Source organism: Phragmites australis, chromosome 2, assembly GCF_958298935.1.
Source record: "Phragmites australis chromosome 2, lpPhrAust1.1, whole genome shotgun sequence".
Taxonomy (NCBI): domain Eukaryota; kingdom Viridiplantae; phylum Streptophyta; class Magnoliopsida; order Poales; family Poaceae; genus Phragmites; species Phragmites australis.
In genome coordinates, this window is record NC_084922.1 from 51,641,682 (window position 1) to 51,713,078 (window position 71,397).

The window sequence follows — 71,397 nt, forward strand, 5'->3', positions numbered from 1 at the left end:
TGTTCTTCTTTTTATTACTTTTCTTGAGAAGGGGAATAGCTTGGGGAAGCAAAATAGACATCATAGACTTTGCTACTTCCTTCTCAGCTGATTCTAGATCAGAGTTTTCGGAGCTTAAATAAGAATAACCAGAAGAGAAACCAACTTGTTGAGATGAACTTGGGGGAGGCTCTCCCAAATTATCATCAACCAAAGTGTGTTTTGAATTGTCAGGGATTTCTTCCAGCAATGGAAGCAGGCATCTTGACTCAGAGACATCTTGCAGCCGTGCTTTACTTGCAGGACCTCCCTGGAACATTGCAAAACAATAATTATTATCGAATAATGGTCTTTCAACTCAGAAGTAGCAGTGTAGAACTAAAATTCAAAAGTCGCACAGGTGAGGGTGGTTGACCAGCAAATAAAACATGACTGAGTTTTAAAAACTTGCATGATAATCAATGTTCTTTAACATCCTGACTGTGGTGCGGATTCATTTGTTAAACAGTGATAAAAGGACATTTTGTGCACAACCATGGCATTAGCAAACAGAAATATTCAAGCAATAAGGAGGTGTGCGTTCTCACGGTTTAGGAATTTCTAAGGTGCAAGTTCTCACCTAAGGATGTTGAAGTATATTGCCCACCTTTCCTCAAAAGCTTAAGCTTTCGGGTGAGTTGGTGCATGTAACTCAATAAAGGGTATAACAGCTATCATCCAAAAAATTGTACGTATTCATTAATGAAAGAAAAATGCCAGATGTGCATTCAATTAAAAAAAGCTACGTAACTCATGAAGGAAATAAAGCAAAGTAACACTATACAATTGGTGGTTTATACAAAAAAAAAACTATGGATTCTTACAGCATGATATTGATTACCGAAGCTATAAAGAAGTACCTAATAGTTGTCTAACTCGATGATTTATTCAACACATACACATGAAATAAAGTTTGTTAGAGCAGAAAAGATTCAAATACACAGATGGCAATTTCGTTCATTGTTATCAAATCACCCATAGGAAGTTCTGATATGAAATGAAGTCTGTTAGAGCACGAATACATTAGATGACAATTACCAACAGGCCGAAGGAAGTTGTGATAGTTGACTGACAAAAATATTGTCTGATACATAAGTAATCAAACACCAATCACACTTCAAGGGGAAGGGGGATTTATGAAAGAAGAGCTCAGCTTACTTCATTTGCATTTGCCTGAGCAGATTCACTACAGTTATCAACAGAAGCAAAACTGTCCTGGTAGTGGACCCTCTTAGAGGCACCTTCCATCTGGCTTGGCTTCATACTTCTTTTAGCAGTTCCACCTGTCTTGTCCAAGCAACCAGGCAGATCTTCAGCATCAGAAACATCAGCTGCATCTTTATTTGTTGATGGTGAAGCAGCATCAGAAGTGACTGGACAAGGCAAGTTTAGTACAACTGCTCCAGTTGAATCTATTATAAGCTCACGAAGCAATCTCTGAACAGATGCATTTTTGAACCCAAAAAGCTGCATAAGGCAATAGCAAAATTAAAACATTAGAACTGGCTACAGTAAACACGTTAATGCGTGCACTTATTGTCTGTTCAAATTCTATTCAAGGAAGCAGTAATCAAGCAATGCTTCCTATTGATCAACAGAATTGTTGTTTCCTACTGGAACAAAGTATCTAGATTCTAATTGGTGTACGTGCCAGGGTCATGGAGATTTAATCCTTGATTGCTTGAATCAAAGTGTTGATGATTATGTATGCCTACCCCTGCTTTTTTGTCCTTTGGTGCTCCATTGACCAAAAAGCAACTGCTCATATGCTAGGGATGTTAGAGAAATCAAATATTTCATTTTCTGAATGTATGAGAAAAATAAACACACTAGGGTTACAAACTTACAATCAGATGAACCACAATTAACCATATGTAGATTAATTGTTTATTGCTTGTCAAGTCACCCTAAAAATAGGCAGAATAATATAGGGATGACCATTTTGATCCAATGTGAAATGCGAAGTAATAGAGGTGTCAAAAGTGAGGACATGCCTCAGCACCATCAATCTTCTGAGGGAAGCTCCTTCTCCTCTGCCAGTTCCTGACTTTAGCCCCAGTCTTCTTCTGGAAGTTTTTCCAAGCGATATCGGGGGTCTGCCCCGTGGCCGAGTCTCCTTCAGTTGATGTGACCTGCGAATTGAGCTCATCAGGGTATCATCTATTTCCATACGCAGCCAAGCCAAGTTGGTGCGGAAGGCTCCTCACCAGGAACACAGGCCCCCTGGACCCCTGTTGAATCTCCATGGTGTAGGATATCCCGGAGAAATGGCGGACGGTTTGGTAACCCACCGGATAAGGGTACCGATCTTTGCCCTTGGATGAGTGAGTGAAGATGCATAAAAAATTAGTCGAGCATGGGGTAAAATTACAAAATCAAATTAGATAATTGACTAAAGCATGTCCTGAAATTCTAAAAACGAAAAATGAAAGCATGCCCCAATCGCAGCTGGAATTGATGCCAAGGTGCGATTTAATCAGTTCCATTTGCGCATTTCTAGACTAGCCCCTGTCCAGATCCCCAATCCAACACCCAAGGATAATCAGAGCATCGAACGCAAGTACTAATTACGCGACGGTCTAAGGTAGTAATCCCCGAGAAAATCCGCGAAACGGAAGAGCGAGGCGAGCGACCAACAAGTCAGCCGAAGACAACCAGGCGAGGCGAAAGAAGATTTGGAGGAGAAGGCGAAACCCTAGGGCCTAATTGGCCGTCTTACCCTGGAGCAGCTCCAGTACAAGCGCTCCCAGTCGCCGCCGCGGTAGAGCGCCCCCGCCGACACGATCTCGATCACGCGGTCACCGTCCGTGTCCTCCGCCGCCGCCATCCTGCTCGCCGCCGGAGTGGAGGGTTGGGGATGTTTCGATTCGTCGGTCGTACACACTCTCTCTCTCTCCTCTATCTCTCCCTCTCACACACACATTTTCTGATTTTCGGTCTTTCGGCGGGCGCGCCAAAACAAACAAAACTATCCGTTCCCAAAAAAAAAAAAAAAAAAAAAAAAACTAGGAGTATTTGGATTTTGGTGACCAAAGCTTCCCAAACCTACCTTCCATCAACAGGAATCGCTTTGGTTACGCAGTTGAAGAAGAGTGGTGGGGTCACCATCCAGGCCTCTGTCTGCATCTGCGAGTTCAAGGAGCAATCCAATTTAATGGCTAAACGAAAATATCTAGTGGATTTGCAAAAGAAAAAAGTCTATTTTTTGTTCCTTAACTATTGAGTTGGTTTAAAAATCGTTCATCATCTCAGAAACTAGAAATCTTAAGTCCTTCAAGTTGTGAACCCGTTCCGAACTCATCCCACACACCGTTTTGAGTGTTTTTCGTCGCTGACTAGGACTTGACGTGGCACTGGAGCGCTGAGTCAGCTATCGACCCTTTTTTAATCCGCTCCCGAGCTTGCGTTGTCGCCCTCTGATCCTAAATCAATAGCTCCCATTCTCATTTGCTCCCGCCGCCACCTTCACACTCCCGCCACCGCATGCTATTGTCGCCGACAAGCCTCTCAAATCCAGCTGCCGCATTACATTGCCTGACCTAGAGCACTTGGCCCACTAATCCCCCTGCTCGTAGACCTATTGTAGCCCCTGCCCTAGCAAGCTCAGGGAGCACAATGTCCACGCTATTGATGGCAAGCTCCATCGACGGATTCGGTGGGCCGCCTATCCCGTACAAGGAGGGGCACCTCGACTACTCGCCTCATGTGATGTGTGATTGCGCTGAGAAAGCTGGTCGATTTTTATCTTTGATCGACAAGAACCTGGCAAGGAGGTATATGACATGCATGAGACAGCGGGTAAGTTGCATTTGCTCGATTTGTGCTTGAATATAAGGAGGCAACTCCATTTGGTGGATTTAGGCACTCTGATGCAATGAGGGGGTTTTCGCAACCACAGGCTAGTGGCTGCTACTTCTAGGTCTGGTGGGACAGGGAGGCAACTCCATTTTTTAAGCTTGTTTTGGTTGATTTGCACAATGCTGTTAGGGAACTAAGGAGGGAGAATAGGGTGAGGGCCAAATGTGACTGGGCAAATTGCCCATGGTCTATCTTGTTATCAGATACAAGCAGAACTAAAGGATGGCAGGTCTGTACTTTTAGAGATGAGCACAGTTGTCCACCAAGGAGGGATAATTCATTAGTGACAGAAAAGCTGACATTTAATGTCACGGACTTCGAGACGGTGTATAATGTGATCCTAGGTCGCCCAATGCTGGGTAAGTTTATGGCGGTGGTTCACTATGCCTACCAAGCACTCAAGATCCCTGATCCTAATGGTGCCATTATAGTTAAAGGAGATCAGCGTGCAGCAGTCAAATGCGACAAGCAAAGTCTGGATATGGTCGAACACTTCAGTCGAGTGGCCATCACTCCTAAGGGCGTAAATTCTAAGCGTCAAAGGCACCAAGGTGTTGTCGAGGCCAAAGATTCCAAGCTCGTATGTCTTGCTGGCACTTCTAAATCTGACGACACCAAAGACAAGAACAACAACGACGTCAGCAACAAAAAGACCGATGGTTGCGTCAAGGTAGTGCCCCTCAACCTGTCTGAACCATCCAAGATGGTTAAGGTTGAGATTAATCTTGACCCAAAATAGGAACTCGAGCTCATCACCTTCTCCAGGCAAACCAAGACGTGTTCGCATGGCAACTGTCAGATATGCCTAGGGTCCCCAGGGAGGTGATCGAGTATTGACTAGTTGTTAAACCCAACGCCAAACTTGTGGTGCAGAAGCAGCGAAGATTTGCGGAAGATAGGAAGCGGGCCATCCAGGAGGAGGTCGATAAGCTCCTAAAGGCAGGCTTCATCGAGAAGTGTGTCATCCTACATGGCTCGTGAATCCCGTCCTCGTCAAGAAGGCCAATGGCAGATGGAGAATGTGCGTCGACTTCACCGATCTCAACAAGGCTTGTCCCAATGATCCTTTTCCTCTCCCGTGCATCGACCAGATCGTTGACTCTACAGCAGACTACAAGTTGCTATGTTTTCTAAATGCCTATTCAGGGCATTACCAAATTAGCATGGGATTAGAGGGTGAGGAGAAAACAGCTTTTACTACTCCCTTCGGTGTATTTTGCTATGTAAAGATGCCTTTCGGTCTAAAAAATATTAGTGCTATGTATCAAAGGTGTATTCAAAACTGTCTACAACCCCAAATCGGACGCAATGTAGAAGCATATGTCGATGATGTTGTAGTCAAATCAAAAACCGGAAACGCATTGGTTGACGATCTCAAGGAAATGTTCGACAACCTCAGGAAGTATCGCATGATGCTCAACCCCGAAAAGTGCACGTTTGGTGTGCTGTCCGGCAAGCTTCTCGACTTCCTGGTGTCAATTCGCAGCATTGAGGCCAACCCACGCAAAATTGAGGCTCTTGACCAGATGCGGTCACCTTGAACACTGAAGTAGGTTCAGAAACTAACATGTTGCATTGCTGTTGTTAGTCGATTCATTTCCAGGATGGGCAAGCGAGCAATACCTTTCTTCAAGCTGTTGAAGAAACAAGACCGGTTCGAGTGGACAGAAGAAGCAGAGCGTGCCTTCCAGGACTTAAAAAGATACTTATCATCTTCATTAATTCTTACACCGCCTAACGAAAAAGAGGAGCTCTTTTTGTATATTGCAGTTACCCCACAAGTTGTAAGCATGGTACTGACGATCGAACGGGAATGTCTCGAGAAAAAGGCCAAGGTCCAGAAACCTGTTTACTACGTGAGCGAGGTTGTACACAATGCTAAGCTACGATACCCGCAAGTACAGAAGCTGATATATGCAATATTGATGTCTTCCCGGAAATTATGGCACTACTTTCAAGCGCATAGGATCACCGTCATGACAACGTATCCGCTGAAGGATGTAATACACAATCGGGAAGCTACTGGACGAATCACGCAATGGGTGGTAGAACTAAATGAGTTCGACGTAAGCTACGCACCACGCACAAGCGTGAAATCCAGAGTGTTAGCGGATTTCATCGCCGAATAGACAAGCGTTGAAGAAACAAGGCCAAACATGGTCGAAGATCACCGGACGCTCTTCTTTGATGGATCGCTCACACTCCAGGGCTCGAGGGCTGGCATTATACTCAAATCTTCAACGGCGACGAACTCAGGTACGTTGTTCAATTAGACTTTAGAACTTCTAATAATGTTGCAAAATATGAAGGATTGGTAAACGGGCTCCACATAGCTGCATCACTTAGAATTAAATGACATCTTGTGAAAGGGGACTTATAGCTAGTTGTAAACCAAGTTCAAAAGGAATACTAGTGCTCGGACGACAACATGGCGGCTTACTTACTCGAGGTACGAAAGCTCGAGCAAAAGTTCAAAGGGCTAGAAGTGACGCCATCAAAAGGAGTCATAACTCTGGTGTGGATAAACTTGCTAGACTCGCTTCTTCTCGAGCACTGGTACCCATAGGGGTCTTCGTTGAGAAACTCCTTAAGCCATCTGTCCCGACAGTTCGGCGAACGGCTGCTGCCCAACCCGACCAGCAGTCTGGCCAGGTCAGCGAGGCAGAACCCGCAGACACGGATGTTGCACTGCTCAAATGCAACCAGACTTGGATGACTCCGTACCAAGCCTATCTCGAGGGTCGAGATATCCTTGATGATGATGCGTCTGCAGAGAAAATTGCTCATAAATCCAAGCTCTATGTTTTGGTAAACGACAAGCTCTACCGAAAGGGGAGTAACATAATCTTGATGAAGTGCATCACTCAAGAAGAGGGCAATAAAATATTGCTCGATATCCATGGAGGCACATGTGGTAATCATGCGTCTTCTCGCACCTTGGTCGAAAAAAATTTCCGCCAAGGATTCTATTGGCCGACTGCCCGCTAGGATACTTTTGAGTTGGTCAAAAAAGTGCGAGAGCTGCCAATTTTTTGGAAGGTAGACCACTCGACTAGCCCAAGCTCTACAAATAATTCCTCTTTCTTGGCCTTTCTTCGTCTGGGGCTTGGATATTCTGGGGCTATTTCCAAGGGCCTAAGGCGGTTATAAGTTCCTATTTGTGGTTATCGACACGTTCCCTAAGTGGATAGAGGCCGAACCCGTAGGAAAAATAACTGCAGAAGTGGCCAAGAAGTTCATGAGGAGCATAATTGTTCGATTCGGCATTCCGCATCGAATAATTACGGATAACGGTAGCCAGTTCAGAAGCGGGACTTTTATTGCGTTCTGCGAAGAATTCGGCATCAAAACTTGTTTTGCTTTAGTAGCTCACTCGCAGAGTAACGTTCAAATTGAGCGTGCTAATGGAATAGTCTTGCAAGGCATCAAAACTCGGCTCTTCAACAGGCTAAAACCCTACTCAAAACGCTAGGTAAAAAAACTTCCCTCGGTACAATGGGCCGTTCGTATGTCGACCAATAGGGCCACTAGTGAAACTCTGTTCTTTTTGGTTTATGGAGCGGAAGCGGTGCTCCCGATTGAGTTGCAGTTCGGATCACCTCGAGTGGAAAGTTACTCGGAAGAAGGGCGGGAACAATTACGAGCGAACGACATAAATTTACTCGAGGAGTACCGAGATCGAGCATCTATTTGAGCAGCTAAGTATCAGCAAGCGTTGCGTAAATATCAAAGCCAAAGAATTCAGCCTAGGAAACTCGCTGCTGGGGACCTCGTCCTACAGAATGTACAGAAACAGGCCCAGCGCCACAAGTTATCCCCTAAGTGGGAAAGAGCTTATACAGTAGTCGAAATCACTCGACCTGGATCAGTACAGCTATCTACCCCAAACAGTGAGATACTCGAGCACTCATGGAACATCGATCAACTCCGAAAGTTTCATTCATAGAAAAAGTAGGTTATAGGTAAGTCAATTACATTCGATTTGATTAGCTACTCGATTACATAATTTTTTCTTTTTCCCTCTAATCCGTGTGGCTAGTGTAAAATTGATAGAAAGGATCCGCTTAGCTTTTGCAAATAATGAAGATTCACAACCTCCAAGAGTTTAGAAACGTATGGACCCTTATTCGCCCTTGAACGAGTCGAGGAACCTTTTATACTCCTCCCTCGGACGACAGCTGATCGTTCAAGGAACTGGCCACCGACTAGCATAAGGACCAGGAAAAGTGGCTGAGGCGAAGACCCTACTGGCTGGCATCGGTGATGCCAAGTGATCTTCTGCATGGCGCGAGGAGATCTGGCCGTTGCCGACGGAGAAGACGACCGCGCCTCCTTAGCCGGCGATGACTCAGGGGCTCCACCATCAAAGACCTCGATGGTGGCTTGGTCGATGATCCGGTCAAGATTACCACCATCGTCATTCCTCTCCAGTGCGGAGCGCTGCGCCGTCTAGCTTGAAGCATAGGTCTTGATGTAATGGCGAACGTGCTGAATAAGGGGACATCGACGATCTACGGTGAGCGCTTCTTCCCTCTCCTTCTTAGGCCTGCCACTCAAGTCCTCGTCATCGGAGGATACAATGATGACCTTAGGAGGGACCATGGCGAGAGGCCTAGGGGAGAGGACTTATGGGATTGGCTCACAAAGCGGAGATGGAGTGGAGGCCATGGCTTCAAGCTCTACAAGTTCTAGGAGGTAATGGGTAAAGGAAACAAAGGAGGCGACGTGTAGGACAAACGACTTCAAGTCCCTTCTATTTATAGCAGGGGGAACATGTCGTACTGTGTAAACGTAGCCATCAAGATCCGAAACGATGGTGCCGCCTCAGGCGCGTAGCTTGTTATGGCTTGTCTCATCTCTGCAAAGAGGGATGTGTGGTCATTACAACGCGTCAAATCAAGGTTGCCTTGAAAAACAAGCACAAATGGGAGTGGGTTTTTAATGCCCACCTACTCGGCGGTTCAAGTGCACTCGGTAACCACATTGCAGTTAAAACCATAATGCTCGGGGGCTTGCACTCTCGAGTATTCAGTCGAGAACGGTGCATTGATGCTCATGCTCTACTACTTGTCTTGATTATCACATCAAACAGAGAGTCGGGAGTTACAGCATGCATTTTTTGGTGCTTACGCTCTACTCTCCACTCAATTATTACATCGAGCGTAGAGTCGGGGGCTACATCATGTTTTTTGATGCTTTTGCTTCGCTCTTCGTGTGGTTGTAATATCAATTGAAGAACCGGGAGCTACGTTGTACGATGTTAGTGTTTATGTTCCACTTTACACTCGAATTCAGTCATTGAGCGAAAAGACAGGGGCCACACCAAGTATATATTGATGCATATGCTCTACTCTCTGTCTTGATTATCACACCAAACAGAGAGTGAGGGGCTACATCACATACTTTTGATGCTAGAGCTTTACACTTCATTCGACTCCGTTATCGAGTACATAGTTGAGAGCTATAACACTGCTCTTCGATCAATAGTACATGTATGTCCTTTTCTACTCTCCGATCGAGTAATTTCTTCCTCGAGCATAGAGTCGGGGGCTACATTGTAATACCATATTTCTTTTATACATTTTTTGCAAAATTTTATCTGGCTTTGTGTCGATCACGTTAAATAAAACCAACGGAGGCATGTGTTGGGTCGATGATGGACAACTATACCTTCAGGAGGCCTAACGGCACATAGATTGTCAGATATCTCACGCCTAACGACCAAAAGGGGTTCTAAAGTTCTAGTCTGCCTCGCGTGTGCTCTCTATCGGGTTCATGTTTTTATGCTGATCGAATGCGCTAATTGATCTTTTTAAAGCTCTGTATTAGTCTTTTCCTCACTATTACGGTATTCTCGAGTACTCGAGGGCCGCACATCTAATAGCTTATCTAGTTAAGATTTTACGTGTTGACAGATGCGTAATTGTATGGTCTTGAGAACGATGACAACATGTATATATCAGTTATTGCATCTACTTATACTAATCATATTTCATCAACAAGGGAATAACAGACAAAAGCATAATAGACTGGCAAAGTGTAGTATTGTTGTGGGCATTCTCAGATCATAAAATATACTTTACAAGTGCCAGAGCAGAATGGACCATCAGTCCGAGAGACTCCCCTCACTATCACCACTAGGCAAACTAAGCCTCAACGACTCAACAAAGGCTGGAACTACCGGCTGGACGCTCTTGACAAGTTTTGCGACCTCCTTGCTAGTACAATTAAACCCGACTGTCACCAACGAGGTATCGAGCACGGGATTGTAACTCTTGAGGATACCAAGCAATGTAGCGGCGCTTACAGAGGCTGATTGGGTCATGCGGTCGAGTGTCTGCTCCTTCAGCTCTTGAAGAGCCAGGACAACAACATTCCGCTGAGCAATGGTAGCATCTCTTTCAGTCATCATGGCCTTCTTTTCAGCTCGTGTGGTGTTCACTTGATTCCTGAGTCTCTCTCGATACTTGACGTCATCGTCAATCTTCTTTATTGCGTCAGCAAGAAGTTTTTTCTTGTTGCTACAGAAGGACTCAAGGCCTAAAAAAGGTAAACCGGAAAGTAATTTTTGTTAGTCACCCAATAATCGAATCACATGCTTGTGATCAGGGACAGACTTACGTTCAATTTTCTCCCTCTTGGCTTCAAGCTTCTTGTGGTAGTTGGCCTTGGCGGTAGCTACCTGGGCCCCTGTGACTTGGAGAAGAACCTTTATTGCCGCCCATGGGTCATTGGTTGGGATCAATATTGAGGTTTCATTTCCCTTGAGTTGCAGGTCTTCTTTGGGTGTGCTTGAGGCAAGATCTTTAATCTGAGGAGTTGGAGCCGAGGCCGAGTCAACTGGGGAAGTCAGCCCCGGATGACTGGTCGAGACAATGGCAGCATTGGTTTGCGCCTCGGTCGATAGTCTACAATCAACAGAATAAGGGAAGAGAAAAAAAATTGCCAGTCGACCAGTCGAGATCAGAATCGAGGACAAACCTCTTTGAAATAGGGAAGTGTGAAATGATGCTTGACTTTGGCCTTTTTGTGGTCACCTTCTTTGTTCTTGGTCCGGCAGGCAGAGCTGGTGGAGGAGTTACACATGGATCAGGCAAATCCAAGGCATCAGTAGTCTGCAAAGAACCAGATGATAATAACTTATTATTGAATGAAAGTATGACCAACTAAAGAGCGATAATTCGACTGAAATTATCTCTCTAGACGAGTCATCAGGCATGACGTTCCCTCGAGTTGGCAATTGCGAGGACGCGCTAGACATCCCCTAAAAAAGCCACCCACGCAAAATCGTCATTATTAGAATGACTAAAAGAAAATCGATAACTCGAGAAGAGTTTCCTTTTTGGTTGGGTCATCGAGAGTGGCGGTTGCTCAAGGAGGCGATTGGGCGGATATGCTCGCCGTTCCCTAAGAAAAGGCCACTCATCCAAACCGAATGCATTCAACTATCCACTTAATAATTCAAAAACAATAATAATTTCGATTTCAATACCCGAGGGCTCATTCGCTTGCGCTTGAGAGAGCTCGAATCAGGCAGCAGGTGAGAAGACGGGGACAATCTCTTCGATCGAAGAGACCCCTCAAACTCCTCATTGGCTGATCCTTTCCCCTTGTCGACAGCATCGGCGGAAGAAGTGTCGTCGAGATCAAAGACCTCGCTCGAAAGGATATGTTCTTGGCGGAAGACTAAAGCCTACTGTCATACAGATAAGTCAGATCAAATAGACAATAACTGGTCCTACTTTTCCATTAAGAAAATCCTTACACCTGATCGAGGATTTGCTAAGGAGTAAGGCAGAATGCCACACTCCGATGCGCCGGAAGAGAAAAGCTTGTTAAACCAGGCGGTGACATCCTGTGCAGGCAGGGCTGAAAAAGAGAAGAAATGTTTACTCAACAAAGCTCGAAGGTCATAGCAAAACGAAAAGGGCAAAGTGCTAACTAAACCTTACATTTGGCTACATCCCTGGAAGCATCCTCATCCCCACTATATTCCCAAGCCAGGCGCGTTCGCGCCTTTAAGGGACTTACTCTCTTACTAATAAAGTCTTTGGCCACATGCCACCCAGTTAGGCCAAATTGTCTTAGCATACCAATCCTATTGGTAAAGTAGGTAGTTTGGTCGGACTCTTGGTGCTCTTGTGTCCAAGAAGGATTTTGGACGGGAAAAAGACCTGTATACACTAAAGGAAAACCAATCAGGTCAGGATTGGAGACGTAAAACCAAAGTTGTTTCCAATCCTTCGACCAAGAGGAGGTTAGGGGAACTAAGATATATGAGTTTTTCATTCCACTCCTCAATTGGAAACCACACCCCTCGACACATTTATTTTCGGTAATCCTCTTCAGTTTATAGAAGTACTGAAAAAGATTCAAACTTGGCTCGATGCCAAGGAAAGCCTCACAAAGATGAACAAAAACACTCAACATGGTGACAGAGTTGGGGTTCAGGTGGTGAAATTCAATTTGATCTCGATCGAGCACATTGAGAAAAAACTTGGAAGGAGGGATGTTAAAACCACAATGGAAGAAAGATTCGAAAACTACAAACTTGTGCTCGATTTTGCAGGAAGGGAATCTCTCACCAGATGTCGTCCTCCATTCAACCAGGCTGTGCGGTAGCACCACTCCTTCTGCTTCGAGTTCCGCCAGTCGAGATTCTTGCATCACCGAGGGTGTCCAGGCCTCGATCATGAACCTCGCCTCATGATACTGATCGGGCGAGGCACCGGCGGCTGCTGCGTCTGACTGCTTCTCCGGCGAGGAGGAAGTCGGGATCTCCGAGGAAGAGCTGGGATCCATGGATCTAAAATTCTTTTTGGCGGTGGTGCGTGCTGGGTTGAAGAAAGCTGAAAGGCTTGTGCAGTGGCAATGACGAGGAATGGCCGCTACAAGTCCGGGTCATACGGGTAAATAATAAAAAATTTACCGTCTCTTCGACCATTCTCATCTTTATAACGCTTCGACCAGCGTGAAAAGAGGAATGATGACGACGTGTGAATCTTTGCACGCCCTTTTGCCCGCATTAAATGCGCCTATACCCGTCGTTTCAAATTTCGAAAGGTTTTTTAACTCTACTCGGAGTTGGGTATCGATTAGTTGAGTTCTTTAAATCTTTTTTTTCAAGTCTCAAGTACGGTTAGCCGCAGGGCGCTCGACCCAACTGAACTTCCACTCGATACTCATGGAAGGATCCGTCCATACTCAATTCTTTCGACTATGAGCTTGATCCACTTTACTCGGCCAAGTTTAAACTTGGTGGTACTCGAGTGAGTGCTTATAGAAACCTCTCTTCCTGGTAGAGTTAGGGGGCTACTGTCGAATATCTAACTATAGGGTATATACGCATAAGAAGTATATTACACATAGACAGGGTATGTACAACGCTTATTAGACAGCTCTAGATATCACGGAACCGAGTCAGCGGTACCTGATACACCTAGAATCAAGGAAGTACATATGAGGAAGGTTTAGATTAGTTACCCAACCCGATACGATTAGTATTCAAAATGGATTTATCTACTTGGACGTCAAGGAAGACAACTCCCTATTAACTATGGCTGGATAGGAGTCGGTACCTCGTCCCCTATATAAGACGAAAAGGCTGGGGGAGGAGAAAGGAGGAGATAACTCGAGGCAAGCATCAAGACCTAGCAGAGGAGATACTCGGCGACTTGAGCCTTAGGATAGATTAAATCCGGTCTACTCTTTGTAATATTTTTAACCACATTGCTTGTACTTGAGATCATCAATATACGACAGCAACACCCTCACAGGACGTAGGGTATTACTCTAATCGGAGACCTGAACCTGTATACATCGTTTGTCTCGTTTCGTGATTAATCCCTACACTCGAAGGTATCCAATCAATTTACGAACATATTATCGAAAACTAATCTTCAACATCTACCAGTTCTAGAACCCGTAGGAATAATTTAGTGGCATTCGCACCGTCTTGGTTGTACCGGTTACGAATACAATTTTTCAACGGGTACAAAAAACATGTTATGTACTAGTGAACACTCACCCTTACGTAGAGGATCTCTCAGGCCTTAGACATGGAATAGGTGTGGGCTGTAATTTATTTGAACTCGGGATCTTTATATTTGATACCATATTAAGTTGTATACATCAACTAATTTACCTAAAATTTTAAGCTGATGAGGAAAGATGAACAATTTATTTATACTTCAATAAACTTTGTATCACCATTGATTTATAAACATGTTTGTATGTCATTGGTGCTTACAACAGCAAAATAATATGTTTATGAACTGACATAAAAAATTGTATGCAAATTAAGTGAAAACATATTTAAATTCCTCCCACTTACTTCACATGTGCAATCATCGATCTTTTCTTCATAAATCACAATAATATAGTTAGGGCATGTACAAAGGGGGCCTTTTAATACGAAGTAATATAGCACATTGACATGTGGGCCTAGTGGTATTGTTTTATTAATTACTAAAGACAGTGCACTATATATATGGTCTTTAAAATTGTTTTTTGTGATGTAGAGGCAGGCAGGCAGCACCTGTCTCAACTGTTGTAGATGCCCATAGTTGACAGTGGTCCCGATGCGTAAAGAAGTACATCTAGTTAATTTTTGATATTATCATCATATACCCGACTGTATATATAGGATTATCAGCAAGGTAATAGCTACACAAACAGGAAGAGAATCCAGCGAGCGACGCCAGGCGCTCCCATTGGCAAGTACACACACTCTCCACTCACAGATGAACAATCAGAATCAACAAACACACTTTGCATGCATAGTTAAATAAATGTCATTACTAGTCGTCCTGGTCGCGCACAGGGTTTGGTTGGGTGGACTCGTAAATGTCAAGTGCCTTGTTCTTGCGGGGCAGGATGCCCTTCAATGAGGGCCAGTTTCTAGGAACTATCTCCTTGGGGCCCCCAATGATATAGTGATTCGTTTCCCTAGGGGTGAAGTGAAACAGAATATAGTTGTTATCCTTGAACAGGTAGGCGTCTTTGGACACATGAGAAGCAAGGGCAGCTCCAATGTCTCTTGCAAACAAGTAGCAGTTGCTAAAGCACTTGAACCCATCCGTTATGGCGCGTATCTCGATCAGGATTAGCTTGGAGTAGTCGATGAGAGCATACTCTGAGCCTTTGAACAGGTAGGCTTCCCCGGTCACAGTGGATTCAAATGCAGCATCTATCCCCTTCTCAAAGTTGGTCCCTTTGAAGAAGGGAAACATCTGCCTGATGGTTTTAGGACCTTGTATAATCCGATCCCTAGTGGTCCGTGGCGCAAAGTTTATCCTTGCACAAAGATTCCCAGAAAAGATCATTGCTTCACTACGAGCACAGAAAAGCCCATCATTGTCATGGCAACCAAAAGCAGCATCTATCCCGTGCTCGGCAAAACAAGTGCCCACAAGAGAGTGGAAAATATTGCCTATGTACCTTAGGCCGCTGATTATTTTGTCATCTCTTGTTGCAGGACCGTAGTTCATGACAACATTCTCTTCCTTGATGAAAATATAGGCTTCATTCTTCCGTGTAGAGCGAAATGCTGAGTCGATGTAGTTGTCAACATCAGTGGCTCCCTCTGTATAATACTCATTCACCTCATCATTTGCATCGTCCACTGACATCTGTCGCTCTGGGACTTCCTGAATTACTAGTTTCCTCCTCTGATTATTTTCATCCATGTAATGGCAAACTGGGCTCTGTATTCTGAGCCTCCTCGCTGGATGTGAATTAGGATTGAAATTCCTGTTTCTGTATAGAATGGTATTCACTCTTCTCCGTCTTGTATATTTGCTGCGGCAGGAGATGTATGTTTATTTGTTACAAATGACAACTTGTAAGATATGCTCAATAAAACAGGTTCATGTAATATGATTGCAAATGTAACAAGAGAGAACGAGTCCATCCTTCATGGTCAGTATTGTAATTGTCTCCCCACAAAAAAAAAAGTATTGTAATTGTTGCCGACTTTTTTTTTTGCCCATTAAGAAGTCTTTTGTGGGAAAGACATTTTTTTTTTTTTGGCGTAATGAAGACAAAGTTTTGGTGAAAAGTCAACAACCGAACATTCACTTTGATTTTCTGTCCAATTTTAACTTTTTTGTGCCTTTGTTTTACTTGGTAAGTCCGGAGGGAAGCCATTTTGAGGTATTTGTCTTCCCAACACACAAGAGTCTTCTTATTAGGTTTTACTGGGCAAATTGTGTTCTACCGTCAAATGATTACGTGAGAGCATATGTGCTCCAAATGCTTTCAATAAATTTCTTATCCCCCTCTACACCATAACAAAAGTTTTGAGAAATCATTAAAAGTTGCGATACCATAAGTTAAGGTTGCAATATCATAAGGTTTAGGTGGTAAAGAAACACCTGTCATTTGTGAGTTCGAAAATTTGCGCAGATCGAATATATTGAGGAGCAATGCCGGCAGGAAAGGCAACCTCATCTTGAGCACTGTAGCTATATCTGTTGCCCAATGTTTGAGAAACCCATATTCCTCCAGGAGCATATATCTCATAACGGTATAAGAGATGTACACTGCCAGGGTTGACACTGGGATACCAGGAGCTACTTATGGTAGTGCTAACATAGGCATGAGTTGTGTCCCTTCGAGTGTCCAGAGGCCTCCCGCCGCTAGTTACATAACGCTCCAAATTGAAGTAAGTTTCATCTGAAGCGCCTTTGTCTTGACGCCTTGCTTCGAATCCATTTTGAAACACGAATTCATATGGGGCTTTATCCCATCGGAACACATGGCGCATGGTATCTATTTCTCCGTCACTACTTCTGTACTCAATGTCAGGCAAATTTGAAGAAATCGAGCACCTGAAATGAGTAGGAAACGCCCAAAGAAAATGTTAAACGATAACATCATTACATTACTGGCTTAAACCAAAACTAGAAAAATATATTTGAGTTAAAAATTTAAAACAATGAGGAAATGGAATTAAGCTAAGAAAGGTCCATCAAGATGTCGGCTGGGAATGTTAAAGTATAACCTGCCCTTTCTTATCATCTTAAGCTTTTAGGTGGAGTACTTGTTAACCTATGTAACATAATATGGTATAAGAGCCAAGAGTCTCGAGTTCAAATCCAGCCTGATGCAATTAAATAAAAATTATAGTCCACTTCTATTCCACATCAACTCAACAGGGGAAAAGAATATCAAAATCTAGTAAAGTACACCCGACAACATGTAGTCACACTACATGACAAATTCACATTAGTGACGGGTGATAATCCTTATTAGTAACGTCACTCTTAATGTGTCACTAATATCGACTTATCAGTGACGGGTCTGGATCCATCACTAATGATACACATTAGTGATGGGTCTGGATCCGACCCGTCACTAATAACTATACATTAGTGATAGGTCTAGACTCAACCCGTCACTAATGACAAACATTAGTGGTGGGTCTAGATCTGATTTGTCACTAATGACTCTACATTAGTGGCAGATCTAGTCCTAACTTGTCACTAATATGTGTTTTAAAAAATAAAAAAGAGGAAATAATTTTTAGTCTGAAAAAAATTTGATACCCAACCAAGCACCTAACAAGTCATTGCTCACCCAACCGCACCCGACCATTCACAAGTAGCGCGATTCCAAGACTCGAACTCACGACCTCAGAAGTAAGCTTTGTGCGCGTGACCCTTTTAACAATCTCACCTCTCATTCGTTGTTGAGTATAATAGCAAAATCAATCCTTTTGATATCTTCTGATTGAACGTTTAAATAGTTATTTGAATATCTAAATGATCTTAAATGAAAATTTTGTCAACTACAAAGTTGTAGATCTCGTCGAGTTCTACAATATTCATATAAAGTTTGTCTCCATCCGACTCCGTATGAAAAAGTTTATGCTCAACCCGTGCAGTGTTTATTAAAATAGCCATAACTTTTGTATATGGAGTCCGATTTCGACATTTGACCTGTACTTCGATGCTAACGAGGAGACGCATCTGAAAAAAATACATATCTTTAGATCTGTACCTTTCTTGACCAAAAAAGGCTTAGAAGAACTTTGATAGGAGCTGGATATTTGGTTGTATAAATTCTAACTCTTTGAATTTATAATTTTTAACTTTGTGACTCTGTGTGTGTCTTTTTCGATGATTTCTACTAGTTTTATATTAGATCCAACACTTTAGTTTGTAGTCTTGTGTGTGGTTTATTCGATAGTCTTTATATATATTTATTTATGCATCTATATGGCTTCAAATAAAAAGTGATCAACTACAAAGTTGTAGACCTCATCGAGGGCTATAATTTTCATATGAAGTTTTTCCCCATCTGAGTTAGTATAAAAAGTTATGAATTTTTTACCCAATCATCTATGACTCGGGATCCGACCAGTCATTAGTGACAGGTCACCTAAATGCCTATCACTAATGAGTCAGCTATTAGTAACGGATGTCTTTATCACCTGTCACTAATGAGCGTGCCCTCTCTACCCATCACTAATGACTGATTCATTAGTAATGAGCCTTTAGGTAACCCGTCACTAATGAGTGTGCTCTCTCTACCAGTCACTAATGACACCATCATTAATGACGAGCTTTGAGGTCACGTGTCACTAATGAGTGTGCTATCTACCCGTCACTAATTATTCCATCATTAGTGATGGATTTTGAGGTGACCCGTCACTATTATCTTTAGTGACAGGTTATTATCTCGTTGTCACTAATAACCCCTCATTAGTGACAGGTCTTGGTCAAGTCTTAATCCGAGCCACACATTAGTGACGGGTCGTTATTTAACCTATCACTAATAGTGCATTAGTGACGTATACTGAGCGGTCGTCACTAATATCTTGTCTCTTTTGATGATTTCTTACGTAATGTCAACATATGAAGGAAATATTTAGCAAAATAAAGCACAAGGCAAACTATTATGCAAATCATTAGCGAGATATCTAGAATGTCAGCAAAGAAGCACCAAACTAAAAAATAAAAATATACTCCCTCATTTATTCGTCAAATACATTTCATTAAAAAGCATTTTACTAGTACAGAAAACGTCATAAGGAATACCACTATCTCTACTGGTTTTGCAAAAACCGGTAGGGATAGTGTATCCCTACTGGTTCTTGGCCCCAATGGTCGAAATAGTCATTGGAGGGCTTAAGAACCAGTAGGGATAATAGCTCTTCCTACTGATTTGCAACAAAAACCGGTAGAGATCGTATTTCTACCGGTTTTTTCAAAAAACAGTAAGAATGAGGCAGCTTTTCCTATCGGTTTGCAACAAAAACTGGTAGGATAGTATTCCTACCGTTTTTTTTAAAAAAATAGGACTTTTTCTACCGGTTTGCAACAAAAACTAGTAGTGACTATTCCTACCGGTTTTTGGAGTATTTGTACCATCTTCATCCTACCTGCTCAAAAACTAGTAGGAATGGGGGTTTTGATCCGGTAGCACGGGCGGATCCAGGGCCTGTGCTGGGGGGCTGCAGCACGGGCCCAGCCCACAAAGCTCAGGAGGAATAAAGGAGAAAATCTAGAAAAAATCTAAGAAATCCCTCTCACATAGCACGGGTCCAGCCCAAAAAAACTTAAGAGCAAAAGGCCCAGCACCCCACCCTAACATGGGCTGGATCCGCTACTGTCCGGTAGGGATGATGAATTCTGTACTAGTGTTTATAGAAGTGAATAGAAAGTTGTTAGTCAAAATCAATTGCATGCTCTCAGTTTCTAAAACTGTAAATAATACTGGTAATGGACATTGAGGTTGTAGGTGTTTGTTCATGAGTTCAAATCAACAATACACCCCGACAAAATAAAATGAAAGTTTGAGTGATTGAGAAATGAGCTTACCGTAGGCAGATTGTGTGTTCTCACGGTCACAGATAGTGAGGAGTATCTTGTCCCCGGAATATATATTGTCGTGCTGAATTGTGTAGGTGGGAAGAAGTGTCCCATAAAAAAAAATGTTGTGTAATATGCGGTCCAGTCAATTATTTATAATTCAATGAATTTTCAAGTTGTATATTTTTTGGATACATTACAGCTTCCACATGAACCCAAATTTTTACAAGCCAATAAGTCTTTATAGATGATGAGTACCTGACATTATAATTGTAGATTGCTTCTATTAGGGATTGAGCTGCAAGTTCATCTGTTCTGTTCACAGGTTGACGAAAGAATGCAGCAGCACCTCGCCATGGCGAGTCTGGTGATATCGACATTAATAAGTTTGAGCTCTTGATCGATTACCTGCAACTGCAAATATGTACAATAAAACATCTTTTCGTGGTGCATCTGCATACTTAGACCATAAATTGCTGCAATCAAAACCAACTTATGAGTTATGATACTTAAAAAATTATATGGTCTGTGAGACTTGTGTAATCTCTATTAAACTCATGAAGAGACTAAGTAGTACAATTTATATGCTCCACCTGCGGGGTAACCTACAGAAAGCCAAGTATCAGTTATGACATCTGGTGAAACTTGTTTGCACAAAACTTGCAATTCAAGGCGTAGTCCATTGTTCAAGTTGTAAATGAGTGAAGCTTGATGTTCTAGGTAGATGTTCAATTTAACAGTCTTCACTGAAACACTGGTATATCAAACAACAGTGGGAAACAAGCAAATCTCTATGGGACTTTGAGATCTGACGAGGGATTGTTAAAATTATAGGGACTCATATAATTTTAATAATTCTCAATAAATCTCAAATGCCCATATTGTAGAGAGACAGCCCATGATGAGATCCACCTTTTATTAGTACCATGTTACTAATAGAGGTGGATGTAAGGTTTTTTCTCCTTATATATATCTAAAGACCACCACCTTATTGGAGTGAGAAGATAGACTACTAATGAGAGTAGCTCTCAATTTGGAAACGCTCTTATTACTTGAGTCTATAAAAAAATTAGGGTTTTTTTTTTGCCTCTTCCTCTTGCTGTTGCGATGTCACTGTAGTCTACTCCATCCCGACATTGGCGTGCACGGGCAATCGGGAGAGCAGGTCTTTGAAACTCTCGCTCTTGAGATTTTGCACCGAGAGAGGGTGAATAATATTTTTGGGAAAATATCAGTGCGACTGCTCAATTTTCGCACCACGGCTCGTCTTTATGGTCGTTTGGGCGCCACTCGTTGTCATCGTCAATAAATCCGACGCGTCGTCAGCAGGATCGATCGTGTCGTTAACACAGTGTAACCTACATTCTCAGTAATCTTCATAATGCAATATCAGTACGTAAAAACTATGTCACTCATACTTTATTTCATGCGATCTCTAATTTTAAGTATAGTAGATCTAAGCTTATACAATACTATCATAGACATATCTATATTATACTCCGATAACATGAACATATTAGTTTATCAGTTTACGCTAATAAATTATTTATAGATTAAATTAAATCTATAAGTGCCTTATTTTCCAACACAAATGAAAGCAACGCTATGACAAAATCTACCAAACTTGATCAAGTTTTAAATCAAGGATATAATTAAAAAACACAACCGATAAAGGCCATATTGTTGTGCGACCAGTCTAATGGCAAAAGGCTAGTTTTAAGAGCATGCCAGTGACATACTCTCTCTGATTGTAAATATAGGTCGTTTTAGTCTCATCAACTATTCTCTAAATATAAGTCATTTTTGAATTTCTATACAATTTTTTCTCTTTTGTTCCTTTGCTACCCTTGTTTAATAAATACTATCACTCTCACAAATAAATGAGTTCTCTTTTTCAATGCAGAATAAATAAAGGGCAACAAGGTCATTTGATCTATTTTTTTAATCTCTGTGCACAAGTCTAAAACGACCTACATTTGCAATCAGAGAGAGTACATACTACTTCTGTTCATTTTTACTTGTCATTTAGCACATTGACATGATCTTCAATACACATGTTTTAACATTACTTTATATAATTATTTTGTAATAGAATTTGTTAAACATATAATCATACGAAAAACTTTCATGGCGAATCCACTTATATCAGTTGCATATGTCCAATCCGAGCAATTTTATGTGTATTAATGGTCAAATTTTTTAAGTTTGACGGTACATATTCTAAAACGATATCTATTTGAAATTTGAGAATGTAAGTAGTATAAAAATATATTTTTTCAAATAAAAAGAGTTATAAATTGTGATGATGATTTTCATAACAAATCTAGTATCATTAACCTTTTGTTGTCCATCTATATAATTTTTTTATTATTGATAGTCAAAGTTAAAAGATTTAATTTAGGATAAATTAAAATTGACTTATATTTGAGATGGAAGGGACTGTTAAGAAGCCCCGGCTGCCCAGAGCAAAGACTTTGGTTTCGGATAAGAAAGTGGCAGCAGCGAGAAAAAGTCTACCTGAAAGAATCGTCGGTAACCGATCGATTAGGTCCGCCCCGTATTCATCAATCGATCAATTTTTGGTTAAATTTAAATTTAAAATTTAAAAAAAATCAGAATTTGATAAAATTCGGCCGGTTTCTACTAGATTACTGTACTGTTATCATGGTTTTCACAATAATCATTAGGAGCCGTTTTCGAAGATCAAACACATTTGTAAATCCTAGGGGCCACTGATTTTCTCTTCAACTAGCCAGATTGTCCATAAAAAAATAGCCAGGTGGCTCTCTCTATCTCCTTCCCTTGTCTTGTTCGTTCCTCCATAGAAAAACACATTCATGGTTGCCACTGTCCGCCGGCGGGTTCCTATGCACCGTGGCCACCACCACGGGTTTCTTTTTCCCCGCGCGGCCGCCTTTGCCTTTCCTGGAGGCACCGCCTACTCCCTCCGGCTCCACAGCTGCGCTACGGCGCCGCCCGCGCCTACCTCACCATCAGCGCCACCGCCGCCCACCGCAAAGAAGACGGTATGGAAACGCTCGAAATCCCGTTTTCATCTTGAGCCTCTAGATAACTGAGTTGCAAATTTCAATACTTTGAGTTCAAAGCTGTTTGTTCCCACTGCCCTTATTAGAAGAAAGAATCTGGATCTAAAACACCAATTGGTTAGCGTAGTGATAATTAGACATTCATATTCGAGGCCTATAGATGGAATGGTAGCATTGCTTTTCAGTTTTCCTCGATAGGTCGTTTTAGATTTGTGCATAAGGATTAAGAAAGTAGATCAAATGATTTTATTGTTCTTCATTTATTCTGCATTGAAAAAGATAACTTATTTATTTGTAAGAGTGGTAGTATTTATTAAATAAGGGTAAGACGAGAATAAAAAAGAAAAAAATATATAGAAGTTCAAGAAAGACTTATATTTAGAGAATAGTTGGAGAGACTTAAAACAACCTACATCTACATTTGTAATTAGATGAAGTATGTTCTAATCACTTAATAATTGAGCCCAAGACTAACCAGGCCCAGTTCTGTTGTGTAGTCATGTCCTCAGTGTGAGTTCAGAGTTTGTTGAGCTCTTGATCAAGCAAGGCGGAGGCGTGGCGCATGTTCAGCTCGCGAGTGCTGGAATCGGTCAGGAGGTTGTGATCGTGTGGAGAGTGCGTGAGTGCCTACGGACCAATAAAAGAAAAAACCCAAAAAGAAGGGGATCAGTTTTGACCCCTGACGAAACCATCTCCCAGCTCATTCGTTTTTCGCCAAGCTCGCTCGTTTCTGTGCACGCGCGTTCGCAGCTCGCCGGAACGTCCGGTGTCGCACTCCGTCTGCACGCCGGAACGTTTCGCAGCGACAACAGTTGTACCTATGGTCTTGCAACTGAGGCCATCTTCAGTTCACGCGTCTGGCAGCGCTAGCTCTATGGAGGCCATCTTCAGTTCACGCGTCTGGCAGCGCTAGCTCTATGGAGGCCATCTTCAGTTCAGGTTGCCAGCAAGACAAGCTTCAATTCCCGACGTTTTGCACTTGACAACGCCGGCCGGCCGTTTACACGTCTTGGATCGGTCTTTGCTTCGCTAGTTCGATGGTTGTTGCCTTTTCGGCAGAGAACGTACGTAGCACTGCTCAGGTCAGGACAGGTACGGTGCAATAATATATATAATCTCCAACTCCAAGAGAGGATGGGAAGGCGAAAATAATCCCCAAATCTTGAGATTTAATGTTATGTGCTTCAAGAGAATAGATCATAGAACACGCACTGTTGAGGAGCTTGATGCTGGACAACCCAAAGAACAACAGCTAAAGAAAGCTATATATGTGCATAGTTTTTCGTGTGCACAGCAGGGTTGAACTCTAGAATTAATTATCCTACTCGCGTCGTAACTAAAACATGGTTATTTCCCAATCACTAATCGCATCTAGCTTGGACTAGGAGTATTAATTCAACAAGAAACCCACACAAGAAGAGAGAGAGAGAGAGAGAGAGAGAGAGAGAGAGAGAGAGAGAGAGACGCAAGGCAAGCGAGGCATCATGCGTTCAGATCTCACGCGGCAACCCAGACGCACGCACGCACCTGCGGTGGCCATCTTGTGCTGGAACCGCTCGACGACGGCAGGAGGCCGAGCGTTCCCGTCGTCGTTGACCCCGACCGTCCTTCCTCACGGCCGAGCAGTGGGAGCACGCCGGCCTGGACGCGACGCGCGCGGTCAATGAGCAGCTAGCACGAGGTGGAGATGGAGGGAGGCAGACGAAATGAAGACGAGGAGACGAAATGAAGCGTTTGTGGACAGCATTTTGTCTTGTCGGTTTTGAGTGACATGTGGAGAACCAAGCCAGGCCAGGCCACTTGTGGGTGCAGCTGAGCTGATTCGTGCTCCATACCAATCAGCTAGCTCCAGCACTGCTCGGATCTGAATTATTGGCTCACAGGTCTCACTGTATAGCTAGTGATGATGATGTAGGAATTAGATGATATTTTTCTATTTGGATCACTAAAATATCTTAAAACTCAAGTGAAAGTAAAAATAAAGAGAAATTTTAACAAGAGAAATCGAGGCAACACGATTTCACAGATGGTATATGAATCATAGGTTATATTTAAGATTAATCTATGTGTCTTAACACTCGAAAGATCACAACTTAAAAAAAAAAAATGAACAATAAGCAATAAAACTCTTCAAATTGATTGTCTAGAGGCAATAAAATTCAAGACCCCATCACATAAGCGTGTGTATATGAATTTTATATCTCTAGCAACAAGAACGACCTCACAAGATGTTGAAATTTCAGCTAAAAAATCAAAACAAAAATCAAAACCGAAAACCGAAAAATTTGCAAACTTGCAAGCGAAACAATAAAGAGAAACTAGAAGAGGAGAATTTAAGCATATGCAAAAATATAAACTTCATTACTCAAAGAGGTCCACCCTATTTTAGACGGATTACAAAGATTTATCTCTCAAAACTCTCACCTGATACATAGACTAAATACTCATCATTGTCTTCTCTAAAATCCTAACTCTAAGCTCTCAAATATGTGGTATAAGGGGACTCAAGTGGCTGGTTCAAACTCTCTTGTAACTCCATCGCTCTATTTATAGGCTAAAAAACTTGATCTTAAGTTTTATAGTTTTTTTCCCAAAATATCTCTCTTATAGTACACTTCTACCTACCACCGAGGGTAATTTAGTCTATTTTCTTTTTCATTCATCGGATGTCCGCGGTGACTTCACGACTTAGCTTCGCCTCGACACAAACTTCGCGATAGTGTCTCGTACTCCTCCAGTCCTCCCACGGTTTTGAGGTAAAACCGCGAAACCACTGCACACTTCTCAAAACGTGACTCGACACCTTACGCACACCTTAAGCAAGTGTTTCGATGTTGACACGTGTACTCCGTCATACGATCCTAATCGTCGGTAAGTCTCTCCCGCTCCCGATCCCTCGAACCATCTTGTCACTTGCACCGGTATCCCCTTCGCTTTACTTTGTTAACATGCTGTTTTCATCCGCCTTCCTTACTTTGCTTGACCTCCACGTGTTCAGCCAGAATCATTTTTGACTCTGTCCGGCCTTCTTAATCGTCCGACACCAAGCACTCTGTTTGACTTCGATCATCCCGTCATTGATCACCAAGTTACATCAATCGCATGCACACCATGATATAATCACTTGCACACCATAAGATAAACAAACACATATATCTAACTCTAATTCCAGTTAGTCCATAATCAATATACTCAAATAAAATCCCTAATTAATTCAAATCACATCAAAACTCATGTAAAACCGAAAATCATTAAACTAAATAAATATCAATATCAAACACTCTATCATAAACAAACCAAAACGCATTTCATAATTTTCTCAGATGCCATTGCATTTCAGACAGAGAGCAGCAGATCCGAATTCCATCTACTGTACTGTGGAGAGGTCCAGGAGCTGTCATTGGCCCACGTTACAGATTGCCCAACTCAACCAAGCAAATCGTCAACCAATAGCTGATCTACATCTTTTGATACAATATTTTCTCCACCTAGCTGCTACCATCTTTTGATACGTGCCGATATGCTACCTGTAGTAGGCCTTAGGACCTATTGTTATTTTGCGTATCGATATGTTCTGTGTTTTATAGATGATATTTAAAAAAAAATTTATAATTTTTTTATATGATCTTAAATGAAGATGATCTTTATGTAAAAATTGTATCTATCGATGATATCTATAACTTTATAGTAGAATATTTTTCTATTTAAATCTGTTTAGATATTAAAAAATTATTATAAATTTCAGAACTGAAAACTGAAGGAGTTGATCTTCTCTTCCTCTACGCTAGGAAAGGGGATAAGCTTCCTCGTCCATGCCCTAAAAATTGGAGGGTGCTTCATGGTCCGGCAGCCTGCGAATAACAAGGTGCGGAGTATAACACATCAGACCAAATGAAGATATTCCCTTCGCATGCATAAAATAAAAATATTTGGATTACAAAACCAAGCTACTTCTAAATCCCTTCCGCGCTGTGCGGTCCAGATTTAATTTGCTATCAATGGTCACCGCTATCAATGGTCACCAATTTTTTTTGATTTTCGGTCTTGCTGGTGCCCCCCCCCCCCCCCATTTTTTTTAATCCAATTTTTTTCCATGGTTGGAATTAGGTTTAAAAATCCTCCCTGGATGTTTAAAAATGTTTTGTTAAAAGTTTGGAATTTTCGGTTGAAAGCTCAAAGTCATGGTGAATTATGAATTAAGGGTCTCTTTGAATTGGTTAAGGTTTGGGTGATCAGAACCCAGGGGAGTCAATATCATTTATTAATTAGGTTGCTTTTATAATGGTAAGTAGTAGGTTGCTTTCTTGGCAAATAACCCCTGAGTTAGCCTTTCTTGATAATAGCCAATATAGCATAAACTTCTCACACTTGCTGAGTACAACTTTGTACTCAATCTTGCTTCTTGCCCTTTTCTTCCATAATCACTACTCAAAAGATAACCATGAAGATTGGATGAAGTACCTAGACAGAGATGGATCCAGCTAGGAGTGCGAACCCCAGCTGAGTCCCTGTGGAGTAGATGGACGGTTCCGCTGTTTGTCGAGGCTTCGGCCATGTACTTTCTTTCAGAGCCACGAGTCATTTTGTAATTAGTACCAAGTAGTAATAGATTCTGTAATGATATTTACTGACGAAGTCAATGCATGTATGAGATTTAAACTTGGCATGTCTTATGTATTTAGTTTTTTCTTTATAAAATTGGGTGTGACATTCATAATAACACCTCTGAAAACAAACACAAATACAAAATCATGGTATACACTACTACACAACTACCTAAAAATCATATCTCGTCAGTGCAAGATACTTTAGATCCGGCACTGATGAAGTATCAGCGTCAGTTCATGACACCCACCCTCCTGAAAAGCCAGAGGTCGGATAGAATTGGTGCAGATACTCAATATCAACGCTAGTTCATTAACGCCAATTAATAACACCAACTGGCCCTGATATTTCAAATATCAGCATCGGTTCGAGTTATCAACCAACGCAAATGTATTTGAGTATCAACTTCAGTTCATAACAAGAACTAGCATTGATGTTTTTAATATTAATGCTAGTTCTTATTATGAACCAACACTAATACACATCAGTATCAGTTCATATTATGAAGCAACACTGATACTCAACATATTAGTGAGGGTTCATGTTATGAATCGGTGCCGATGTTTGAACACAACTTTTCATACGAATTCGTTTTGAACACTACTTTTTCATACGAACTTAGATGGAAATGAATTTTATATAAATGTTGTAGCATCGACAAGATCTATAACTTTGAAGTTGATAATTTTTTCATATGAAGAAGTTTAATGCCCAAATCTTTGCAACAATTTTCAAGTGAAAAGGGTCAAAAAGGAAAAAAATATCCATAAGCTGTCAACCCTGAGTGTTAGGTGAGTTGGTTAGGAGTCAAGAGGTCATGCATGTGCATATTTCACACGAAGAACATGCGACTTGTGCAAATAAGTAATAGTAAGGGTCTCAGTTTTTAGGTGTTCAAAATGTCAAATTTGGGTCCCACTACTCGACTATCAATGTTGATATGCAACTACCAGTGCTAGAACTGACCTGATAGTTGAATACCATTGTCGGTTCTTGCTAAGAACCAGCGCTGATGCTATTATCTGTTGTGGAACGGGTAGGCTACACTAGCGCAAAACAAAATTTTCTACCGCATTCAATCAGGACCTTACGAGTAGGGGATTATAGATTGTTAACACTAGATGCACAATGTAGCGAAAGAATAGTTGGCATAGTCCAGTCCAACATCACATGCGTCGGTGTAGAGGAAGTGGTTGATATCGTAACAAACAGAATGTATCCTCCTCGTAGCAGTCTTATCACCTTGCCACCGATCAGCGCCGCAACACCAGTGACAACGCCTCTATGGTATCTACACGTCCAAGGGTGGAACGTCGTGTGTCGGTGTGCTAGCACCGCGAACTCGGCTAGGGTTTCGTGGGAGGGTCGAGTGGAGGCAGCGGTTAGGGTTTTGAGGTAGTGGGATTAGCACATCCACAACCTCCCCTCCACTTATATAGACCCCACTAATAGGCTGACACAATGAAGACCCATTAGAACTCTAATCCCTCGCAGATCATTATCCGCTCAGCCCATGTACAAATCCAATCTACATTGCTAATTATTGCCTTTAGGACATATTACCTCCATTATCAGCGTCGTGCCCCTTTGGTAGTGCCAGTTCAATAACCTATGTTGATGCCAGTGATGAACCGGCATAAATAGGGTGTTCATTGCTAGTGGTAGTAGCACCTCTGAAAATGGACATAATATGAAATCAAGGTGCAACATCGTTTGCTCAAATAAATAGAATGTAAACGTGGCAGGAATTCTTTTCATATTTCATAAGGTCATACACTTCTCATGTTTATTTATATGTCTATACTTGACGGTCACATAATTGAGTAACTTTACTCCTTTACTCCTAGTATTCACGATCTTCTCCTTGGCAATCGTCACGATATTACCTAAGTATATCAATAAATTAAGCACCCTGAGAAAAACAAATCCACATGGTATCGCTATGGGAAAAGGACAAAAGGAACCAAGCTTTCTTCCTTCCGTATGGAACTGCTTCTGAGCATCCGAGGCATCTCTTACTATGTTTTCCTCGTTCTGACGAGCACCGCGTGTTCAGCAACTTCAGCCTACAAGTCCACATTTGGACGGTGGAACGTGTTCGCTGGGAGCCACGCACTCGGAGCAAGCATTTTCTTTGAATCAATTCCATAAGCATAAGGCGATGCCATGTGGTTGCTAGAATCGATTCCATCTGCTGCTACCCAATCAAATAATGGAGCGAGTATCAAACCCATCGAGACTGTCAAGTCGATCCGGCTCCCCTCCAAGTCGATCTGGCCTATAAATATGAGCACCATACGCCATCACATATATCGTCAATGCTTTGGCTTATTTCTCCCTGAGCAAAGCAGGTGCGGGGCGCTGCGTTGACGTGTTCGATCGAGCAATTGCAACATGAGGGTGCTGAGGGACTGTCAGGGTTGCATCCGCGCCGCGCAGAGCTACCCTGCCACTGCTCAACACAGGTAACACGCTTAAACCATCAAATTTGAACGGTGGTACATTTTCTCCCCTATTTGTGCGAGCTTACTATTTAAAAAAGGGGGACAAAGTTTTTAAAATGTCTATTCACTCCCTCTAGATGACATCTAGGGATGAAAATGGTATGGAAATATCCTATCCGTCTTGTGACCATTTCCCACTTTTTCCGATCATTTTCATTTTCCCGATTCTTACGTGGGAACAAGATAGAAATAGGACGATGACATCTGGAAACGAGGCCAAAAACGGTTGAGGCTCATCCCGTCCGTTTTTCAGTTCCTACATACCAACAACCACAGTCCACGAGCCAAGACCACAACTTGCAATGCCAACCGTAGCCCGCTGCCCACCGGTTGCCAACTTGCTGCCGCAACTTGCACACGCAAGACGCCTACAAGTCCACATTTGGACGGTGGAACGTGTTCGCTGGGAGCCACGCACTCGGAGCAAGCATTTTCTTTGAATCAATTCCATAAGCATAAGGCGATGCCATGTGGTTGCTAGAATCGATTCCATCTGCCGCTACCCAATCAAATAACAGTCCTGCTATGCATACTAGTATCAGTTTGTCCGACTTTATTACCACCACAGTCACAGCAAGGCAGTGAATCCCACAAGCACAGTGCACGCACACACATCGGATGGGTCGGTCGGACGTGAAGCATTTTCCATCAAATAATGGAGCGAGTATCAAACCCATCCTGACAAGGCTATGATCTATTTAATAGAGCTTCTATGATTTAAATATTTTTTGAAGGAAGTAATTTATGTAGCTAAAAGTAATTCTCTAACATAAATATTTTGGAGAAAGTGATTTTATTAGAGAAGTGAATTAGAAGAATCTGTTTTTTCAGCTCCTAGCATATAGTTCGTTTCAAATAATCACTCTTACAAAATTACTTTACGAGTTGAAACCTGCAAATTGCCATTTAACAGAGCTATTACTGATTCTAATCCAAAAGTTGTTCTGACAGCTATAAACAAAGCCCTGGCTGTAGCTCTTGCTCACTGGCTCCTCTGCAAGTCGACCTGGCCTATAAACTGATTTAAATATGACCACCATACACCATCACATATATCGTCAATGCTTTGGCTTTTTTTTTTCTCCATGAGCAATATATCATATATAACAACCATAGATAGACACATAGATAGATGCGACGAAAAAGGAATAGCACCAGGGCATTTCACTTTTTCAAAATTTCACAAGCAGCATCATCCACAGCGACCACCACAAGAACCTTGCGGCTCGCGCCCAAACAGCCAAAACCAAAGGGATCCACCTTCTCCAACCCATCTATCAAGCTCAAAACAACCTAATCTTCTGCTGCCTCCTGATCGGCAAAGGGAACGAGATTGATAACCAGAGAGGTGAATAGATGTGTCAATAAATTTCTTGTGAAATAGATAACCTTCTTCTATTTATATCACCCAACGCACCTCAAACTCAAGTGGAAGTAAAAATATAGAGAAATTTTAACAGGAGAAAATCGAGACAACACAACTCCACGAATGGTATATGAACCATATGTTCCATTTAAGATCAATCCATATGTCTTAGCACTAAAAAAATCACAACTTGCAAAGAAAAAAAAACACCGAGCAACAAAACTCTCCAAGTTGATTGTCTAGAGGTAAGAGAATTCAAGACCCTATCACATAAGCGTGTGTATGAGAATTTTATACCTCTAGCAACAAGAAAAATGATCTCACAAGGTGCTGAAATTTCAGCCTAAAAACCAAAACGAAAAACAAAACTGGAAACCAAAAAACTTGCAAACTAGCAAGAGAACCAATAGAGGAAAACTAGAAGGAGGGGAATTCAAGCATGCGTAAAAACATAAACTTCATTACTCAAAGAGGTCAGCCCTACTTTATGCAGATTACAAAGATTTATCTATCAAAACTCTCACCTATTATATAGGCTAAGCACTCATCATTTTCTTTAGAATCTTACCTCTAAGCTCTCAAATGGGTCACACAAAGGGGCTCAAGTGGCTGTTCAAACTCTCTCATAGTCCTACCTCTATATTTATAGACCTACGAAACTTGACTCTTAAGCTTCCTAACTTTTTTCCAAAATATCTCTATCTTGTAGTACACTCCTACCTACCATCGATGGTATTTTGGTCTATTTTTTTCTCCATTCATCAGACGGCTACGGCGCCTTCACGACTTAGCTTCGCCTCGATACAAGCTTCACGATGGTGCAACGTACTCCTCCAGTCCTCCCATGGTTTTGAGGCCAAGCCGTGAAACCACCTACACGCTTCTCAAAGCGTGACTCACCGCCTTGCTTACACCCTAAGTAAGAGCTTCGATGTCGACACGTGTACTCCGTCATGCGATCCTTACCACCGGCAAGTCTCTCTCGCTCCTGATCCCTCGGGCTGCCTTGTCATTTGCACCGGCATCCACTTCGCTTGACTTTGTCGACATGCCATCTCCATCCGGCTTCCATGCTTTGCTTGATCTCCACGTGTTCAGCTAGAATCACCTTTGACTCCGCCTGGCCTCCTTGATCATCCGACGTCAAGCACTCTGCTTGACCCCAATCATCCCTCCATCAACCACAAAATTGCATCCATCACCTGCATACCATGAGACAAGCAAACAGATATCTCCAACTCCAATTCCAGTTAGTTCATAATCAATATGCTCAAATGAAATCCTAAATAAATTCAAATCACATCAAAGCTCATGCAAAACCCAAGATCACCAAATCAAATAAATACCAATGTCAATCAATCATCACAAGTAAACCAAGATACATTTCAATTTGCTTTCTCTATTTCCTTTTGATGAGTGCATTGACAATCCTCAAAGCACATTGATTTTGGTTTGAAGCAATAAAGATAAGCTCATCTAAGTGAACAAAAACTCGAGAAAGAGCAAAATATGTCACTTGTACAAGAAAGGTTTAAAAAGCCCTAAGAGAAGCAAAGACGAGCCAAAACCTCAAAAGAGCTAGAAAAACTCAAAAACTCAAGAACACATGATCCTCCTTGATGATTGCACATATTCATTTTTTCTTTTGATTTCTAGATAAATGCAGTTTTCTCCCCCTTTGTTGAATATTTGTTCATAATATCTTTGGGCATATTTTCCCCTCCCTTTGGAAATGCAAACATCAAGGATACAAGACTATGCAAAAGATGTGCAAATGAAATACAAGCCTACAAAGCTTCACATATAGATCACAAAGCACTTACAAGGACTAGAGATATCAAAACATTATGAGGAGTAAACAATAACTCAAAGGCCCACAAAGTCTCAAAGTGAGTTTATGTCACAAGCACCGGGAGTGAAGCAAGTTTTAATCATGTTGTTCAATTATCCAAAAGATGATACAACAAAAGCATCCACAGTTTCATGATCAGTGCAAAGATTAGAGAGACTAATGCTATGTCAAGTTCAAACTAGGCAATCAAGTTCAACCCGACGGGCTATGCAAAAACCCATATATCAATCGAAGTCTTAGTTTGACAATATGAAAAAGAACATTCTTAGCACATTAAAAAGCACAAGCTAACTTTCTCATTTGATCATTTAACTATTCTTAAGTGAGTTTTAAGCAACCATAGGTTCAATTCTTTGACAAACCACATAAAGCCTTTAGCCACCGTATTGAATTCAATTTTACCTCAAAACTTGATCTTCATTTTATTAACTCAATATAGGATTTAAGATATACAATGTTTCATAAAACCAAAATAAGTTGTATCTTTGCGACACAAAAGAGCACATGCTCTCCCAAGGGTTAATCATGGGGTAAACATTTACATAGACAAAGGTCAAAGACCCTTAATCCGCTGAACGGAACAAAATGGTATAGCATAAGCTTTTCACAGAATTAGCCCTAATTTAAGTACTGATCAAGCTAAAGCAAATACTCAAGGGTGAAAAGAGATTATGTTCACATTTCAAGTTCATTCCTAGAAAAGGCAAGCTAGCTCAACAAATTTTATGCCATGTTTCAATAAGAACATATGTTTGCACAAATTGTTATACATCCATTACACTTAGCATAAATTTATAACTAGTACAAGAAAATGTAAAAAACATATAAGTGAAGTTTTCTAACATGATTATCTTACAAAAATGCTATGTAATACAAATGCAACAAAAGTACGATAGAATATGTACAAAGGCAACTCCCCCTCACACAATGCCATAGGGATGACACACACCAATATCTCTCCTCAGAAAGGCAAACCTTGTTGCATCTAGAGGCTTGGTAAAAATGTCGGCTAGCTGGTGTTGGGTATGTCTGTAGCTCAACTCAATGTCTCCATTCTCTTTATGGTCTCTTAAGAAGTGAAATCTCACATTTATGTGTTTGGTTCTAGAGTGTTGAACTAGATTATTGGCTAAGCTTATGGCACTGGTGTTGTCATACAAAAGTGGCACACACATGAAATCTAACCTAGAATCCCTCAAGGTAGCAACCATCCACAAAATCTGTGAGCAACAACTAGCAGCAGCTACATATTCAGCTGATCGGCTCATGTCGCTGCTGTAATCGTAGAGCTTCTATGTTGGTTGGCACTCCTGTTTGCTCCGTGCCCCCGACCACCTTCATCAACGACTCCATCGACCCGCGTAGTTGGGAAGCAGTGGCCAAGTGTGAACTTAGGTTCGCGGTCGAGCGAGAGAACCTGCATAGCAATCTTTGAGGTGCACCAGTCTTGCCACAGACTAAGCCATGTGTAGTCTTAGGCTAGCCGAGTAGGACCCAACCAGCTAACTCTTGTGTGTTTTGTGACCTGTTTCTTTGACCATCTTGTTGGGAGAAGCTGCTGGCGGTGCAAAAGGACCTGGAGCGGATGATAAGGGAAAATGACCAACGGTGTGCATATTTCTATGATTGCATTAGTCGGATGTTTTCTTCCTTCGATTCGCTGCATCGGTCCCTCAACGTTCATGTTCGCCCAACTCCCGGGGGCACCGTGACCGATCATATCGACTGGCTCTTGGCGGCCTCTGAGGAGGCATGTGTACTCGAGCAGAGGCTTTGCAAGACCGTTGGTGACCACCTGTTTGAGGTCAGAGTCTATGGCGCCTGCTTTTCCCTTGCTTGCATCAGCGAGCATTTCCCCGACCTCGACCTTGATCCAGTAGTCTACAGTGGAGCTTCATGACCTTGTAGACTCATTTCTATTCGCAGCTCGCTCTCTTCTTTGGACTGTCTGGTTTGAACCGCTGAGACACGTCTTCGGATCCTAGGGACACTGAACAGATTTTTAGAACCAGCTCTCGGGCACTACCTGGATGGTCATTTTGTAACATAAGAACTTGCTTCTAAATTAAATTTCCCTATGATCATGCGGTGAGTAGGCTCTGATTGCTTGTTACTCCTAGAAGGGGCCAAGGTTTTCCGTACCGCTCACTAGTTAGGTTTGTGGTGCCTAGGATTTAGCACGATAAGCCCTTCGGTGACAACCAGCGCTCAATCTGAGCTGGGACTTGCAACATCTTGGCCATTTTCCTTTAGCCGCCCACATCCTTAACATATTACAAGGGCAATCTTCTTTCCCCCTAAGCGACTTGGTACTCACAACGACTTGGTACTCACAATATGCGCGAACAGGTGTCGTCCTGGTCGTGGGGTGAAGCCGTGGTCTCAAGGATATCAACTGCCGACTGACATTTGGCAGTGTGAATCTGGGAGCTTGATACTCTTGGAGACCACTATCTCCTAGACGGGTTGGTGGTGGATTGCCGGTGATCTACTCAACCGAAGATTGTGAGGAGGTCTGGATTGGTTGTGAAACTCACCATCTCCGGCGTGGAGAAAGAGATGGTCATAATAAGAGATGAGGAGTGCATTATGCAACCTCAGGAGTAAAAGGGTTGAAAGAGACCCAGGTCAAGTGTGATTGAGCCTCTCAATGGAGACGTAGGATATCGGTGGATACCCGAACTTCGGTAACAAATCATTTATCTCCGTATCTCTTTACAATTGTTCAATAGATTAACTTAATTTCTTGTTTGCTTATATGTATTTACATCGAGTTAATTTCATAATATGCAATCTAGCTCTGTTTACCTGTATTAGAATATCCGATCGGTGGATCGGAACATCCAATTGGCCTTTGTATCAGAATATCCATTCGGTAGGATAGCAACATCCAGCTAAACTTCGTGTATATCTTGTTAGAATTGAATAATTATTTGTCACTCTTGGATTGTAATACTTCATAATTATTTTAGGGTGTTTGTGCACGAGTTGAATCTAGCATATTTACATTTTAAAAAATCCGTTAGTATATTTCCGCTTCTAGTTTAGGCCAACTATTCAAAAAAGGGGGACAAAGTTTTTAAAATGCCTATTCACTCCCTCTAGATGGCATCTAGGGATGAAAATGGTACGGGAATATCCTATCCCGTCCTGTGACCATTTCCCATTTTTTCCGATCATTTTCATTTTCCCGATTCTTATGTGGGAACAGAATGGAAATAGGACGGTGTCATCCGGAAATGAGGCCAAAAACGGTTGAGGCTCATCCTGTCCGTTTTATCAGAATCCTATTTTTTGCCGAAATATTCCCATTTTAGCTTGTTTTTCAATTCCTACATACCAACAACCACAGTCCACATGCCAAGACCACAACTTGCAATGCCAACCCTAGCCCGCTGCCCACTGGTTGCCAACTTGCTGCCGCAACTTGCACACGCAAGACGCCTACAAGTCCACATTTAGACGGTGGAACGTGTTCGCTGGGAGCCACGCACTTGGAGCAAGCATTTTCTTTGAATCAATTCCATAAGCATAAGGCGATGTCATGTGGTAGCTAGAATCGATTCCATCTGCCGCTACCCAATCAAATAATGGAGCGAGTATCAAACCCATTGAGACTGTCAAGTCGATTTGGCTCCCCTCGAAGTCGATCTGGCCTATAAATATGAGCACCATACGCCATCACATATATCATCAATGCTTTGGCTTATTTCTCCCTGAGCAAAGTAGGTGCGGGGCGCTGCGTTGATGTGTTCGATCGAGCAATTGCAACATGAGGGTGCTGAGGGACTGTCAGGGTTGCATCCGCGCCGCGCAGAGCTACCCTGCCACTGCTCAACACAGGTAACACGCTTAAACCATCAAATTTGAACGGTGGTACATTTTCTCCCCTATTTGTGCGAGCTTACTATTTGTTGGCGCAAAAATATGAATCCTCGCACCAACACACGAGCACCTCATGTGTAATCTGTAGTTGCACGCTTAGGGCGTACAACAGCGGAGGTAACTATTGCGCTTTCGTGACAACGTGCGACCGATTTACGAGTAAATGGGCAAAGGATAACTAACTCGGCAAACAACACCTGGGAAGCCCAGCCTGGCACTGCAGTGTCGGATCTTCGTCAGCAAATCACACCCGGAAGAGACCCCATCAGGGTACGGTTGGCCGGCTGCTTGCCATAGGTCATGGAGATCAAGGACAACAACAATAGGAAGAAGAAGAACAGTAGGGTAAACGAGAGAAAAAGTAAAAAAGGCATGAAGATATATTTATTTTGTGTCGATTGTGGGTAGATGTAATCGGCCTCAACCCCTCAACTATTTATAGGGGGAGGGTTGGACTTGACCCTATGGAATAGGACTCTATCCCTAAAACTCGTCGACGCATGTCTTGTTTGGCCAAAACTACCAAAAGAATATGAACAAATCTAAAAAACAAACTCGACCCAGACTCGGACTGAATACCAGATGGTCCGGTGAGAATATTTTTATTCTCACCGGACCATCCGGTGAGTTCAATTTGGCTTGAACACTAAACTCAGTTTTAATGCACACCAGATGTTCTGCTGTATGGAATACATATGCTGGAGGCTTTCGTTGGATCAATTCCCAAAAGCTTTGAGCTCTCTGAAATAACGTGTATTTGTGCACACTGGATAATCCGATGCTCACCGGATGCTTCACCAAACGGATTTTCCAGAGAGCCAAACTCTCTGCAAGAATTCATTTTTTACTTATCGGATGATCCATCGCTTCGTTAGATAACTCACCGAACTATTTCCAGAAGATGCATCTCTGCAATCTCTCTACAAGAAATTATGAAATCACCGGATGATCTGATGATCACACCGGAACCTTCACCAGACTATTGCCCAGGAGTTTAAAACTGTTTGCAAAATTTCACTTCTCTACCCACCGAATCTTCCGGTGATGACACGGGCTTAAACACTGAACCATTCAGTGTGACAAAAAAGACATAAGTGTGTCATCCTCGCCTCCCCTCATCCCCTATTGCCTCTTTCTTCCTCTCCCCAATCCATTCTGAGCAATCTTGGATATGGGATATGAGAAGTTTTCAATAGCGTATTAGGGATATGGGAAATTTCTAATGGTATAGATTTTTTATGTCACTCTTAACCGTGAGCATGGCTAATTAACTAATTTTATATTCTGCAGAGGTTGTACACTTTACTCATAAAACAATTTTCCTATTTGCTGAGCATCCGTTGGCCGACAGAAAACTCTTACACACTTACAATGTATGCGCTTGAAATCCATTGCAAAGCCTTTACAATGTCCCTCTCAGTACATGTCTACCCGCTAAAGTTTCACCATTGTGTAAATACACCTCAACAACAGAAGCCCCCTCTTGTGCCTTTCGGATCTCAGGATATCTCATCCATTCCATGTTCAGAAATATCACCCCACGAACTGGTCCTTAGATTTCAGCAAGACTACCACATTTCCAACCATACATCCTGTACTGGTCTCCTCATACTACATGCTCAAATCCCTATACCTTGTTACTACAAAAATTATTTCATCATATTTTATCATTGTTGCATAGGACCATTATCAATTTTGTAGAGCAATTATCATGATTACCATCCGAAAGCAAGGCTAAGCATTATCTATCATTCCATAACCAAAAACCATACTATGGCGACAAGGATGATAAGGGAAAACTAGTGTAAAATCTAACTCTTGAGATTCCCAAATTATTAGCATGCATGTTTGTAAAATAAAATATTTTAAAAAGTATGTTCAAGAACACAACTTGTCTTCACTAAAAACAAAATATACACAACAAACATCATCACATACATGATCACGTTTTTCCGGACAATACGATAAAAGAATGTGTCAAAATAGAACTACGGTTAACAAGTTATAATTTTCTAAAGATCAAATAGGATTAAAAAGATTAAATAAAGATGAAATTATATTCCTAAGAATTTTCTAGAATTTTTCCAAAGTTATTTATAATTTCCTGGGATTTTTTTATGATTTTTCTGAAATTTTCTAGCATTTATTAGAATTATAAAATTGTTAAATAAAATTAAATAAACCGATAAAACAATATTAGAAATTAATTTAATAATAATAATAATAATAATTAGAATTATTTTTACATTAAAAATCTATTTATTGCATAATATATATCAATTATGACGTCAGCAGAACAATAAAACAAATAAAAAGAAAAGAACCGTTGGCTGGGCTTGCTGACTCAACAACTTGTGTTGATGTAGCATTGTACATCGGACACATACGTTGACGTGGATGCCACGTCATTATGTTGATTGGATTATAAACGAAGGGGTACGGGTGATCTAATCCTAACCATTCAATCTAGATCGGACAACTCACCTTTGTCTCCTTCGTCCCCGATGCTGAGGATGGCAGCTCAGAGAGCTTCCGAGGAGGTGCGTCACTGGCGAACGGCAAAAAGCTCATTGCCGTGCTCCAAATGCTCCGATGAGCGACGGAACAAGACCACATGCTCACGGCAAACACGATTGGGCTACGGGTTGTCATCGGCGATGCGCGGTTCAGGCTAGCAATGTTGAGCGATGGCTTGAAGCTTTGGATCTCACCGGAGTTAGGGTTCTAGCTATGCTAAAGGCTCAGGAAGTTGGGCAAAAGCTGCGCAATGCTCTGGGGAGGCTCTGGGGTCGCATATTTATGCATGGGTGGCTTCGTTATCTCTTAATCGACTCAGATTTGAAAAGAGGCGGTGGCGGTGGGTCAAACTCAATTATGACAATTCAAACGGCCTCGAGTTCTTATATCGTACAAAAGCTTGTGTATGGTCCTTGGATTCTTTCTTCTTTTGATCCGTAGCTTATCTCTAGCTCAATCTCGTGAATTTGATCCCCTTCCTGTGCAGCTGGCGGATGCAATCTTGATGTCATCTCGTGATCGGCTCGGGCTCTGTGGATTTTGGTGCGAGCCTTAGCTTCTAGAGTCCACAGTGAATCCATTTTGGCGGTTGTTGCTTTCTCTCCAGCTCGGACTCGGCGATCTCACATGCGGCGGACGGCTACTGCTCTTGCCAAGCTAAGCAGAGAAGAGAGATGAGAGAAGAGAGGAGATGGTAGGCTGGCTTGGCTAGGTTGGAGGGTTTCGGCCCAGAACATCCCTTCTACTTTCTTTTTCTCACATGTATACACACATGTATATATATTCATACATCGTATATACTATATATATATTCTTATATTAACTCACATAATCAACCAACCAATCAAACAATCAAATATATACATATACACATATATGTATCTATAGATATTCTTTTATAAGAAAATATCCCTCAATGTATATATGCATTTATACATATAACACACATACTCACATATATGTGTATATGCATAAAGGCACACATACACACTTAGGATTCTTATTTAATTTTGCAAAAACTAATTTATTTTCTTTGGAGAAGTTTTTTATTTTTATTTTTTCTTGGTTTTAAGAATTTAGGCTGTTACAAAACCTACCCCCCCCCCTTAAGGGAATCTCGTCCCCGAGATTCGGGCTGATCTCCAAACAGGTGAGGGAACTCTGCCATTAGCTCTTCTTCTTGTTCCCTGGTTGCTTCACCTTTGGTATGACTCCACTGAACTTTACACATTCGTATGACTTTTCTTCAAGTCACTCACTTTGTTGTTTCCAAAATCTTAATTGGGTATTATGAATAAGTCAAATTCTCTTGTGGGTCCACTTCTTCTAAGGGTAATTGTTCCTCTTGTACTCGCAAGCACTTCTTTATCTGCGATATATAAAACACATTGTGCATGTCTACCAGCTCGGGTGGCAATTCCATTTGGTAGGCCACTCCTCCATGTCTAGCACTCACTTTAAATGATCCAATGTATCTGGGTGCCAACTTGCCTCTAACCTTAAAATGATGAAGTCCTCTTAGAGGCGAGACATTGAGATACACATAATCTCCTACCTCGAAGGTTAACTCTCGGCATCGGTTATCCGTATAACTCTTTTGTCTGGATTGGACTATCTTTAACTTTTCTCGTATTGCCCTGAGTTGTTCCTCTGCTTCCTTAAGTATATTCGGTTCAAACACTTGACCTTCTCTAGTCTCACTCCAATGCAGAGGCGTTCTACATTTCCTTCCATATAATGCCTCGAATGGGGTCATTTGTAAATTGAACTGATAATTGTTGTTATATGAAAACTCTGCATATGGCAAGTTCTTGTCCCAACTGTTGCGATTTTGAATGGCACATGCTCACGACATATCCTCAAGTATCTGCTTTATTCTTTATGGTGACATCATTAAGTGCTCGGTAGTCTATGCACATCCTTTGGCTTTCATCTTTCTTTTGCATGAAGAGCACGGGGTGCTCCCTATGGCGAGGAACTAGGGTGAACATAACCCTTCTATAACAACTCTTGAATTTGCTTCTTTAGTTCGGCTAGGTCATTAGCGGGCATCCTATAGGGTCTCTTAGCTATAGGTGCAGTTCCAAGCACAAGATTAATTACAAACTCAATATCTCAGTCTGATAGCATACCTGGCAATTCACCCGAGAACAAGTTTGGAAACTCACAAACTATCCGTATCTAGTCCACTGTCAATCCTTCCAGGTGGTTCAACTTGCATTCCTTTGCTGACGGCGTGTCTGTCACAAACTCTATCTTAACGCCTTCTCTGTTTTCCAAGGTGACTGCCCTCCTGGCACACTCTATCACTCCTTTAAACTTTGCTAACCAATCTATTCCAAGAATCACATCAATCCCATTTGATTCTAGGACGATGAGATTGGCTGGGAACTCTACCCCCCTTAATTAAGGTTTAATTTAGGTCAGTGGAGACTAGCTATCATTTCTCCTTATGTTTCAAAGTTATTACTGGCAAACTATGCTTGACCACATACTTGGATGTAATGAACGAATGCGAAGCTCCGGAATCAAACAGAATAGATGCACGGGCTAAGTTGATAAAGAACATACCAAGTATGACATCAGGTGCATCCTGAGCTACTTCTGCAGAGATGTGGTTCACACGTCCGTTCATGTGGTTCTGCTGGACTCTGTTGGGTGGCGCATGTGTCTGATATTGCTTGTGGTTCTGAGGTGGAGCATGTGTCTTCATTGGTGTGTTCAAGCTGAATGGGACCGGTGTCTGGTTTTGCATCTTCTTAGGACACTGATTAGCATAGTGTCCATTCTCCTGACAGTTGAAACATGAGCGCCCAGCTATAGCCTGCGGGTTATGGTTCTTGACTGAGGCTGGTGTATTGTAGCTGGTGTTAGAGTGGGGTTGCTAATATGCGGGACGAGGTGCTGCTGCTTGAGGTCTAAACTGAGTGGATGACTGCTGTTGTCCCTGGTGTGGCATGGTGCGTGGGCGAGAGTTATTACCTGAGTGTTGTCCTTTTGAGGCCATCCTTCTCTTGCAATCTTCTCGAGCATACATTGTTTGTCTTCCAATACTAGTACCTTATTTACTAAATGTTGAAAATCCAAGTAGTTATGGGTGCTTAACTGAGCTTGCATTCTATAAACCAACCCATTCAAGAAACGCTCCTGTTTCTTCTTGTCAGTGTCAACATCCTCAGGTGCATATCTTGAGAGCAGAGTAAACTTGTTGATATACTCATTCACCGACATAGACCCTTGCTTCAGGTTGCAGAACTCCCCCTTCATCATAGCAATAGTGCCCGCCGGCACATGATGGCGATGAAAAGCTTACTTGAACTCTATCCAAGTGACTGACTCGTGATCCTCATGGGCATTGCAGAAAGCATCCCACCAGTTAGTGGCAGGGCTGGTGAGCTGATGTGCAGCATACAGAATCCTCTCACGATCATTGCATTGGGCGATCAATAATTTCTTCTTAATTGTCTTAAGCCAATTGTCTGCAATAAGTGGCTTAGTGGTGTGAGAGAATGTAGGTGGCTTAGTCCTTATGAATTCCCCCAACTTGAACTGGTTGTGGAGTGGGACAGTGGTGGTAACTGAGTCTGAGTAGCCTGTTACATGCTTGTCATTGCTTGGGCCATCCCTTGCAAGATCTGGGTTTGTATAACCATAAGTTGCTCCATGGTCATCGAAGGTGGTGGTGGAGGTGGGGTTACTGTGCAAATGTCACTACTTTTAGGGTTGCTTCTGGTGTTGATCATCTAGCAGAGTAGGGCATAGGTAAGAGGAAAGCATAAGATTCTAAAGTGTCTATGTTGTAGAGGCTGATTTTACTTAAAAAACTATTATTATATTTATTACTCACTATCATCAAACCCTACTTCTAAGATGTGGATACAGATAGGGTGCCTAAGGGCGATCCTGCAACTCACATTTGACAATCACAAGCAATAAGACCCATGAGAACCAACAACTCCAAGATGACCTAAGCGACACTACTGATTGATCTCTATTATTCTAACAGGAGTTTCCCTATTTGGTACACATGATGGAGTTGCCAGTTCTCCATTCGAGTCATTGCCTGGGTACTCTGATCCTAAGCTGGAGAGAGGTTTGGAGCAAGCTCTCTTGCTTGGGGGTGAAACTGGTGTAGGAGTAAAGTCAAGCAAGTGGTGTCGGAGTATCATGTTGTCTTCTTCAGCTTCTTCCAAGCGATGGTGAACCGGCTTCAGTTCTTACATAGTGCTCTCATAGAGTCGATCTAGGGTGACGATGAGTTGAACTTGGACTTGCAGCATGGTACTTTCTTCATTGTAGTAGCATCGAACTCCAGTGTCCGGGCTTGAGTCACTGCGGACAGGGATGTAATGGTACAACAAGTCTTTGGTTGTTGCTCTATAATCCAGGCACACGCGGTATAGGGCTTGTCGTGTAATATCCCGTATGACTTTTTCAAAACTAGTCCTCCTTGTCTCCATGGTGTAAGCGCGTGCAACTTTGAATTCTCTGTTGTGTGCACGACGTCCATAGACAAAGACGGTGATGGACCATTCCGTGCTGTTGGATTGCCTTGTTTCTTCATACATCGAATTCTTCTAGTGTATCATGTCGTTAAGCACAGACCAAAGCATCCTTTGTAAGATCCCTTGACGCAATCCGTTGGAATGGCAAACTTCGTTGAGATTCGACTCCATCTGTAGGTTTGAGCACAAGGGGGGTGTAAGTAAACCATAATAGAGGAGAGAAATGTAAAGGGTCTTTGTGCATAGCTTTTATTCTTTCTAAAATTCCTCTTTTTAGGCTTGATCATGCTATCTAATATTACGTTCTAGGTCGATATGGCTCTGATACCATCTCTGTCGAGACTAGTTTGAGAGACAAATCAATCTCATTTATGTGTTGAGCCTAGGAATCAATCCCAACATATAATGACCTTACTGATGATAATCATTACAATATCCATACCTCAATCGAGTAAAATTTCTTACAAAAGTGACATTCAAGGGTTAAAAAACCAATTAAACTGCAGCAGAAACTAAATGAACTATGATTACTCTATTCCTTTACGACTCTTCTATAGGCATGATCAACGTAGAAAGCATTTTAGAATGATTCATCTTCAGCGTACTTCTCGATACCTTCTCTAACTGAGTGTTTGGTGATAGCAAGAGTGAGTATATATTGTACTCAGCAAGTTGTGAAGGAAATAATATGCATATAAAGGCTTTGACACGAGTATGGCTGAATGACTCTTTTACATAAAATAATATTTAAGGAAAAACATTTGAGAAACAATACTAATTAAGTAACAACTGTAAATAACAAACCACCTCAAGATTCCACCCATCTTAACTTAACCAACTCCTCAACACTTCACCCAAAGTTCTATCCACTATGGTTGAACACCTCAATTATAGTTCCCACTACTATAATTGACAACACCTCAACTATGATTCCCACCATCACAGCTGACCAAATTAACCAAAACATTAAGTTCTAATTACAGTATATTTTCTATGCAACTCTTAACCGTAAGCACGACTGATTAACCAGTTTTACACTTTACAGAGATTGTACACTTTACCTACAAGACGTTTATTCTTATTTACCGAGTATCCGTTGGCCGACAGAAAACTCTTATACACTTTCGAGATGTGCGCTAGGAATCCACTTCAAAGCCTTTAAAATTCCATTCTCAGCATATGCCTACCTGTTAGGATTTCACTGCCATATGAATATACCTCAATAACAGAAGCCCACTTTTGCACCTTTCAGATCCCAAAACATCTCATTCATTCCCTGTTCTACACTATGCTAAGAGTAAAACAAATTAATTAGCTGGTTTGACTCGTCTATACTTGTGCCGTGCCGTGCCCTGTTTAGGCTGGACCGGGCCGTGTGGTGCTTGGGCCAGCCAAAAAAAAAAAAAATAGCCCATGTCCCAGCTCTACTCAAGGTTGGGAAAAACTATCGGAAGAAAAAAAAAATAGGCCCACTACAATGAAATGGAGGAGGTCCTAACACTAGTTTTCTTAAACCTCATTTCTAATACAAACAACCATTAATTCTCTCTGGTTCTTTTCAATTCCTTGATGCCAAAAAATATATGTATATATAACAGGGCACTTGCGCGAGTCCAACAACTATGGATCGAGTGGGAGATCCAGTGCCTGGTGCTAGTGAGCTTCTCGCTGCAGGCCTTCCTCCTCTTCACCGCGGGCTTCCGTAAGCGCCACAGGTCGCGCGTGCTCAGCGGGCTGCTGTGGCTCGCCTACCTCTCGGCAGACTCCGTCGCTGTCTTCGTCCTCGGCCGGCTAACTCTCCACACCGGCGACCCGCGCCACCAGCTGGTGATCTTTTGGGCGCCATTTCTGCTGCTCCATCTTGGCGGGCAGGAGACCATCGCAGCTTTCTCCATGGAGGACTGCGCGCTGTGGAAGCGTCACCTGCTGAACCTCGCGACCCAGTCGACGCTGGCTGTCTACGTCGTCGGCAAGCAGTGGCGAGGGGACAAGCGGCTCGTGTTCCCCATGCTGCTCATGTTCGTCTGCGGGGTGGGCAAGTACGCCGAGAGGACGTGGGATCTCAGGAGGGCAGGCTCACGGGCACCTGGAAGCAGCTCCATCGCTGGCCATGTTACCGGCGCCAGGCGGGAATTCGAACGTGAAGTGTTTTGGTATTATGACCGCCTGAATGATATCGTTGCGAAGAAGCTTCAGCTACATTTCGAGCTAGTCATGGAGCTGGCCACCCGGGGCTTCCAGCTGAGCTTAGATTTTCTCATGGAGGTGATCCCTGCGAAATCCTTGCGCCCTGAAACCGATTGGAACGAAGGCCTTGTGGCAAGGATCAAATCTTCAGAGAATCGAGCTGATTTGGTATACAAGTTGGCTGAAGTTCATCTCTCCTTGATCTATGACTACTTGTACACCAAGTTTGGAGGCTTCTTGGGTGTGCTGCATCGGCCAACAACCTTTGTCCTAACCTCTATAGCTCTATCCTTGTTTCTCGTTGTTCTGATTGATCAAAAGGGGACACCAACCAGCAGCTACTATGGAAATGATATTACCATATCATACATATTGCTTGTCGGCGCCGTTGCACTGGAGATCTCCTCCATCTTCATGTGGTTCATGTCATCATACTGGCCATACATGACCATTTCATATCTACAGCATCGGGGTCGCCACAAAGCCTTCCGAACAATGTTGCTCATCATTGTTAGGCGCCTAGGTCGAGAGAGAAGAGTTGAATGGTCAGGGAAGCTGCCTCAGTACAACATGATCAGTGTATGCAACCGGGAGAATCAAGCTGGCCCTCTGGAGAAGATGATGCGCTGTGTCGGCATTGAGAGGGACTACACCACGCATGTTGTTGTCTCCCCCGAGGTGAAAAAGGTGCTGCTTGACCAACTGCTTGAGATAGCCACTTCTACTTCAAGTGCCGCAGAGGAGCTGGACTTTGCCAATTTCCGTGGCCAGTGGGCTCGTAATGGAGTTGGTTGGCCTTGGTTCTTCGAAAATGAAGCTGATCCGCCTTGTTCCTCTGAAGGTGCAGCTGATCAACCTTCTTCCTCTGGAAGTGCAGCTCAAGATGCACTTCAGATTAGCGCAATCCAAGATTTGGATTTTGTATCAAGTGCCATTCTATGGCATTTTGTTACGGACATATGCTTACTGGCTAGTCAGGCTGTCCATGAGGCAACCGGTGGCATCTCCAGGCTGAGAAGGTCTAGCGAAGAGTTGTCGAATTACATCATGTATCTTGTTGTCAAGTGCAATGTAATGCTTGGAAGCGATGGGCATTACGTGGTCAAAGTTGCACGACGCGATGTGATGCTGTTTCTTGGCATGGTTGTTGACAGGAAGGAGTTCATCCAGAAAGTCAGTGATGGCGACCCTGATGTCAACCTTAAGGAATTCCCTGCACTTGATCGAGCACACCGTGTCTCCTCAGAGCTGCTTAAGATGCATGCACACAACAGATGGAAACTCATCGCGTTGGTATGGGTGGAGATGCTTTGCTACGTTGCACATAATTGTGGGGCTGGATTCCATGCCAAGCATCTCAGCACCGGTGGGGAGTTCGTCACCCATGTCAAGATGCTCTTCTTTATCCTAGGATTTCCTTTGCGTGGGCATAGTAAGGAACAGCTATTTCCTTCAGAAGAGATAGAAGAGAGAAAGTTCCTCAAGAGTTCTCATCCATGGAGACGGGGATGAGATCACTCACAGGAGAGGTCTCCGTTGTAACACCCTGAGGCTTACCGGAGGTTACCAACAAACACCTATAATTCAACCAAGTCTAAAAATTATTAATAAATTTCAGAAGAGATTCTCTTGTATTTAGGGCCACATAAATGATGTGTAATGTATCACATGTTTTCTATATATACACATGCTACCATTAAGAATAACAAGAGACAACCTTATAGAAAGACCATTGGAGAAGTTAGCTTTAGCATTGACTATAGATGACGTGGAACTCTTAAAACTAGCAGCTATCTACAACTGTTAGAGGTGCTCTAAACACCATAAACATCAGATAAATAAACCACCACAGAACACATGCAAGTCTAATCAAGAACCAGGCTACTTTATATATATAAAACTATGAGCACAAATTGTAATTGTATAAGTGCATTCGTGTGAAGAAGATGTGTGCTATACCAGATTATAAGAAGTCGCACGCCCCGTTTGCTCCACGAGGGCGCGCCGCAAGGGATCTCCACCACCGCCACCAATCCGGTCCCCCTCCTCCTCTATCTGTAACGTCCTCACCGACAATGAAAGGGAAGGGGTCTCATCTCCCGTCCATCTCTAATAAGCTTCAGTGTTTCTCCGGAATGGAGTCTTTTAGAGGTTTAAATCTAGATCCTTTTACAATGGTTCATACTACCTATAGGTAGGAGGTAGTATAAATTTAATCTAACCGTCCACGTGATTGAATATTTCTATAATTACGACAATAGTATTAATATTTACCCACCATATTATTAAAGGGCACTGCAATATTTTTTTATACCTAATTCTCAAATAATCGTTCAATCAAATAATCAGCATTCATGCCAGTCTATACATTAAACCTATGAATTTACACGATATAACTAACATGCTATTTCTTTTTTTCCCAAAAATACCCTTATACTACATATACTCCTATCATATACTACTCATACTACCTCTAAATAATGAGTAGTATTTTAACCAATCTAGACCATCCGATCTAAAAAATAGATGACTCAAGTTCCTCTGAGACCACCATAATTTTTTTCTAAATCTATTAGTTTGTCTAGGGTTTGACTTCCATGACATCCATGGAGTTAGGTCTGTCTAGAGTCCTTTGTTTTTTCTATATCTTTGCTAGTGGCTACTGCATACGCGAGGTCCCTAGTGAAGATCTAGAAAGGCTTGTTTGTCGGGTTGCCAATGATCTCATTGGTGACCGTGTCTTTGGGGTCCGGGTCGCTGCCTGTTGGTGCTCATTACACACACATTTTAGTACCACATTCTCATAATTATCGGCTCGATCATCATCATATATATTGTTTATTACCGCTAATCTTGATGATTTCCACATGTAGTGTGTTTTGCAGAATATCATGAAATGGCGACAATAGGGCTCAATTGGAGAGAAGCCCAGAAGACACCGAATCCACTGGAGGACCAGAGTGGGAGGATCCACCTGTACCGGATGTTATGGCCCATGTACGGCACCAGATGGGCCTCCCTAAGGCCCATGACGACCCCTGGTGTTGTTTCGTAGCTATGAAACATCGGAGAAGGAATCCTAACAAGAAGGAAGGAAATCCGAGGAAAATGAGCTCGGCACACAACACCTTGCCGATCGGCACACCCCCAAAGTGACCCCAAACATGAAAAGCTATTGCTAGATATTTGTAGATCTTTTCGATAGCATCAATTTGTAAACTAAGTAACAACAATACATTAGTAATGAATAATAAATATTATTAGTGACGAGTATCATAGTTATTGTAAACATGTTACTAATGATAACACATTACTAATAGGTGCGGATTCATCACTAATGATGATCAGTAGTGACGGATCACAACTGAGATCTGCCACTAACATGTGTCTCCTATAGCGTGAGGAGGCTTGTGACCTGTTATGGTGATCGTCATTAGTGATGGGTAACTTTACACCCATCACTAATGTTCTATTATTAGTGATGGGTCTAGATCCAACCCGTCACGGATATACAATCACCAGTGATGGATTGGGTCTAGACTTATCACTAATGTGTGTTAAAAAAAAATGTCACACTCGACGAATGATCCCCTACGGCCCCCCTCGTCGCTTTTTTGACTTGTGACGACCCCCGCGGCTCATGTGGTCGCTCTTACTTGAACCGTGCAAATTACACGTCCATGCATTTTTTTGGGATTTGAACCGACGACCTCCCCCTCGTGCAAAGCTTCCTTAACATCTTATCTCATAGTCTTACCTGATGAATATGTCAAAATTTATGCTTTTGACATTTCCTGCTCAAATGTTTGGATAATTATTTGGGCATCTATATGGCTTTAAATGAAAAAATTATTAACTTTAAAGTTGTAGATTTCATCAAATTCTACAATGTTCATATAAAATTTGTCTCCATCTGGCTCTCGACTCCCAATGGATGGGTTGATGGATGCTCTGGGACGTCAAGGGAGGTCCCTATTTATAACCCAGGGGTCAAGGACCTTCCCCTCAGCCAAGATGATGCCGGGGCTGACCTTGCCAATCAACAAGGCATGTGTGCCGATCGGCAAGGAAGGAAATCCTCTTCCTTTGCTGTTTGTCTTTGTAGAGTCGGTTTAAGGGTCTTCTAGAAGGCAAGGAAGGAAATCCTCTTCCTTTGCTATTAAGTCTTGGCAAAGTTGGTTTAATTGATGTATCAAACTTATTTAAAGTTGTAGGGGATCGTGATGTAGTTCTTATCTTCCATTTATAGAATAGCTCTTCCTACATAGGTCGACATATCAAGCTTGCGTGATGTGATCATTTCTTTTATGACTCTTGCTTTCTCCCTGTTACTCTTCCCCTTAATCTCTGTGGCATCCTTCCTCAACTTTACAACCATGTTAGGCTGAGAAATTTGCTGCGGATTAAGGAATCCGACCGGTAACTTCATCTTTTTCGTATCGTTAAATTGCATTCTACAGAAAAAATTACTAGTTATTAGCTACTATATCATATATTGGTAGATATATGAACATACACTACGTGAAAAAAAACTCAAAAGTGATGGATCATAATCGTTATGGGTGACGAGTGCCGCACCTGTTACCCCGAACGTGTCACTAATGACTAGTCATAAGTGATGGGTAAAGTCCCGTTAGCAATAAGGTCATTGGTGACGGATCAAAATTTGATCCATCACTAATTAAGATTATATGTAACGGGTTATAACTGTGACTCGTCACTTATTATAGTTGTGACCCGTCACTTATGATTGATTTACGTTTTTCGCGTTTTTTGGATAGAAAAAAGTTAAAAAAAAAAATCACCCGACTCATCCCAACACATGCCACCTATGGTCACGGGTCACTTCTATTTTTTTTAGCGCTATTTTTAGTCTTTTCATCAAGCGGGAATCGAACCCGCCACCTCCCCTCGCGCGCGCGTTACCATCTCAGCTATCACATGTTTGTGATGGAATATTTTATCCTTTTAGCTTCTTTGCCGAAGGTCATAAGTGACGGGTCATAACCTAAAATTTGTATTAATATTTACATATAAAATATGTATTAATATTTACATATAAAATTCGATAGGTGACTGGTTATAATTTACCTATAAAATTGTATTAATATTTTATGAATTTCTGAATATCTCATGCAAATGATCGCAATTTGATAGGTGCTTCGGAGTGCCTCCGGTAAAACGGGCATAACTTTTGCATACAAACTCTGATTTCGAATATTTTTGACTATACGCACATCTACAGAAAAAGTTACATCCATTTCTCCCCGACTATGTTGAGTTGGCGAATTTTTCGAGGCCAAAAAAGGCTTGAAAAATTGAGTTCTTACCCTGGAAGTTTCTACACTATTTTCGGAACGCGCGTTTGTGTACATAGCCGCCACCCCTTACATCAAACTTGAGCAGAAATTATATATATTTCGTATTCTAATGCTGCTGAGGTGATAAAAAATAAGAAAAAAAATAAAAAAATATTACTGAACTAAGCATCTATGACTATTATCATTAGTGACGGGTCACAACATGACCCGTCACTGATGTCAAGTCATAAGTGACGGGTCACAAGTGATGGGTCACCTTAGGGTAGTCATAAGTGACGGGTTAAATTGTGACCCGTCACTTATTACTTGTCATCAGTGATAGATCACCTTGCACCACTCATAAGTGACGAGTCAAGTTGTAACCCGTCACTTATGACCTGACATAAGTGATGGGTCATGTTACGACTCGTCATTATTATCATAAGTGACGGGTCATGTTACGACCTGTCACTAATTTCGTGTCTGCTTTGTCTGTTTTTCACGTAGTGATAGGGGTAGGTTGTAGGCACTTACAGGCACCACACGCTTATGAGATTGATGTCGAGTTTGTCGCGGCGGAACAAAGCATGCATGTCCTTAAAATCCACCATAAGATATGAGTCTCTACTTAGAAAAATGTTAGCAGGGACATAAGCAGTGATTATCGAGAACCCTATGTGACATGCTCTCATGTACCATTCGTGGAATCTCCTTATCTCCTATGGACCATTTTAGAGTTGAACCGAGGGTAGAAATGGTTTGCCATTCTCATAAGTCTTAGGAATAGCTGGTTTAGGTAAGAAATCCAACTGAGGGGTACTCAGTGTTTTGCCAGTCTCTTTCGCGACATTACCCTTTGCTGGAGATTCCTGAGCGGATGAAGACTTTGGTTTGGAGGATAAAAGGCACCTTTTCATTGGAGATGTTAGAGTCTATTCGTATAGGGTAACCATAATAGGGACTCTTCGATACTCAGGTGAAGGTATCGGAGGTGCAGATGCTAGAGGCGGAGGTGCCAGAGTCACAGACGGTGAAGCATGAGACGAAAATGCCTGAGCAAGCAAAGGTGCCGGATGTAGAGATGATGCTGGGTGCGGGGGTGAAGGTGCCAAATGCAAAGAGGTTGGCGCCGGGGCGGCCATGACGCTGGCAATTTTGACTGCTGGCGGCTGACGATGGTATCTCGTCTAGGCCACAGAATGAAGTTGCTAATAGCATCATCGAGAATCTCGATACCCTCAAGTGTGCTGATGTCTAGCTTGTACTTGATGAAAAGTGGCTGTATTGAGTCCACTTGTAGCTTGGCCTAACCGGCTGGAATGTATTGATTGTGAAACACACAGCCTTAAATAGCCTGGCTCGTGGCAGCCTCGACAGTGAAGTCTCACTTGCCGACCAGAACATGTAGCATGCAATGGGTAGCCTTTGTGATATCATCCATAAGACATCTTTGGTTATCGACTTGCATGGACCCGACGCTACTCTGAAAGCCTGGGCTGGTCATTGTTGGTTGCTGTGTCATCATTAATGCCGTCCTTCCTTCACCTTTTAATTCCACATTTTCATAAACTAGACCTTAACATGTTCTTCTACCTCTTTTGCTAGGGTTTTCTTGTATCTATTACGGGTCTTGTACTGGTGATGAGGACATCACTTCTTCGTATACAAGCAACACAACTAATAATCCTCAAATCGTACAAGGGCTAATTACAAGAGCATATGCACGATAATTAAACCACCAGGTGAACTCGTTTCTCGCTGTTCACGCTTTCTTGAGTGGATTACTATTAAATTCTTATAATATTTTAATACCTAGGAATATAAGAGAAGCATCACAAGCTCACATAGACGTCATCACTCGAAGGACATCTTCACTCAAAGGCCAAGTCGAGTACAAGTCAGATTCCAAAATCGGTTCAGAGTCTTAGAACAGCACACCCTTAAAATGAGCATAACTCTCGCATACGAAATTCGATTGAGACAATCTTAAACTTGCTGGAAAGCTTATGACGAGCCCTTTCGATTGGATTTGGTCTCGACCAAATATTACTTATAGGTTAGTCAAAGTCGATGAAATAAGATACTGCATCACGGTTTTATGCCTTATTCACTCAAGACTTTTTGATGAATTCAGTTAAAATAGGTTGCATGTGAATTGTAGAATCAACACAAAAATTCCTAGAATTTTTTGGAGCAGCCTAGCAGCCCTGTTCAAACTGTGAGAGAGGGAGCTTCAAAATTGAGGTCCTACGTTAAAAAGCAAGTTATAAATGTTGTCTTTTTTTCATGAATTTCTGCAGACACCTGGTAGGTGATAAAATCATGAAATTTTGACCATTTGTTCCTGACCATCTTTAGTATTATGTGTTATTTTTATAGAATTTTTAGAGAACTCTTCAGAAAAATTCGAGAATAAAAAGAAGAAATCAAATTTTTGTGCACAATAGCCAACAGCAGCACATTACTAGCTAGCTTCTTGCAACCGTTGCCGCTCGGTCAAGGCCCGCACAGAAGCTTTTGGCCGCGTGGCCGCCGTCGCCTGGGCACCGTCCACGCCGGCCAATGTCGAGCCGCGCCGAGCTGCAGAGCAGGCCGCCCCTCCATCCTAGCTTATCTCCCCCTCAACGAGCTGCCCATGCATTTCCTCTCCCAACACACAGCAGCAACGCAGAGCACTCCACAGCACAGCTAGCAGCCGCTGCACACCACCAAATCCCATCCAAATCCGACGGGCTGAGCTCAGATCCGAGAAGGACAAGAGAAGGGCTTCTCCAAGCCATATCCGACCGGATCCCGACGTTTCTCCGCTCAAATCGAGCTCGCCAACGCCGTCTTCTTCGTCTCCGGCGAGCTTCCTCCGCCCCTCGACGTCACGCTGGCTGCCGCTCTGCTGCTTCTGTCTCTGGTCTACGAACAGGGTGGGCTTCACGGCATCGCTGTTGGAATTAAATCTTGTTGTTTACGATAATTCATGTTTAATTAGACTTGGTTTTGTTAATTACGTCATGTGTTAGACGTACGTGTTGCAGATGCTAGCACGATTGTCGTTGCAGATAAACAAACCGGCATTCGAAATTCGATACGCGTGCTGTAACCGAATTCCACATGTTGTGTTGGTACGACACGTTTCTTATCTCGATCGTACCTACCATACCAGCTGAAAAGCGCGTGCCTACAGATCGAGATCGATCGAAGAAGCGCGCGCGTAACCAACAATCCCGCAGCAGGTACAGAGCATCTGCCATACCCATGGAGGACGACCAGGTAGCGGCTGCTGCGCGGGACCTCGCCGCATTGTCCATGCTGCTCCTCCGCCACCTCGGCTGCCACCACCAACAAGAGGAACTCCAGATCAACATGGCCTTCTCGCCCATGTCCTTCCACGCCATCCTCTCCCTCCTCGCGGTCGGAGCCACGGACACCGTGCGCGACCAGATAAACTTGTTCCTCGGCCCCGCCGGTGACGATGCGCATGCTGCCCTCGCCTCGAAGGTGGCCTCCTACGTCCTCGCGACCCACGACGTCAACGAGGACGAAGACGACGACGCGCCGCCGCCCGAGGTCCGGTGCGCCACAGGTATCTGGGTGGACTCCTCGCTTGTCCTCAAGCCCGCCTTTGCGGCCATGGCCGCCTCCAGGTACAAGGCAGAGGCGCGAGCCATCTCCTTTAGAGGCATGGTACGTACGTATACTCTCTCTGCACATATTAATATTAGAGGCCCGGTCGTCGATCGGCTCCGACTGTCAATCCGTTTCTAATGCTGCTTGCTTTAATTTGCTTGCACGTACGTCATCGTTCGATGATACCTTGCATATATCGATCAGCTTGCGCAAGCCAGAGCTGAGATCAATGAGTGGATCGAGGGCAAGACCGGCGGCCACTTGAAAGGCCACCTCCCTGAGAGCTCCATCGGCGCCTCCACGCTTGTCGTCCTCGCCAACGCCCTCTACTTCCGAGGCTACTGGTACGACCACTTCCTGCCGGACATGACACGGGATGGCACCTTCTACGTCTCGCCTGGCCACGAGGTCACCGTGCCCTTCATGGAGGGATGCTACCTCCATGACAGGATGCACATCGGTTGCCATCCCGGCTTCAAGGTCCTGCGGATGGCCTACGCCTCCAGCACGTGCGAGCAGCGATTCTCCATGTACATCTACCTCCCGGACGACCGCGACGGCCTGCCCGGTCTGGTGCACGAGCTAAGCTCCAACCCGGCCGCTTTCCTTCACATGCCCGATCAACGGGTCCCTGTCGGCGAGTTCAAGATCCCGAAATTCGACGTGTCCCTCAAGGTGGAGGCCTCCCGTCTCCTTGGAGAGCTCGGGCTGGACCTGACGTTTTTTCGTCCCGCCGGCGACTCCTTCTCCGAGATGGTGGCGCTGGTCAAAGAAGACGATAATGAGGACATGCTGCCATCTATGGCTGTACCCTCAATCGTCCACCAGTGCTCCGTCCATGTCAACGAGAAAGGCACCGTCGCGGCAGCAGCCATCGCGCTGGAGATTCTGGGGTTTGGCATAGACACTCCTGATGAGCCTGTTGCCGACTTCGTCGCCGACCACCCCTTCCTTTTCTTCATCAAGGAGGACCATCACCATGGTGGTGTAGTTGTATTCGCTGGCCAGGTCGTTGACCCTTCACCACACTAGTTAATCAATTATATAGTTAACCCCTTCTCCTTTAGTTTATTTGATTGCTAGGTCACAGAAGTATTTTTATATTCGTGCAAGAAAAGTAATCAAGTTTTTTGGAAACACCATCCAAACACATTTAGGCAAAAAGACAGGTAAACGAACCTGAGCGGATGACCATTCTTGTAGACCAAAGTGCATCACCTCTAGTGGTTACTAGTGGAAGGAGGCGCACCACAGAGAGTGAGTTGAAATGTTGTGTTGATCTAAGATGATTTCGTTAATAATTACCATTACTCCGTGTTTTGTACTATACGAAGTACAACAGGCACTGTAGGTGCACACACAAATCAAATATATATAGGTCTTGCTCACCGTCAGATTTACTCAAAATCAGATAGGAAACTGATATAAAACTAGCTTCATAAAGAAAAGTTAATTCCAATGCCAAATTGTACCAAATAACAGGAAAACTAATATCAAATTTCAAGTTGATGTAGGAAATATATAACAAAACCAAATTAACATCGAAGCGGTGGATCATGGGGACAAAATAACATAGCCAAACCCATCACTATAGCAATTCCATATACAAAGCATTAAAGCCCACCACCTGGAAGGGCATTGAAGGTCATCCATCCAAATGTTATCCATTTCCACCAAAAGCATCAGACCTCAACTTATGAGGTACATGGCCTCGAGGAAGGGAATTTAGAAAGGCAAGCGCAGTAGACTCATCACCACTGTTGATGGCATCTGGAGTATGCCTGGTGGGCTCTTGGACAAAGTTGGAAAACATTGCAGTAGCGACTCTCGTTGCCATTTGCCCGTATGAACCATGTATATCACTGTTGTGTACTTTGGGAAAACATATTAACAGCAACAACATGTAGCATAACAGGATTTTTCGGTTGTGTTTAGTAAAATGAGTGTCATTTTTACATAGAAACTCTAATTTTAGTGTACTTTTTTTCACGGAATGAGAATTTTGAGGCCGATGAGAAAAAATTAACTAGAATTCATCATGTTGCCCAGTTTGACCACAAAATCTAGAGCCAAAGTACACTTTTTGGGAGTTTGGAGTCCCTGGGGCCCTGGAAGGCTCGGGCAATCAGGTGCTGCGTGCTTCATCTTATCTTATCCTCGCTGTTGCGGGTCCTGTGGCACTACCTTCTTGTCTTTCGGGTGCATCAGGAAGACCCACGCCTCCTGCCACTCCGTTGGCTGTTTTTTTACGTTTTTGGCTTTTTTAGTGGGCTATAGCACACGACTTTTCGGCTATGTTTAGTAAAATATGCGTAATTTTTGTATAGAAACTTCGATTTTGGCGTACTTTTTTTTCACGAAGATAATTTCGAGACCGATGAGAAAAAATCAACTAGACTTTACCCTGTTGCCCAGTTTGACCCTAAAATCCAAAGCTAGAGGATACTTTTCTAAGGTTTTTTTTGATTCCCTAGGGCTCTGGAAGGCTCGGGCAATCAGGTGTCGTGTGCTATGTCTTAACTTGTCCTCGTTGTTGCGTGTCCTGTGGCACTACCTTCTAGGCTTTCAGGTGCATTAGGGAGACCCACGCCTCATTCCACTCTATTGGCTATTTTTCACGTTTTTGGCTCTTTTAGTGGGCTATAACACACGACTTTTCGGCTGTGTTCAGTAAAATGGGCGTAAATTTTGCATAGAAACTCCAATTTTGGCATACTTTTTTCACAGAAAGATAATTTCGAGGCCAACGAGAAAAAATCAACTAGACTTCGTCCTAGTGCCAAGTTTGACCCCAAAATCAAGAGTCATAGCACACTTTTTTTGGGGTTTTGGGAGTCCCCGGGGCCCTGTAAGGCTCGGGCAATCAGGTGCCGTGTGCTCCTTCATAACTTGTCCTCGTTGTTACGTGTCCTGTGGCACTACCTTCTAGGGTTTTAGGTGCATGGGGGAGATCCACGCCTCCTTTCAGAGCACACTTTTTAAGGGTTTTTTAGTCCCTAGGGCCTTCGAAGGCTCGGGTAATCAAGTGTTGCGTGCTTCATCTTAACTTATCCTCGTTGTTGTGGGACATGTTGCACTACCTCTTTGTCTTTCGGGTGCATCAGGGAGACCCATGCCTCATGCCGCTCTATTGGCTGTTTTTCATGTTTTTGGCTATTTTAGTTGGCTATAGCACATGATTTTTCGGCTCCGTTCAGCAAAATGGGCGTAACTTTTACATAGAAACTCCGATTTTGGCGTACTTTTCTTTCACAGAAAGATAATTTCAAGGTTGACAAGAAAAATCAACTAGACTTCGTCCTGTTACCCAGTTTGACCCTAAAATCCAAAGCCAGAGCACACTTTTTTTTGGGATTTTTTGAGTCCACAGGGCCCTGGAACGCTCGGGCAATCAGGTGTCACGTGCTCTGTCTTAACTTGTCATCGTTGTTGTGTGTCCTATGTATCTACCTTCTAGGCTTTCGGGTGCATTGGGGAGATCCATGTGTCCTACCGCTCCATTGCCTATTTTTCACATTTTTGGCTGTTGTAGTGGGCTATAACACATGCCTTTTCGGTTGTGCTTAGTAAAATGGGCGTAACTTTTGCATCGAAGCTCCGATTTTGGCATACTTTTCTTTCACAAATTTTTTTTTTGAGTTCGACAAGAAAAAATTAACTAGACTTCATCCTATTGCCCAATTTGACCCCAAAATCCGGAGCCAGAGCATACTTTTTGGGGGGTTTTTTGGAATCCCTGGGCCCTGGAAGGCTCGGACCATCAGGTGTTGCATGCTTCGTCTTAACTTATCGTCGTTGTTGTAGGTTGTCACGTCCCAAATTCCATAATCACATAATTATGCATAATTATGCTTCTTAAGCATTATGTTTAATTTTGTGTAATTTTGTTTTATAACTCTAGCGCAATTCGTTTCATGTCAATCGGATGAGAGAATCGAATTCGGGAGAGAAAAGAATGAAATTCGTAGTCAAAACGGCCCCTTTTCTCTAAAACGTGGGCCACACATCTGGGCCAATCACTCCCTCCACTTGAGCAGCAGCTCCACTTGCCCCTCTCTCTCTCCACTCCCGTGCTCTCCACCAGCCCAAGCAAGGGAGCAGCCCCCTCTCTCCCCTCTCAAGTCGTCTCTCTATTTCTTCCAATATCCGAGCACAAGAGAGGGATTGAAGGTATGCATATGGTACCATTGTGATCACAAGCTCGCAAGCTATCCATCCCTCCAATTCATTTTTGTTTCCTCGAAGGATTCAAATCGATTTTGGTGTCTTTTGGCGTTCTAGGTCGAAACATGAAGAACACCGGAATTCATTGTCTCCCGAGCATTTCCTCCATTTCCCGGTGGTCACCAACCTTCGCAAGCTCCGTGGGTAAGTCCCTTAGGCTTCCTATGACAAGATTTCGTGGTTTGGTTGGTCGATTTTGAGTTTTAGCAAAGTTCATGAGTTCTTGATATTTTGGACCAAAAATGGGGATTTTGATGAAATTGAGTTAGGAATCGAGTTTCTAGGTTGCTAAATGAGCTCTAGAACCCTTGAACTAGCTCAAACATGTTCCCTTTTGGTTTGGAGAAAATCGCAATTCGTTCCGGGTATTTTTCCCCTCAAAACAGTCCAGTTCTGTAGCTTCTCCGGAGTATCCGGCCTTCCCCGGAGTCTCCGGGTGAGCCCCAGCCAAAAATAACTGATAGGGTGCTGCCAGAGAGTCTACTGGAGTCTCCGGTACCCCGGAGTATCCGTCCTTCACCGGAGTATCGTGTGCACTGTTCATCAGCCTCTGCTGATAACTTGTAAAATTCATAATTAATTCATACGAACTCCAAAAATCATGAAACCAATTTTTTTGGTTTCATAATAAACTACTCTATCTACTAAAAATATCCCCAGCTATTAAATGTCTAATTAAAGTTTTGAGGCTAATTAATTAGGCTTAAGCTTCATTAATTCACCGTTAATTCTTTACAAGTCCAAAATGGATGAAACCAATTTTGCTAGTCTTCTTATTACTTGTTCTAGCTAAGAAAAATGTTTTCCTATATTTTAAAGTATATTTTTATGACATTTCATCATTTGCACCTTGTGGCTTACATTGTTGTATTTTATTTATGCTTATCATTGCACGCACTATGTTTCTTAGAGCACGCCAATCCATCGATCCCGGAGACCGAGGTAGATCCCGAGGTGCCACACCTTTGTGAACCAGTGCATCAAGGCAAGCATCTATCATATTGAACCCTGTCAGTTGAATAGAATAAAGTCTAAATATTGATAAGTTATGTTTATGTATAGGTTTGCATATATAGGAAGTCGATGTCGAGCTTTTATGGGTAGAACCTATGTTGATCGTATTGTCTCTACCTTGAATTATTGTTGATTTATATCCTTGTAGCCTAAGTTTATTCATGATATGGTCTAACTTAAAAGTGATGCGAGATGCTTAGCAATGCATAGGTCCTTGGTAGAAGTCGAGGGGTGGAATGTCCCATCGTTCGCGGGCTATAAGTTAAATTACTTTCATAATGGTTACCGTGTTGGGTTGTTGGTGTTGGTTGTATGAGTGGTGAGTATGAGACGAGATGTGGGCGATGCTAGAATGGTGTTTTGTCTTGCCCGGATGTGGAGTTCCCCTGGGTAGGCAGGTAGAGGAAGACCGGACACCATAGACCGCTTGCATCGTTTAAGGCCGATCATCGGGGTAGTTGGCTTTAGCACTTACCTTACTCACCACATGCCTATCTAATGGTAAGGCGAGCCGAATCCCTTCGCAGCTGTGGCTTTGTGGGGCCTGAACAATGACAGTGTGAGTGGGCGGGCTTGTAAGCGGTACTAGTTTGCTCTGGGAGTAGTTCTGGTACCGCCACACCGAGCGTTGCATGTCGCACACGGTTGGGGCTGGTTGGGAAAGGTTGACATGGGTACCCCCTTGTGTGCACTTTAGCGGGTGGCACAAGCGATATGGTCCCTGAGTCGTGTGGGTCCAGGAGTATCCCCTTGCAGGGTGTATAAATAGTTCGAACTGCCGCGCTCTCGGTCATGAGCATGCTATTGTTTCATTTGCACCCGGTCGTAGAGTTCTCGTGGTTGGTTCGGTTGTATGGTTCGGATATGTGGTTTGTGGTTCAAATATGTGGGAGGTGGTTGAGATGGTACTTGTTATACATTGATGCTAATGTGGTTTCAGTTTCATATGATCAGTTGGTAGTTGCAGGGTAATTTCATATATGTTGGTTAAGTTAGTTGCTCACACATATGTCTAGGTTGCTTACCGCATATATTTTACTTAACATTGTGGCCTACTCTTGCTAACAGCTCAATGCATAATCCTTGGAGTCGGGATATTATATACCCATATTGTGTAAGACTTGCGAGTACCTTTGTACTCAGGGTGCTGCCCTTAAGTTGATGCAGGTTCACAGGTCAGCGAGGAGGGGGCGGTGTTTGGCTACTTTGTGCCTGCCGATCAGGGTGGCGGGCAGGAGTAGCACATTCTACTCTGAACTCGGTGCTCTTGGTATGGAGCCTAAGGGCATGTGGCTCTATATCCTTTTGTCGTATAGTTTATTTTCTTCCGCTGCGTAGATCTTTTGTTGGTTGGGAGTTGAGGGGTTTTTGTCTCCTCCTAGCTCGCTTTTGTTGTAAATTGTTGAAATCAGTTGCATGCTTAATACTTGTAATATAAATGTTTATTATTCGCTCTTTATTAAGCTATGTTGTGATGTACCTGTTGGAAGGCATGTGTTCCGATCTTGGGCACAAAACACGTGACATTACTACCGGGATGATATTCTAGTTACTTATCGAGGTTGTGATTATGAATAATAATCCTCCTGGTGATTAATTAGAATATTATTTGGACGGTTCCTCACATAGGTCCTATGGCACTACCATCTTGTCTTTTAGGTGCATCAGGAAGACCCACGCCTCCTGCCGCTACGTTGGCTATTTTTCACGTTTTTCATAGTTTTAGTGGGCTATAGTACACAGCTTTTTGGCTATGTTTGGTAAAATAGGCGTAACTTTTGCATAGAAACTCCAATTTTAGAGTACTTTTTTTCACAAAAAGATAATTTTGAGGCCGACGAGAAAAGCCAACTCGACTTCATCTTGCCGCCCAGTTTGACCCCAAAATCCAGAGCCAGAGCATGCTTTTTTGGGTTTTTTGAGTCGCCGGGACCCTGGAAGGCTCGGGCAATCAGGTACCACGTGCTCCGTCATAACTTGTCATCGTTGTTGTGTGTGTTGTGGCACTACCTTCTAGGCTTTTAGGTGCTTTGGGGAGATCCACTCATCCTGCCGCTCCATTGCCTGTTTTTGACATTTTTGGCTGTTTTAGTTGGCTATAGCGCACGACTTTTCGGCTATGTTCAGTAAAATGGGCGTAACTTTTGCATAGATAGTCCGATTTTAGCGCACTTTTTTTCACAGAATGATAATTTCGAGGCAGACAAGAAAAAATGAACTAGACTTCATGCTGTTGCCCAGTTTGACCACAAAATCCAGAGCTAGGAGCATCCTCTTCCAGAGTACTACTCCACCTGCTCTCGCCAAAACAGTTTTCACCAATTTTTACACATCTCCCACCATATCTCACACGATGTCAAGGATTTCACACCTATCCCGGAATTCATAACCATCAAGGATTCATGGTATATGAGTTAACATTGATAACAATAAATCTTATCTTTGAGGAGAAGTGTTTTAAAAGTGACGTCTCCGAGGAGAGGAGACGTATTCCATTCTAAGCATGCTAGATATCAAGGCGTCGTCTATCATTAATATATTTAACAATAGGTATTCTTAGGGTGATATGTATTCTGGATGATGACATGTAAGGCATGCAGTGTTGATAGGATTAACTACTACAAGTAATTTGAAATGAAACGCAAACGGCCTGCGCGGTGACAGCCAGCGTGGCGCGAACGGTGGAGGGGATGGGCAGGAGCAGCTGGCGGCAAGAAATCTCGCGACTGTGCGCTTTGGGGTAGCTCGCCAGCACGGTCGACGACGAATTCAGTACCAGTCGGCGGCCGAAGGGGGGGCACCAAGGTGGCCAGGGACCAGGCAGTGCTCCCCATACTGGGAGGCGCCAATTCGTCCCGAAAGAGGGTTCTACGGCTTCTAGTCATCATGGTAGGACGGCCGGCGACGCGAATGGGGTATCAACACACCAGCGGCGAGCCAAGCGCGGCGGCAAAAATCACACCTATGGCGGCGCACGGCGACCGGTCGAGAGGAAGCTTGGGGGCGCATACATGCTATCTAGGAGGGGGTGTTAGGGTCTTGGGATGCTCACCAAGCTCAAGGACGGCGAGGAGCGGGACAACAGCCGGCGATTCATCGATGAGGCGATGGCGACGCTGATCGGCTGCTGGCGCGAGCGGGTTCCTGTCGAGCTTCTGGCGAACGGGTGACGGCTTAGGGACAGCGGAAGGGCTCTGAAGCTTCCTGGCAGCATGTGGTTGGAAGTTCGCCGGCGGCAAGGTGCGAGAGCGTGAATGCGCAACAGCGGCAATGGAGTGTGGGGAAGGGAGGGGAAAAAGGGCTAGGGCGGTGCTATTTATAGCGGAGGGAGCACAGGAGGGGCGGTGTGCGTGACGTCGGGCGGTCGTCGGGGGGCAGCGTGATGGTGAGGTGGCGGGGTGGCACCCACCATTTTTCCCGTGGTATGGGCGCTCTGCGCCGGCCACGCGCGGGGGGGCGCAAAAGTCGCGCGAAGTCATCCCCATCGGGCTGCGGGGAAGAGAGAGTAGAGAAGGGGGGCAAAACGAGGAGGAAGGCGAATGGGAAAGGGGGCAGGTGGTTCACCGGCGTGGGCACTTTGCGCCAACCACGCGCGGCGTCGTGCTGGAGGAAGAAGGCAGCGCGGGTGGGCGATCTGACCGCGGGGTCAGCCGGTCTGACCACCAAGGTTGTGACAGTCTGACTACCGGTGTCTTGCCTGTCCAACCGTGTGTGAACATAAGGTTTTGGGGTTGGCGGTCTGACCGAGAAGGTTGGTGGTCTGACCGCCAGCCTATGTCTGAATTAAATTTGACCGTTGTCTGTAGCCATTGTACGGGGGCGGTCCGACCGCCATTTGTGCTATGGTCTGACCACCACTTGTGCAGAAGTGTCAGAACCACAGTAACGGTCAGATTTTGGGTTGAGGGCTATAAATAAGGGCTTAGCTAGTTCCTTGAGTTGGCTTTTGTATTCTAGCACTTAAATACAACACTTTGAGCTCTTGCCCTTCTCCTCTCTCTCTTGGCTTAGTGATTGTATCTTTGAGAGGTTGAGAGCATCTAGTGCATAATTCAAGAGTTTGAGCAATTAGGCTCTAGTGATCCTTCAAGCAAACATCATCGACTTATTACTCTTTGAGGTTGTGGCATCGTCGAGCCCTTCAAGGAAGATTGCGAAGGAGCCGCAGTGGTGATTGTGAGAGTCTTGAGCATGCTTTGCCGGAGCAGTAAAGTGATTAGCTAGTGGAATCGAGGTATTAAGTAGTTCTTGTTCAATTTCGGCTTAAGGTCAAGTTGCTCAGTATGAGCCCTTTCTCATGTGAAAATTGAATACTTGATAGAGAAGCGGATTGAAGCTCGAACTCACCTCAACGTGGATTAGTGGTGATCGGCAAATCACCGATACCACGGGAAAAATCTCTTGTGTCATCTTTGAGCTATTTACATTATTGTTAAGCAATTTACTTTCATGCAATTTACATCAAGTAATTTATCTTCCTAGATTATAAATTATTGTATGTCACCATAGGTTTGTAAATCTTAGCATAGCTCTTAGTTGTCTTTTATATTGCTCTAGTGATCCTTAGTTTGTTTCCACAAGTTTTCTTGATCATTTAGCAATTAGTTTTTAAAACCGTCTATTCACCCCCCCTCTAGTCGGTATCCTTGATCCTACACACGGCAACACTCGAACCCGTGCCTCCCTCCACCACAACGGCATTTCTTCGACACCCACCTACCCCTTCTGTTCCTCTGCCGTGGAAACCATTGATCATTTGTTTGTCCAATGCCCATCGGTTCAAGAAATGTTGTTGCGACTAGTGCCAGGCATTGCCACCCCGCCTAACTCTTTGGGTGAATTGTGCTCCCTAGTGGCTGGCGCCTTTGCTCACTAGAAGCCCCAAAACCGAAACACCGCCCCGTTGCTGCTTCTTTGGATTACCTGGAAACGACGTAACCGCAAGGTCTTCGACAGCTTGGATATGCTGCTGGCCGGGACAGCTCGGATGATACACGATCGTCTGCACCTTTGGACAGTCTGTGCCAAGCGCTCTTAACCCCCCCCCCACCTAACGAATGACATCATGAACTGGTGCTCGCAAGTAGTTGATGTAATTAGTTAAATTTATCTCTTTTCCTGTCTCTATCTATGCTTTTGTATCCCCGTCCCACCCCGGGGCGTGAACTTTTGGGCACTTTTGCCAAGTCAATGAGAAATTCAGGTGGGTCTCCCCCACCGTAGATTCCTCTAAAAAAAGATATATTTCTCATTTTTATTAAACCCTAAAAAGAGAACACGTACAAACCATCAGCGTCTCTCATCTCCTTATTCACATCGCTAGGTCTAAAAGTGTGTTTCATTTATATCGTTGTCCTGATCCGTAGCGAATTTTTTTTGGGGAAAACCCCGAGCAATCTCCACCTGAGAACACGTTGTGCTACGATTTATGAAAAATATCTTCTCCTTTCGCCGCAGGTACCCACCGTGTACCATGTTCAAGAGCCCAGTGCCTTTCTCTTTCTTGCTAATCCACCTCGTTGTCTCTCGTTTTGTTCCTCCTCCTTTCTCCCTGCCCTGGTTGGGCACCGTGACAAGCAAAGGAATTTGGTTGAGATTCCAACATACATGTCCACGGTTAGTCCTCCTGCTTTCTGGATCTAACGTTTATTTCCTCTTCGCTGCCTCCAATCGAATAGCCTCAAGGACGCACCGCCGGTCAAATCTGTCTCTTTTATTCTCTTTTCATTTTATCTGTTTTATTTACCTGGTTTCTAAGATCATGCAGGGAAAAATTATCTCGCATCCTAATTTCTTAGATTAAATCTCTACTATGTCATATCCTTGGTTTATAGCTTTGGTAACTTAGTACAAGAAGATAGTATGGAGTATCCTTTAATCAGAATAGTACACCTACAACTGTTGTTGATACTGAATCCACGTGTTTTGTGCTATACCAACCTTTGATACCTTAAGAAAAAAATTCACCTTTTCCTTCTCTAACAACTTTGTCTTCTCCAGCCATGGAGACAGCTGAGCTATCACCGGTTGTCATCTTACATGAGGTACTCCAGCATTTAGGCTTAGCGCAAGCAATATACGCTCATGCAATGCTAGCAGATACCCACCACCAAGCATCTGTGCATCTCTCTTTACCTGCCGAAGTAACCCAAGATCAAAACACCATATATTGTGTCATGGGGAACCTTAGCGACACTCTACCAGGTGCAGAAAAAGATGATGCATACCGTGCTCTTCTTTTCTTGCAGTAGACAGCGAAGCTTCAAGTTCATGACCACAGCTATATCTTAATTACCAAGATCAAGGAAATCAACAAACGGATTTTGGCTCGACGGCTTAGAAGAAGGTCCGGGCGTGTGAAGTTACACGTGTCCGAAGGTCCTCTCGTGACGAAGCTCGCTTGCTCCCTTCGGAACTAGAATCCCACGGTATGGAGGCCCACCGGAGGCCCTTGCTGTGCGGAGGCGTGCTCCGCATGATGCTAGGTGGAGCGAAGAGAGAGACGCGCTCCGCAGGGGAAGTAATGTCAAAAGCCATCCAGCAGCATATTAGTTCATAAACAATACGCAACACATTAGTTCACAGGCTAGTATTCAAGTCTGAAAACAAGGTTATCCTGCCAATATAAACACGAAGCCCTGCTAGCTATCACCCAGGCCTCGAAGGCGTCGTCCCACGAACGTGGACACGCTCCCCACCAGATGGTTCCTCGAGCCTGTCAAGGCTCAGTTTTCGCTATAAGGTTAGCCCAAAGTGCTTGCACGAAGGGGCAGACTTTCAAAGGGCCACTTCGCACAGAGAAGCCCGAGGTGTTTGCTTTGTCCCTTCTGTTTGAAGAGTGCTCGCGAATATGATAGACATGCTTCGCTCGAAGCAAACCCTCGGTGTAGCTTTCCCATGACGAAGATTTTCTCCATGAAGGCAGACGAAGATTTCCTTGACGAAGGCCCGTCGAAGGGTTGTTTCCATCGACGAAGGCTTAACGAAGGGTTCCTTTCCCCGACGAAGGCTTGACGAAGGGTTTCTCCGATGAAGGGCCGACGAAGGTCTCCTCTGTACGAAGGTTTCCTCTATACAAAGGGTGTCTCTTCACGAAAATTGTCCGATCCAACAGCCTCACTCTCTAACCGGACCCCACGGTCGGTGCCAACTGTTGGATCTATTTCCACCTACAGTGCCGAAGGGGTTCTATCCAGTTAGAGGGATGAGTGAAGGTGGGAGGAATCAGCCCTAACCCTTGACCCCTTGGGTCCTTTATATAGGTGAGGCGGAGAGGTGAAACTTCCTCTCCCACCCTTGGTGGGGTACAAATATTACATGAAGACCCTTGGACCTTATATGGGTTGCTGTATTACACGGGCTCCGATGTGGGCATGGACCTTTCCCCCAACAGATAGATAAGCAGCTCATGAGCTAGAGAATGCAATGGTACCACAAGCATACCTTGGCATTGCTCCTAGAGTGAGAAATCCAAGGGAGAGTGAGAGAGCTTGAGAGGGGAGTGAGAGGGAGGGGGTGAGCTGCAGCTGCAGCTGCAAGGTGGGGGCGTGGGGAGTGAGGGAGGAGAGAGAGAGAGAGTAGGTGGGGTCGTCCACTTGAGTGGTTGGGATGGTGGGGCCACTTGTGGGGTCCACATGTAAGAGATAGGGTCGATCTGGACAAAACCGTAGGTGGCGGTATAGTTCAATCCTCAAAAGTTCAGGAGCTTCATGTTCCAACGGTCTGGCCGCGGTTCTCATCGGTCTGATCGCCGATCTATACTGTCGATGTATGAAGAACCGGGGGTCCCTGAGTCCCGAGGCCAGGCCGGCCATCCGCCACACGGCGCCATCCCGCGAGGTCCCTCCTGTGGGTGAGAAAAGTTCAAATCTCGGGAGAAGGTGCTCGGGGCCACAGTCACTGGTCCCCGAGCACCTCAGTTCCTCGATGATCCACGGAGTCTAAGTACCGGGAAGAAAGTGCTCGGGGACGTGCCCGGTCACCCCCGAGCGCCCTAGTCCCCCGACGATCAGAAGAGCTAAGTTCTGGGAGAGAGTGCTCGGGGCTGCATGTGGCAGCTCCCGAGCGCTCAGTTCCCTGAGGGTCCACGTAAGAGTGCTCGGGAGAGAGTATGCGGACCCTCGGGGAACTGAGCGCTTGGGAGCTGCCACATGCAGCCCCGAGCACTCTCTCCCGGAACTTAGCTCTTCTGATCGTCGGGGGACTAGGGCGCTCGGGGGTGACCAGGCATGTCCCCGAGCACTTTCTTCCCGGTACTTAGACTCCGTGGATCATCGGGGAACTGGGGTGCTCGGGGACCAGTGATTGTGGCCCCGAGCACCTTCTCCCGGGATTTGAACTTTTCTCACCCACAGGAGGGACCTTACGGGATGGCGCCGTGTGGCGGATGGCCGGCCTGGCCTCGGGACTCAGGGACCCCCGGTTCTTGATACACCAACAGTAGCCCCCGGGCCTATTGGCAGGCGATGGCACAGAGACTGCGGATGAGCCCTTCGTCGCGAATGAGACCGAGGCTGGCGTGGACGCCACGTGGCAAGCTTTCAAGAGGTGGCCCTTCAGATCCGGGCCTCTGGTACGGCCCAGCGGGGAGACGAGTGGACGCGCGTCCACACAACTCCCGAAGGGCATGACAACGGGACGGGCGGCACGCGCGGCTGCCCCGCAGATTGAGGAAAATACGCCTGGCAGCCGCAGACGCCGCACGACCAGTGGGAGAGTCGCCTGGTGGTCGCGTCGATCGAGGAAACCGTCCCACCGAGTGCGCCTTTGGCAGGAGACGTTTGAATTCTCTGAAGTATAAAAGGGGGAGGGATCGATCCGCCCCCCTCTTTACGCCATCTTGCGATCCTACTCTTGTTTCCTTCGCGCTCCTGAGCCGTTAGAATCCCTTAGGCGATCAGAGTACTTCTCTCTTTTCCTCTCCACCACCGAGACAACCTTCCCCTCCGACGAGATGCCGAGTGCCGGGGGAAGCCACCGCGACAGGACTTCGGACAGCGTGCTGCCAGAGTCTCGCTTGAGGAACGAGGAGGCGGCGGAGAGGGTCAGGAAGCTGCTGGTCCCCGAGGGCCAGCAGGGGGCCCTGAAGGTGACGCCGGCGAGCTTCCCGCCGGCGACGACCATCCCCGGGCGCATCGTCCTGTTTACGTCCTTCATGGCGGCAGGACTGGTGCCGCCGTTTTCAACATTCTTCCTCCAAGTTCTCGACACCTACGACGTGCAGTTGGTGCATCTGAGCCCCAACTCAGTCGTCGTGCTGGTGGTGTTTGCGCACTTCTGCGAGATGTTCGTGGGAGTGGCGCCATCGATGACGCTTCTTCGGCACTTCTTCGCCCTACGGTCGGCCGGGAAGAAGAGAGGGTACTCCACGACGGACATCGCGGGCTGCTGCAACCTTCGGCTGCGGGATGGCATGGGGGAGCGGTACATCCCTTAGGTGCTACGAAGCAAATGGGAGGAGTGGCGGTGAGACTGGTTCTACGTCTACGTCGACCCCGACGACCGCCTCGCCTTGCCGGAGGTGGCGATGGAGCCCCAGAAGTCGACATGGGAGGCGCCGCCGCCGGAGGACGCGAGGTTGGAGCCGGTGTTCGAGCGATCAAGTTCCTGCACGACGCCGGGCTGACCTCGGTGATGGTGGTGGCGGACTTCCTGCACCGCCTCCTGGCGCCCCTGCAGGAGCGGGCCCGGCCCTGCTGGCTCTACACCGGGCTCGAAGACATCACCTGGACCCAAATCGGCGCAAGATGGGACCTAGGCCCGGCGGAGCTGAGGGGCATGATCCGGGTGGTAACCGGCGTGGAGGACATGAGTCGGGTGGAGCTCCCGTGGAGGGAAATGGCGCTCTGCGCCAACCCCGAGCGCACGGCGATCCAGGCGAAGCTCCCGAAATTCGACGCCCAGGGGCTCATCGACCGGCTGAGGATCCGGAGCCCCGAGGCCCCCGAGCTCCCTGGGTTGGATGAGGCGGCCAGCGAGGGGGCCGCGAGCAGTCCGGTGCGGACCGGTGGCCCGAGCGCCACGGGCGGCGAGCCGCAGGCCAGCGGTGGAGCCGCTGCGGGCAGCAGCCGTCGCGCTGGAGGAGGAGGCACCGCCAACAGCGGGGCGGCGACGGCGCCGGAGGACCGGGGGAAGCGCCCCGGCTCTACATTCCCGTGCCGGAGTCTCCGCCATCACCATCGGCAGTGGCGGCATTCCCGGTCCTGGAGCCGCGCCTCGTTCAGATGGGGCCCGATCCGGCGCCCGGAGACCGCGCGGCGGTCCTGCCGAGCCCCCGGTGAAGAGGGTGAGAGAGAACTCCGGGCCGGCGCTATCGGGCCCGGAGTTCAGGATCCCGGCGGCCAAATGGCAATACCGAGGGACCAAGACCGCTTAAGTTTCGCTTTTCACTCCTTCTTGGGCGTGCTTCGCCCGAACTAAGCTTCAGTTTTGATCTTTGTCTTTCTCCTGCAGGCCGCCTACGGGCGCCGCTGAGGGCCAAGGGCGGCCGGAGGCGCCGAGGCCAGCGCCAGCCTCCGAGCCGAGCGATCCGGCGGAGCCAGAGCTAGCAAGCGCGGTGGCCAGGCCGAGGCCAGCAGACGCGGCGGCGAAGGCGGGGCAGACGGACGCGGCGGCGGCGCCGGAACTGGCGGATGCGGCGGCAGAGCCGGAAACGGCTGGCGCGCCAAACTCGCCGGGACCGGCGGACGCGGCAGCCGAGAGGGTGCCGGCAGACGCGGCGGCCGAGGCGGAGACGCAGCCGTCCCCCGAGCACTCGGCATCGGTCAAACCTACCCCGGACGTACTGAGCCCGGGGTGGATGATGGCGTTGCAACCTTCGGGGACCCCGAACCCCCCGGAGGAGGCCCGCGGGGAACCCAGTGCCCAACCAGCGCCCGGCCAGCCTGCCGACCCCCTCCCGGTCGCGATCGAGAGCGTCTGGGTGGCGGTCGAGCGGCTGGGCGTGGCGGTGGATGGGGAGGTGGCGCAGCTTGAGGCGGTGCGCGCCACGCTGGCCAGGGAGAGGGCGTGGCTTACGATGGCTTGGCGCTCCTTCGCTCCTTCGCCAATGAGGAGGAGCAAAGCGCCCTGGAGGAGGCC

General features: G+C 44.4%; 4 protein-coding genes across 14 annotated transcripts in view; 2 read left to right on the forward strand and 2 right to left on the reverse strand.

Moving 5' to 3' along the window:
- LOC133909716 (uncharacterized) overlaps positions 1–3,060 on the reverse strand; it is an 8,755-nt gene extending 5,695 nt beyond the window's left edge. The window contains exons 1-7 of one of the 7 annotated variants that reach the window (XM_062352267.1): positions 2,738–3,024; positions 2,226–2,333; positions 2,013–2,150; positions 1,866–1,925; positions 1,734–1,787; positions 1,177–1,485; positions 1–289 (exon numbers count right to left, since the gene is read on the reverse strand). The exon at positions 1–289 is cut by the window's left edge and continues 78 nt beyond it. In XM_062352267.1, the coding sequence (XP_062208251.1) occupies positions 1–289; positions 1,177–1,485; positions 1,734–1,787; positions 1,866–1,925; positions 2,013–2,150; positions 2,226–2,333; positions 2,738–2,845 (1,066 nt within the window). In that variant the 5' untranslated portion in view covers positions 2,846–3,024. Of the gene's footprint in view, positions 290–1,176; positions 1,486–1,733; positions 1,788–1,865; positions 1,926–2,012; positions 2,151–2,225; positions 2,715–2,737 lie in introns of those variants that run through there. The other 6 variants (XM_062352265.1, XM_062352273.1, XM_062352268.1 and 3 more) reach the window with 6 other exon arrangements.
- Positions 3,061–14,461: 11,401 nt separating this feature from the next.
- On the reverse strand, positions 14,462–24,502 carry LOC133909717 (uncharacterized). 4 transcript variants are annotated; one of them, XM_062352276.1, is made up of 5 exons: positions 24,266–24,502; positions 19,950–20,105; positions 16,251–16,706; positions 15,316–15,675; positions 14,462–15,207 (listed from the first exon to the last, which is right to left on the reverse strand). In XM_062352276.1, the coding sequence occupies exons 2-5, from the start codon at positions 20,069–20,071 to the stop codon at positions 14,676–14,678; spliced, it is 1,470 nt and encodes a 489-aa protein (XP_062208260.1). In that variant the 5' UTR covers positions 20,072–20,105; positions 24,266–24,502; the 3' UTR covers positions 14,462–14,675. The 4 variants fall into 4 exon arrangements, with proteins under 4 accessions (XP_062208260.1, XP_062208259.1, XP_062208258.1 ...); XM_062352275.1 differs by having other exon boundaries at positions 14,462–15,675; positions 19,950–20,099; positions 24,266–24,501; XM_062352274.1 differs by having other exon boundaries at positions 14,462–15,675; positions 24,266–24,501.
- A 4,923-nt stretch (positions 24,503–29,425) lies between these two features.
- On the forward strand, positions 29,426–47,847 carry LOC133909718 (uncharacterized). 2 transcript variants are annotated; one of them, XR_009908426.1, is made up of 3 exons: positions 29,426–29,808; positions 35,415–36,908; positions 43,474–43,910. XR_009908426.1 is itself a non-coding variant. In XM_062352279.1 (3 exons), the coding sequence occupies exons 2-3, from the start codon at positions 36,838–36,840 to the stop codon at positions 47,669–47,671; spliced, it is 2,172 nt and encodes a 723-aa protein (XP_062208263.1). In that variant the 5' UTR covers positions 29,426–29,808; positions 35,415–36,837; the 3' UTR covers positions 47,672–47,847. The 2 variants fall into 2 exon arrangements, 1 of the variants encoding a protein (XP_062208263.1); XM_062352279.1 differs by lacking the exon at positions 43,474–43,910 and adding an exon at positions 45,571–47,847.
- A 6,518-nt stretch (positions 47,848–54,365) lies between these two features.
- Positions 54,366–56,130, forward strand: LOC133910268 (serpin-Z1-like). Its single transcript, XM_062352782.1, has 2 exons — positions 54,366–55,137; positions 55,285–56,130. The coding sequence occupies exons 1-2, from the start codon at positions 54,565–54,567 to the stop codon at positions 56,110–56,112; spliced, it is 1,401 nt and encodes a 466-aa protein (XP_062208766.1). The 5' UTR covers positions 54,366–54,564; the 3' UTR covers positions 56,113–56,130.
- Positions 56,131–71,397: the final 15,267 nt, after the last annotated feature.

Coding starts and splice junctions, on each gene's coding strand:
- LOC133909717 (XM_062352275.1), bottom strand. CDS start 20,071: ATGTCGATATCACCAGACTCGCCATGGCGAGGTGCTGCTGCATTCTTT. Junction 16,707..19,949: donor ATCTACAATTATAATGTCAG/GTACTCATCATC, acceptor TACTCATTTCAG/GTGCTCGATTTCTTCAAATT. Junction 15,676..16,250: donor TTCGAACTCACAAATGACAG/GTGTTTCTTTAC, acceptor CTCCTGCCGCAG/CAAATATACAAGACGGAGAA.
- LOC133909718 (XM_062352279.1), top strand. CDS start 36,838: ATGAGGGTGCTGAGGGACTGTCAGGGTTGCATCCGCGCCGCGCAGAGC. Junction 36,909..45,570: donor CCTGCCACTGCTCAACACAG/GTAACACGCTTA, acceptor TATATATAACAG/GGCACTTGCGCGAGTCCAAC.
- LOC133910268 (XM_062352782.1), top strand. CDS start 54,565: ATGTTGTGTTGGTACGACACGTTTCTTATCTCGATCGTACCTACCATA. Junction 55,138..55,284: donor CCATCTCCTTTAGAGGCATG/GTACGTACGTAT, acceptor TATATCGATCAG/CTTGCGCAAGCCAGAGCTGA.